This window comes from Lolium rigidum, unplaced genomic scaffold (genome assembly GCF_022539505.1).
Source record: "Lolium rigidum isolate FL_2022 unplaced genomic scaffold, APGP_CSIRO_Lrig_0.1 contig_62246_1, whole genome shotgun sequence".
NCBI lineage: Eukaryota > Viridiplantae > Streptophyta > Magnoliopsida > Poales > Poaceae > Lolium > Lolium rigidum.
Window position 1 is genome coordinate 123,149 of NW_025901157.1, and position 72,089 is coordinate 195,237.

Consider the following 72,089-nt stretch of genomic DNA (forward strand, 5'->3'; position numbering starts at 1 on the left):
CCTGTTACAGGCTCCTATATATTCTTAAGACAACAGTCTCATGGATAACAGATGAGTGATAAGTCGACAATGAGACCGATGTATCATCTGTTCATGAGGTGAAACCACCATCGTGGGACTTTTTGTCTCTTACCCGTGAGTATGCTTGAAATTTCTACCTGGATACATTGTATTACTGAACAGTTCCTCTAGATAAATTACCCGCGAGAGTGTCGGTTTTGCTGCATCTGCAGCGTTTGCATAGCCTGATGGTCAGCCTAAACTAAACAAATAGTTTTATGTGCTTAAATTCTCATTGAGAATACTAGGTTTGCTGTCAAGTTGGAAAGCTTGCTAATTTGTGCAAATTCGATATTAAGAAACGACGATGAGCTTTTCTTATAGCATAATGCAAGTAGAATTTATGATTCAGCGGTACTTACTCTCATATGGCACCCTAAAACTCTGGCATGCTGGAATGGTGTCTGCAATACATATAAAAATAAATTAGCAAGGGTCCTTTGTTAGATATCTCATATCTGTCGATTTTGCCTTTACAGTTAGAATTTTTCTATATTTGGATTATGAGCGTACATGATGCTCTCCATACTTCTGGAAATCGTATCTGCATGCAGCAAGATTGGCGATAATTCATCTTTGTTGCTATAGTATCCCCCTCTGTTCATAGGATTTGTTCATTTGCAATGTTATATTGTACGTACTAGAATACAGAAAAATCTCGAGCTGCATTCTAAATATATAGGGTCTACATGGCCTGCGATCTACATTTTGCATTCGTAAATTATGCTGGCTAATACGGACACTTCATTTATCCATACAAAAATTCGTCCATGGATGGTCACAACCATCACTGCCTATAAGTTAGATAAATTATTATTTCTACATAGAGTGGTGCTGGACTACCGGGCAATGGAGGATGACCTTTGAGCCTCATGTGATCTTGGGCATTGTTTCGATATTCTGACTTGACCTGGATTTCTAAACAATGATTTTTTACTTTAAATTAGATTAGGTACTCAATTACATTTTGCTTTCTTAGTATTGTTAGAACCTTAAATTGGACTGCCTTGGTATTTAGCTTTAAACGGCAAGTGCATATTAACAAACTAGACCTACCTGTCTGCCATCCATGCATGTAAGTGCCCTTTTTTCCTTTCTTTTTTATTTTTATTCTGCCTACAACAAAGCTGACCATGCACTGTCGGGTCCCTTTCCCATTTCTGATGCTTAGTTCATAGACTGCCTTAATAACTCAATTGTGCATCTGCTAAGTGTTCTTTCTTGACTCTTTGCCATTAATGATACACAATACTAATGGAGGCATGATTGATATGTTGATTCATTCGTACAATGCTACCAGGGTTACATTTTTTTGGACAAGGAGAGGCGCCCAGGCCACCAATTCTGTTTCAGCTCAAGCACAATATACAGAGTGAATTACATAGGCTGTAATTTTTTTGAATTTATAGCAGCACAAATAAGGCATTGGCTACTACTGTGTGTTCAACAATTGTATCTAAAGATAGGCTTCAAATTATTGCGTTTGAGAGCTTGATGTGCATAGTCATGACCAACCCAACTAAGGTCTCTTTAAATATTGCAGCCTGTAGTTGAGCAACATTATAAAAGAAGGCAAGGACATTCTCTAATTTCTCATGTCACCTGTTGCACAAAAATGGAGTTTGTCGTCGGAGCTCTATGACTGGCCGGAGTAGACGGATTGGAAGTTGCTTGCCGCGGGGGTGGAGGTGGTGCTCGTGGAGGTTGGTTCGATCCCGCCGTCGGAGCTCTTCTAGGGAAGAGGATGCAGTGGAGGAGGTGAGCCATGGCCAGATTGGGGTGGAGGAGGCCGGGAGGCGCCGTTTCCCGTCGCCGGCGGCCGCTCCAGGCTCGCCCCCGCGCGCTCCTAGTTGTCGCGAGAGCGTCGCTCGCCCCGAGTGGAGTTGTGGCCTGTTCGTTTTTTTTCCTGGTTGCCACGTGAAAGTTGATCCAACGGTTCCCTGGAATTGCATCATACGGTCCAAACTGCAACCGATTTTGGTGATTTTGTCGGCCGACCGCGCGGCCCTTTTCCAAATATATATGTAGAACAACACTGGGGCCACCGCCTTCCCGATATTACAAGTATTTATTAGTTGAGGAAAAAGATACAATCACGTAACTATACAATCCCGCAAGCAACTTTCCTTCTATTCGTAATAGTTATACTTGTCCCTATCATACATGTATGTCTAGAGACCGTACATTTTATCTTCTTTATTTAGTACTGTAGAGTTGTGTTTCTATGTGTATGTGTACTTAGGTGTAGTTTAGTAAATAGTAGAGGGTGTAAAATGTAAAAATCCTCACTGTTAAAGATAAGAGAGGAATGAAGAAGGAGCAAGATGGCTCCAGACTTTTCCCAGCCTCGCTTGTGCATCTCGAACCCAAGATCCTAGAAAGCTGAGATTTCTTCAATCCACTTCCAGTAATCCAACATGGTATCAAAGCTCTTTGATCTGGAGTGAATTTTTGTACAAAATCGAGCTACATCGCTCCGTATAGCCACGGGGATTCGTCGCCTTTGAGCTGCGCCGCTGTAGTTCGTCGCCTTTGAGCTTCGCTGTTGTGGCCGCTTTCTGCTGTGCCCTCTCGTCGCCGTGTTGTGGGGATTGGGGCCATCAAGGTGCTGGTTCGCTGTCCGGGCTGCATCAAGTTGTGCATTGTGCACTGTCTCCTCTTCGTCAGGCTGAAGAATCCGACACTGTCACCTCTTTGTCAAGCTGAAGATGGCCTACTGAATGTGGTGTTGTTTGTGTGTTGGGCGGTGAAGTCATCTTGGTGTGAAAAGGCTCGGTGAAGAGAAATTTGTTTGTCTGGTGGTGTGCTGCTATTTAGCTTGTTCGGTTGTGCACTTTGGTTCAGAGAACCATGGGTGATTCTAGTGTAGACAAACTCTGCGAGAGTATGCACCATATGCTTGTTAAATTAATGGAACAAGTAAAGACAAAAACAAGTAATACGTCTGATGTTTTGAAGATCACCCTGGAACCAAATCCAGTTAAATTAACCGGTCCAGGTGATTATTTTAGTTGGGCTCGGAATGCCACCTTAATTCTGGGAGCACATGGTCTACAGAATTTCCTGGAAGAAGATGAAAAAAAACCAGAAGATATGTCACAGGACCAATGGGAACAAAACCAAAAATGGGTTATGGTTTGGCTTCTTAGTTCAATGGAAAGGGCTGTTAGGGAACAAGTTGAGAATTTTCAGAATGCAGCTGAAGTGTGGAAGGACATTGAAAAACAATTCTCCGGGAAGTCCAATAAGATGCAGGTCTCTAGAATTCTTCAAGAAATGAGATGCATTAAGCAGGAACAAATGTCGGTGACTGAATATGCGGGGTGAACTCAAGAAATTGTACAGGGACTTGGAATTTTTCAGGCCAATTAAACCACATGATCCAAGAGACCTGCCTCTGTTCCGAGAATGGTTTGAGCCATTACTTGTTCAAACCTTTCTAGATGGCCTAAATCCAGAATTCCATTTACGCTCTGAGCTGATAATGGCTATACCAAAATGGCCTACCCTGGAGGAGGCAGTCGCAAGTATCCTGGAGGAAGAAACACGCTTGGCCAACAATCTAACATCACCACAAGTAAATGCAGAGACACGGGCAGCTTTGCCCTCGGTCTCTCAACCGCAGCCTAAGGCAAATGCCATGGGTGTCGATTACAAACGAAAGAGCAAAGTGATATGTGATCACTGTAAGAAGCCCGGTCATATTAAAAAAGATTGTTTTGAACTGGTCGGCTTTCCACTTAGTTGGCAGCGGAGGCGACAGAACAAGCCCTATGCTAGTCACAATCGAGAGAAGAAACATGGCAGAGTTCATTTTTCATTAGCACAGGGACAAGCACCTGTGATAACTCTGCAAGCATTAGAGGAATTCAAGGAAAAATTAATGGCTGCTTCTGCCGAAGGTTCAAGTAAAATTACTAATGCTCATACTGCAGAAGGTGAGAATTATTCGTCCCTCCCATGGATAATTGATTCAGGGGCTACAAATCATATGACTGGTTCACCAAGAAAATTATCATCTTATACACCATGTTCCGGGAGGGAAAAAGTCCGTATTGCTGATGGATCCTCCGCTGCTATTATGGGTAGTGGGACCATCAGATGTACACCATCTATACAATTAAACCCTGTTTTACATGTTCCCAGTTTTCCTGTGAATTTATTGTCTGTCAGCTCAATTAGTAAGCCTCTAAACTATGGAGCTTGGTTTGAACCAACATGGTGTATGTTTCAGGATTTGGATTCAGGAAGAGTACTTGGGACTGGAACTGAACATGATGGCTTGTACTACCTTGATAATGCTTCAAGTCCACTTGCATTCAACACAAAGAATGCCACGTCTACAGATGAGTTACTTCTACTACACTATAGACTTGGACACCCCTCATATCAGTCCTTAAGTCGTATGTTTCCCTCTTTATTGGAGTCATGCCGCAAAGAGAAGCTTGTATGTGATGTGTGTGAATTAGCTAAACACACGCGAACTAATTATCCTAGTAGTTGTGAGAGGAGCAAAGTACCTTTTGAAGTCGTGCATTCAGATGTTTGGGGTCCTTCCAATGTAACCTCTCTTTAGGAGAGCGGTGGTACGTAACTTTTATTGATGGATTTAGCAGGTGTACTTGGCTATATCTTCTCAAGCAAAAATCTGAAGTGTTGTGTGCTTTTGAAAACTTTTATACTCTCGTATGCAACCAATACAATGCTAGTGTAAAAATATTCAGATCCGACAACGGAACTGAGTATATTAATAGAGAGTTCAATAATTTTCTGGCCTCTCGTGGTATTATCCATCAGACGACATGTGTGAACACCGCTGAACAAAATGGTGTTGCAGAGAGAAAAAATAGGCACCTTCTAGAAGTTGCTCGTTCCCTCATGTTTATGATGAATGTGCCAAAGTTCCTGTGGGGTGAAGCCGTTAAAACAGCAGCATATTTGATAAATCGCCTGCCATCTAGAATTCTAAACTACAAGACACCAATTGAGTGTTTGAGTGGTACTAACTCTTTTATAGTACCTCCCAAAGTTTTTGGTTGCACTTGTTTTGTCCATGATTACAGGAACTCGGTGGGGAAGCTTGATCCAAGAGCGGTTAAATGTATCTTCCTCGGATATTCTCCTACTCAGAAGGGATACCGGTGCTGGAGTCCTACCGAAAGGAAATTCTTTGTTAGTATGGATGTGACATTCCATGAGAAGGAACCATTTTATTCTCCAAACGGAAGATCTCCTATTAGCATTGGTAGCAAGGGGGAGATGCCAAGTAAAGGACCCATCGTTGAAGGCTCAATGTTGATTCCTATGATCAACACATCACAACAGAATGATGAAACAGAGGGGGAGGAGAATACAAATATCAACAAAGATAATGGTGACTCAAATGATCATGAGGTACGGGAAACTTGTTCACCTCAACAAGTATTGCAACAGAATATGATATGTCTTCATCACGTTCTAGTACATCACCTTGTGGGGCAGAACATGATAATGTGGAAGAAGAAGATGTTGCCCCTGTTCTGCAAGGTTGCTCTCCGGTGGACGACCCCACAGCTACCACAATCGAGGAAGAAGGTACTGAGATCCCTCTAATAGTTCATAATAATCCAGAAGTTGATCATCCAATTGCCTTACGGAAACCTGTTAGATGTACTAATGTGCCGACACGTCTCAAAGATTGTGTGGGTTATAAACATGATATTGCTAATTTTTTGACTTATGAAAAATGTAGCCCATCATTTAAAGGATTTATGACCTCACTTGATTCCACTTATATTCCAAAGGATTGGGTGAATGCCATGAAGGACCTTAAGTGGAAAGCTGCTATGTTAGAGGAAATGAATGCTTTAGAAAAGAATAACACTTGGGAGTTAGCAGAGTTGCCGCCAGGTAAGAAACCAGTGGGGTGTAAGTGGGTATATACTGTTAAACACAATCCTGAAGGAAAAGTGGAACGATACAAAGCCCGTTTAGTTGCAAAAGGATATACACAGACATACGGGGTAGATTATGAGGAAACATTTGCTCCTGTGGCCAAGATGAACACTATACGAACTATAGTATCATGTGCTTCAAATCTGAATTGGGATCTACATCAACTAGATGTACAAAATGCATTTCTACATGGAGATCTCCAAGAGGAGATATATATGCATATACCACCAGGTTTTGGTACAACTCAAACTGAGGGCAAGGTGCTAAGATTGCATCGCTCTTTGTATGGGTTAAAGCAATCTCCTCGTGCATGGTTTGGTCGTTTCCGTCAGGCTGTAACACAAATGGGTTATAAGCACAGTAATGCTGACCATACTCTATTCTATAAACGTAACCATGATAAATTAACCATCTTTATTGTCTATGTTGATGATATTATTATCACAGGAGATAATGACAAGGAAATTGAAAGGTTGAAGCTGCAGTTGACACGAGAATTTGAAGTTAAAGATCTTGAACAACTAAGGTATTTTTTTGGAATTGAAGTTTCTCGGAGTGCCAGAGGTATTTATCTTTCTCAGCGTAAATATATTTTAGACTTGTTGGCTGAAACTAAAATGACTGGGTGTCGTCCATCGTCCACTCCAATTGAGTCCAACCTGCGCCTTGTTAAGGATGGGGGATTTCCTGTAGATAGAGAACAATATCAAAGACTTGTTGGGCGTTTGATTTATCTATCACACACCTGACCTGACATTGCTTATGCTGTCAGTGTCGTCAGTCAGTTTATGCATAATCCTCAAAACCACCATATGGATGCCGTGATGCGGATTATTCGCTACCTTAAAGGATGTCCTGGTAAAGGCTTATTATATACGTCAAATGGTAATTTACAAGTAGAGTGCTATACTGACGCTGATTGGGCCGGGTCATTAGATGACAGGAGGTCAACCTCTGGTTATTGCACGTTTGTTGGAGGCAACCTCGTTACATGGCGTAGCAAGAAACAAAGTGTGGTAGCAAGGTCCACTGCTGAAGCGGAATTAAGGGCTATGGCACATGGAGTTTGTGAAGTGTTGTGGCTGAAAATCCTACTGTTGGAGCTAGGCCTATTTCAGTCGAAGCCTCTAATGTTATATTGCGATAATAAGGAAGCTCTCGATATTGTCCATAACCCAGTGCAACATAGTCGAACCAAGCACATCGAAATAGATCGACACTTTATCAAGGAAAAACTAGATCATGGAATTCTGTGCATGCCCTTTGTAAGCTCTTCGGACCAAGTAGCGGACATCCTAACTAAGGGATTACCAGAAAGAGTTTTTTGTAATCTTTTTCGCAAGATGGGGCTTTTTGATGTTTTCGCCCCATCTTGAGGGGGAGTGTAGAGTTGTGTTTCTATGTGTATGTGTACTTAGGTGTAGTTTAGTAAATAGTAGAGGGTGTAAAATGTAAAAATCCTCACTGTTAAAGATAAGAGAGGAATGAAGAAGGAGCAAGATGGCTCCAGACTTTTCCCAGCCTCGCTTGTGCATCTCGAACCCAAGATCCTAGAAAGCTGAGATTTCTTCAATCCACTTCCAGTAATCCAACAAGTACCAAACATGTCTACTCTTCTGTTCACCTTTTACATGGGATACGAATCAGTTACACCAAAATTAAGTATTTTTAAATGTCTTCACTGAGATTTCAAAGGCCATGAGTTATCAAATGTAAGGATTATTGAAATTTCTATTGCATTAGAATTATATTTTTCATATGAAATACTAATACTATTTAAAACCTTTGGGTATGACCAAGCGACGGAGTTTGATAGAGATTGTTGTGAGACCCAAAACACCTATCATACTAAAACTATAAGTAAATAGCATAAATATTAGGATATTATTTAAAAATATTAGGATATTCTGTAAGCTTTATAATTGACGAGTCCACAACTTGGTTCTCTCTGACACTCTTGGTTGCATTCTTAATGGAACCAGGGCTTTGACCCTTCATGTCTAATAAAAAAAGAGCTCTTAGAGCATCTCTAGCAGATCCCAAAACCCCAAACCCCAAAAGCAGCCATCCAGGCCACCCTAAAGCATATATCCGGATTGAAAAATGAACGCCCATATCAGAAGCGGCAAATCGAACTGCATAATTTAAAATGAACATTCGCGCCAGATTTGTTCGCTACATTTTGACAGAGAAAGGAGATGAAACAGCGGAGCCTAGTGCTCCGCTTTCTACGGTAATGGCGCCGCCATGGCCGCTGACTACCAAAATACATCTCACTAGCGTCGGAGAGCTTCGTGCCGCGGCGGCGGAGCTGGCTTGAGCTCACTCGCTGTCGGAGATCTCAATGTAGCAGGCGTCCTGCGCCGCCTGCTCACGGAGCCATTCCTCCTTCTTCTCGGCATCGTGGCGGCTCTACTCCTCCACTAGCTTCGTCACGGTGCCTAGGAGCGAGTCGGGGACGAAGTCACCGACCATCAGCGTGGGGGCGGTGAGCTCAAGCTTGGCGGCGAGGCTGGGAATGTTGTCATCGTCTGCGTAGTCACCTGGGTCGAACCGCGGCACTAGGACAAAGGAGCTCGAGATCGGTGCCTCGTTGTAGGTGAGGTGGAGCGACGGTGGCCCGCTGGAGCTCGATGCCTCGTTGTAGCTGGAGCGGCGCGGCAGCGGATCGCGGGACCTCAACGCATGTAGATCGCGGTAGAACTGCTACTCGCGCTGCTCGAATTTGCGCGGAGCCTGCAGGCCATGGTGGAGGTAGCGGTACGAACCGCGGATGTGGGCAACGTCGGAGGCCCGACAGTCCCGCTCGAGCTCCTCGACGGCGGTCAGCTTGCGGGCGGGGGCCGAACGGGATTCCGGCGCGGCCCACCCTCCCTCCTCCGCGGCCACCTCGACCTCCGCCGGACACCATGGCTCGAGCTTGCGCAGGAGGAACGCGATTGCTCGAGAGTGGAGTGCGTGTGACGGAGTTCTCGTCGGCAGGAGCGGAAGCGACGGCGAGGCGGATGGGGTTTAACCTGCATCCTCGTCGCCGACCGGGATATATAGCGTCCGAGAGCGGTTTTGAGCTACGGCCTGGAAAATATATCCGGACCAAACCACCGATGCGGTGTCTAGCCTGTTTAAAGAAACAGCCTAAAACCCTATATCGGCCCAAATTGCTATATAGGAGCTGATATGGAGAAGCGGTATGTTCTTTATCAGTACATATCGCAGACACAGGGTATTTGGTACTGGATCTCGCTTTCAGATTTTTAGCCCCAGGTAAATGAATAGCTGCTATTTACAAAAGAGAATCACCCACGGTAAACATGTTCTTTTTTTCATGTACATGGTATTTCATCGGAAATTCAAAATGGAGCCCGTGATCAGATGCTCTGGCCTAAATAAAGGCATTTCAAATGTCAAAAGAACAGAAAATTTCAACACATTTACATGTCCATGGCCTATGTTCACACATAAATTTTCATATTTTTTTGGGACCTGTATAAAATAAATTGTGATCCAAAAGTTGCATTTACGTGAAATTTTCTTTATTTTTGCGTAAGATACAACATATGTTTTATTCACGAAACTTTTAAAACATGTTGATATTTTCTGTACAGTTTGTCAAACATAATAAAGTTTGACTTAAAAAATTAAATTTAAATGACTTATTTTCTACTCCCTGCATCTCAAAAGAAAACTGCTCAACTTTTTTTTCTAAATGTGGACGTATCTATAACTAAAATATATATATCTATACCTCTATATCTTGACAAAATTGAGCAACATTTTTCTAGAGACGGGGGGAGTTTTTTTTTCGAAACGGAGGCAAAAGCTTTGCCTCATCCATTAATTAAGCAGAAGGTGCCCGATTTTAGGAGAAAACCGGGCAAAAACCTACAATGACGGGGCCAAGCCCACACCCAGCCACACGACGCCGCGAAGGCACACTGAGCCAATCTGGCTACCCACATAAGCTACACAAATGTGAAGCTCGAGTTGGCCTATGCCAAACAGATGGCTCCCCAAGAAATGGCCGGTAGCTCCGATTCTAACGACGAGCCGCGGAGAGGAGATGCACAAGACCTGCGCCGAAAAGGACCTTCACCATCAGACTGCCCTCGAAGGTCATCGTACACCACCCAAAGGCAGCTTCGACTTCACAACAAGAGGAGGCCAACCTGAAGACATTCGGACACGCCGGGACGGAGCCGACTAACACGGTCTTGCAGCAACCAAACCATGCTCATCATCATTGTCGTTGCCGCAAGCCCACCGTCGAGAGTCACCTTATCGCTCAGGCGACCCAAGATCAAGCACCCTCGAAGATGACGAACATTCGGAGCCGCCGCTCCGACATACCGCTGCTCCGTCGCGCCCTGCGCGTCCACAAAGACCACCACCTTCCGGGGCCGCCGCCCCGACGTACCACCGCTCGCTCTCGAGCTGCAACGCCGCACGAACCGTTCACCCGCAACCCAAGCTGCACAGGGCAAAAGGCCGCAGACCATGGGCATCACACCATCTCAACCGGGGCCGCCGCCCCGACATTTGAGAAAGAGACGGAGGGAGTAGCATAGATAATATTGAGATTATTTATTTGAGAAATGTATTTTATTTTTCTTAGCAATACTTGTACGACGGAGACAGCACACATTTTCTACCGCGTACAGCCGGAGTGCCTCGCCGCCTCTGCTCCAGCACGGCAACGCCCCACCGCCGGCGCCGGCGCTCATCCTCCTCCTCCTCCACTAGCCAATCTCCGGACTACGCCTGCGCCACTCATCATCCTCCACCCCACCAATGTCCCGAATCCGCCTCCGCCACTGCGCCAGCACGCAGATGTCGCGCCTCCGCCCCCTCCGTCACAGCTCCTCCTCCACCTCCACCTCCCGGTGCTCAAGATCCTGGTCTCCGGCCGCCTCCTTTGCTGCAGCCACGGACCGTGTCCGCGCTGGAACGCTCAGCCAGGAGGATGCACACAACCTGTTCGACGAATTGCTGCGCCAAACCACCCCGGTCCCCGAGCGCTCCCTCAACGACTTCCTTACTGCACTCGCCCGTGCTCCGTCCTACGACGACCGCAGAATCGGACCCGCTCTCGCAGTCGCTCTCTTCAACCGCGTGTGCCGAGAAGATGCCGGCCCCCAGGTGGACTGCTGCTGCCGCGCACGTCGACCGGACCTTGGGCTTGCCTTATTCGGCCGTGTCCTCAAAATAGGTCTGAAGACAGACCAGATCATCGCCAACACCTTCCTCAAGTGTCTGTGCCATGCAAAGCGGACAGACGAGGCTGTCAACATGCTGCTGCTTCGTAGGATGTCCGAGCTCGGCTGTGTCCCCAATGTCATCTCATACTCTATTGTTCTCAAGAGGTTATGTGAAGATAGCAGAAGCCATCAAGCACTTGACCTGCTCCTTATGCTGGCAAGAGAAGGAGGTGGCTGTTCCCCCGACGTGGTGGCATACAACACAGTCATCCATGGCTTCTTTAGGGAGGGCCAAGTAGGAAAGGCATGCAATCTTTTCCATGAAATGATGCAACAAGGGGTTTTTCCAGATGTAGTGACATACAACTCAGTTATTGATGCGCTGTGCAAGGCCAGAGCAATGGATAAGGCAGAGCTGATCCTTCGGCAGATGGCCGGCAATGGCGTTCAACCAAATAAAGTGACATACAATTGCATGATCCATGGATATTCCACATCAGGGCGGTGGAAAGAGTCAACTAATATGTTCAGAGAAATGACAAAACGGGGTCTGATACCAGATATTGTTACTTGCAACTCGTTCATGACCTCCCTTTGCAAGCATGGAAGAAGCAAAGAAGCTGCAGAAATTTTTGATTCCATGACTGCCAAGGGACACAAACCTGATATCTTCTCATACTCAATTTTGCTTCATGGGTATGCCAGTGAAGGATTTTTACTTGATATGATTAATCTCTTTAACTCAATGAAAGACAACGATATTGTGCCCAACTGCCATGTTTTCAACATATTAATAGGTGCCTATGCTAGATGTGGAATGATGGTTGAAGCGATGCTCATTTTTGCAGAAATGCGGGAACAAGGAGTGACTCCGAATGTAGTCACCTATTCAACTGTAATAGCAGCACATTGTAGAATGGGTAGGCTGGCCGATGCTGTTGAAAAATTCAGTGAGATGATTGCTGTGGGAATACAACCTGACAATGCTGTTTATCAGTCCCTAATTCAGGGTTGTTGTATACATGGTGATCTGGTTAAAGCTAAAAGAGTTGGTTTCTCAAATGATGAACAAAGGTATCCCTCGTCCTAACATCATGTTCTTCAGTTCAGTAATAAACAGTCTATGCAAAGAAGGAAGGGTTATGGATGCACAAGATATATTTGAACTTGTTATACACATTGGTGAGAGGCCGGATATCATTACTTTTAACTCACTGATTGATGGGTATGTCTTAGTCGGCAAGATGGATACAGCACTTGGAGTACTTGATGCCATGTTCTCAGCAGGTGTTGAGCCTGATGTTGTTACATATAGCACACTTGTGAATGGCTATTTTAAAAATGGAATGGTCGATGAAGGTTTGGCTATATTCACAGAAATGTTGTCCAAGAGAGTTAAACCTACAACTGTTACATATGGCACCATACTGGATGGGTTATTTCGTGCTGGGAGAACGGATGATGCAAAGAAAAGGTTCCATGAGATGATTGAAAGTGGAATAACAGTTAGCGTTTCCATATACAGTATAATTCTTGGAGGACTTTGCAGAAATAATTGTGCCAATGAAGCAATCAATTTGTTCCATAAATTAGGTGAAATGAATGTGAAGTTTGATATCACAACATTCAATATCATGATCGATGCAATGCATAAGGTTCGGAGAAGAGAAGATGCTAACAATTTGTTTGCTGCAATATCAACCAGTGGGTTGGTACCTAATGCTTCGACTTATAGCATAGTGATAAAAAATCTTCTAAAAGAAGGATTAGTGGAAGAAGCTGGCAATATATTTTCATCAATGGAGAAGATTGGTTGTGCTCCGAGCTCCCGTGTTGTTAATGATATTATCAGAATGTTGTTAGAAAAAGGTGAAATCACTAAGGCTGGAGATTATTTGTCTAAAGTTGATGGGAAGAGCATCTCACTGGAAGCTTCAACTACTTCGTTGATGTTGTCTCTGTTTTCAAGGAATGGGAAATATCAGGACGATGTGAAATTGCTCCCTGCAAAGTATCGATTTTTCAATGGACTTGGTTGAGTGGCTGATACATCGCATATGAGATCAACTCCAGAGAAAGCTTAATGGATTTTGTGCTCGCTTAAATCCCTTCTGCCATCATAAGAAATCCAAACTGCCTGCTTGTACCGTTGAGTTCGTTTTGCAGTGTGTCAGAATCACAAGAAAGTGAAATGTGTATGAATCTATTAATCTTTGATGGGTGAGGACAGGTAGAAAAAGTAGTCTAACATGACTGTCTGCAACCTTAGGGATAATGGCGTCTCATTGCTATTGGGGAAGGTAAGCAGAATGAATATTAATACAATCTTTTCTATCAGTAACCTGGCATTTTGTAATCACAAAAAAGGTTTACAGGATTGTCTGGTTGAAATCAATTTAAGAATACTGCTAGAATGTTGCAAATCCAGTGAAGATTGTCTGGTTGCAATCAATTTAAGCAACAAACGAGTATGTATGTTCCCCAAAAGAAACCTTGTTTGAAGAAGCACTTGCGTTTACTTATATTACATGCCATCAGTTTATGGTGCTTTTATTACATAATTTCATTTCCTGTTTCAAATAATAATGTACTTGACTCAGTTATGTCAAGATTTCTATTTGAACTAGATGACCCGTTGCGCCCTGGCGCAAATGGCGAAAGCAAGACAGTATTCAAACCATGTACAATAATTTTTTTTTATTTTGGTCGTAGACAATAATTGGTTTTAAATACTATTATAAATTGATTGGGCACTTCATCTACAATAATGAAAAACATTAGAAGTATTGTCAAAAGCTGGCAGGAGCATCCAAAAGAAGAGCGAGTCAATTCTCTGTGCAAGATGAAATACAGAACATTCAGGCTAGCTGTGGCTGGATGGTACAATGCCTATCTGGCTGATCTGCAGCTTGCGAACGATTGACTGAAGAGAATGCTTGCGCATCGAGGGAGAACTAAGCAATCCATAGGAAACCCATACCCATGTGTATCATATGTACGATTATCAGGTTGTTTATCTCTATCACACATACGCTGTCAAAAAGATCAGTAGTATATGTGGTAATCCTAAGGCTAAGTTTATTAAGCAGTATCTGAGTTTGTTAGTAGTTCCTACAAAACAAAGCTCCATCAAAGTACGACATATTTTCTGGCCATGAAACATGGTAGTGTTTTAACAGGTCTTCTATTTATCTGGTCTGCAAATAGAACCCCAAATCCAAGATCTGAAGTGTTTGTTCTTCAGTTTAGCAAACGGACCTGCTACATAGAGGGACTGGATGCACACCTCACAGCAAATGTCAACCATCTAAGAACCTACATCAAATCAAAAACAGAGGATTGTTTGATGTTGGGATCTGAACTACCACATGTAGATTTATCTTAGGATTACCATGGAGCAGCAGCAGGTCTTAAATGCAGACAAAACTGCATAGACATAGCATTATAGAAGATTCAAATCTAATAGAAATTATAGCATAGGGCAGTAACATAAGGCAGGCATCAGTGTTTAGTCCCAAATTTGATCAATGGAAACATTGGTTCTATTTACTCTTATTAAGTTATTATAGCTTGGCCATGTGCACGAACACAGCTCAAATCCTGAAGCAACATGTGCTTCAAACTGAATACTTTGGCCAAGAAGCTCTCATTTCCTTAAGATATTCGAAAAGAAAACACTAACATAGCTAAGCAAATGATAGATCAGAGTAAGCTGAAATACTCAAATTGCTACATAAAAAAGATGGACAGACTAATACAATCGTTCAGTGCCTACCCATGTCGTGAGCATGTGCGTTGAAAATAACAAAGTAAATGCAGACATGCTACACAAATGCCTCTCAGAAAGCACACCAAAGAAAGGTGATGTACTTAAAAAGATATCTTCAATAGATCTGCTTTCATTCAGCAACAAATGCAGCATAAATACAGACAGCACCAGCGATTCAAAACACATGTAGAGAATATTGGCACAAACAAAGATTTCTGAGCATCAGCTCATGCTATGCATAAAAGCAGATAAATTTTAGTTTCAGTCAGTAAATTTAGACCATAGGTTGGGCATATAGGATATCGTAGGGCTCCTCATCTACTGCTGCTACAACAGCGGAGACCACCATAGACCTCTATTTATTAGCACATTCTAAACAAATCCTTGGGCGGCATGATAGGAGCAGAAGTTTTTGTTGACATGCTTCAATGCAAGGAAGAACAGCAAACCTGCATCTTTACTCACTGCAAACCAAAAACACAACAGAGAGTGCACATGGAAGGAAATATAGTGTAGGTGTAATTATCCCAACAATTAAATGAAATATATTGAACTGAACACATTCAACAGAGTACACAAATTTAGAAAGACATATACAGCTCAACTAAACGAGCATTGCCGCAATATATGTACTATGGTTTAGCAAAAAACTAACTTGGCATTTTGCATATATGACACTGTTTGCATGGAAATCAAACATTCTTAAAAAAGAAAACACGCACGCAACTCGGTATTAAATAACCAGTGAATCAACACAAAGCACAATGCATATATTAGCACCTTGAGCCTATACATGGATATGTACTAATATAAAACATGGACGCCAAGAGTAAATAAAACAATTATGATGTGGTAAAGGAATAAAGTTGTACCTAGTAAGTAATTGTTGGAAGAGAAGCATGCAGAGCCTTCAAAAGCAAGGAGTAAAAATTGTGAAGCATTACATGCAGACATTCAAATCTTCATCATCTTCTAGTAAGAACTCGCTGCCGACCAAGCCACGTATCAATTGAACGGGTAAAGAAGAGGAGTGCCTCGCCGAATATTGGAAGATCATTTCCATGAATGGCATTACCGGCGCCAATCAAAACTATGAGATGTATTGGCAGCGGGTCAAGTTGGTGTTTGATCTAATCCGGCGTACGTACAGCTAATTTTTTAAAAATAATAATATTTTTTAATTAATTTTAAAGATAATACACCCATTTTTTAAAGTTTACAAAAATAGGATTCGGTCGGTTTGGCCCAAACCGATAGGCACTTATCAGCCCAGCCGAAGCCGACAAGCCTTATCAGCCTGGCCAAAGCTGATATGTGCCTCATCTGGCCCGCAGGCCGTAGCAACTGATCGGCCTCATCGAAGCCAACTAGCAGTCTGCTAGGACGAGGTGGAGATGGACCCGGCCATGCAGCTGCGCGTGTGTCTTGCAATCTTGCTCGCATTTGTATCGCCACTGCCAGTCATGCAGCTGCACGCGCGCCGGCGGCATGCCGTTCTCAGCTCCGTTCGCCAGTCACCGTGGGAAGCAGTCAGAACGGGTCTTTGCACAAGTGCATGCTCGACCTTGGTGTTGGTCGCAGCATGCCCCCGCCCTCGTATGAGCCGTACGTCGAACCACGCCACCGGCACGCTATCGTGCTTGTCTGCGTGAGGAGACTCCCGACCATCGTTGACATGCGCACAAACGCGTGCGTGCTGGCGGGTCGTGCGTGGGTCGTTGGCGTCGTTCTGCTCCTTCCATGTGTATCCATGCCGCGAGCGTCGCACCTATGTCGTGCATGCACGTTTGCGGTCCAGTCGTGGTGCTACCCCTTGGCGTTTAGCAGGACAGCCCGCATAGGGCAGGGTAGAGGGGCGCTCGCCTTGGGCCCCAATATGGTAGGGGCCCGGCGTAAGATTTGTTTGTGTACTCTTATTAACATAACTTCTATTTTTTAGTCTAACTATTGGATGTCCCAAACTGTTATTTATCATGCCTCTACTTGGTCTCCTCTTACCTAAAAGAAATACTCTAGAATGTGTGTGTTGTGTGCCTCGTGGTACACGCAGTGCGACTGGTGATTGATACGTCTCAGTCAATGATATGTGTTTTGTATGTCCGTCATTTATTTCTCTTGTTGTGCTATCTCTAGAGCAACCAAGAGAGATGAATAGCTGATCAAGACGACTATGCAATGCAAGAGTAGCATGATATGCATAAACTTATAATAGCATAAGTGCTAGTACGAGCCCGCTGGTTGATTGATGCTACTGATAATACTAAAATCTTCTTTTCCCGCAGACTTCATTTGGTTCGCGCACCGGGAGTTGGAGCAGTCGACGGAGCGGATCGATCGACCAAACGCCCACGCGCGCTCAGCCTTATCGAGGATCCATCACCAAAGAAAAAATATGAAAAAATGGGAAGGACCCGAGTCCCACGGCAGCAGCACCACTCACCCGAAAACCACGAGAAGGAAGAACGCAGGCGATCAAGAGAAAAGAGAGAATATCACCGTCGCGGCGATTCGCACGACACGGTCTCAGCGTGTGCGAAGAAATATACATGACATGATGGATTACCTGATGACGACGATGCTCTGTTACGACCAATCCTCTCCTCTGCTCGATCGTCTACGGCCGACCAGTGGTGACCACGGTGCTCCTCCTGAGTGCTATAGTCACGTCCTCCCCTTGCCTCGCAAAGTCCAAAGTCACAAGTTACACACACGATACCCGCACGCGGTTCGTGTTTATGTACTTGTACTTATAGTAGAGCCATGGTTAGAGGAAATAGAGATGAAGGGTAGCACTCTCTTCTCTCTGTTGCCTGATGGGAGAAAATGGACGGTTGAAATGCCCGTGTGCCACGGATTGCTTACGTGTCATCCCCTAGATTCTATGGTTACACGTTATTCAAACAACCATTTAACTGTTGGCGGTGGTAGCTAGGTGGCTCAGTTTTCTAGCACAGCGAATGCTCTGCATGGCTTAGCTTCCTAGCGAGCCGACCAAATGCTCTCTGTTTTGCATGGCATTCAACTCTACTATTCCCTTTGATGATTCAACATCGCAACCAGTCTGCTCTGCCTCTCCCCTATCTCTTGCTACAGTAGAAGAGGTGAAAAGGGAGGAGCCCCGTTTCCCTCCGTCCACCGCCGGCGGCGAGGGCGCTGGCTCCCTCTCTCTTCTCTCGTCGCTCCGGCGGCGGGGGGAGAGTGGGGGAGCTCCAGCTCCTTTGGCCCGGCGTGTAGATAGGTTAGGGTTAGGCTTTGGGGGCGGCGTTGCCATGATGGCGGCGGTGACGACGTTTACCATAAATAAGATCCACCACCTCCGGCCCCATCTCGATTTCTTCGAGGGGAGTGGTGGCTTAGTCTCCAGCTGTTCCTGCTGGACGGTGTGGCTAGGGTTTCCCAGGATGCGTCGGCGAGGCGGCGGCGGTGTCGCATCTAGGGATTTTGTTCTCAAGCTTCGGCCCCGTTTCGATGGCGTTTCCTCCGGCGTCGTCGCGAAGCTTGGAGATCCTGCCCAGGAATGAAGATGATGGCTGGCGTCCGTTGCTTTTGGCGGCAGCGTTGGCCTTCAGGAGAGGATGGCGGCTCGGGAGCAGGATGGCGGCTTGATAGTGGCAGGTTCGCCGGTTTTCCCCGACGTGGTCGGCGTGTTACGGCGGACCTGTGGTCCGATCTGCAGCATGGGGAAGATCCCCGGTCGACGCTCCCCAACGCTCATGGCTCCTCCATCTGCGAGGAGCTTCTCATTCGATCCGTAAAGCCAGCAACGGCGATGGTGCTCGCTCGGATCCGGCGACGATTGGAGAAGACGATGGATGCAGGGTCCTCCAGGAGCTTTTCTTTATTTTTCCTTTGTTGGGGGGTCTTTCTGCAATTGTTCCTCGACGTGTATCCTTTCCAGTCTCTTCTGTGTGTGCTTGTTCTGTGTGTTTTAATATATGAACGTGCTTACTTTCTCAAAAAAAACTCTACTATTTTATTGTATTGTATGGCATCGTATAGACTATTGTATTATTTTGCACCGTATGGAGTACTTCCTCCATTCAGCACATGGTTTCAAAGATTTAACTTTCACAAAAATAAGTCCAAGTTATTGTCAAGTATTTTGATAGAAATTTGGTATCACTAGATAGTGATTTTCAACGCTAACGTCGCCAATTTTGCGTGACATAATTAAGTAGCTGCTCTTTTTTTCGTCAAAGAAAAATCTTGAAAACTGATGCGCAAAAACACTACTAGTATTATTTTACATGGCATCGCATCGACCAAACTATTGCTTTGGTGGAATAGATACCTACGCTCGTTGAAAAGGGAGGGCTTGGTTCTTGCTGACGAGATCCAAGTGGACAAATAATCTCACATTTACATGGCGCAAAATAAAAGCGATGCCAGAATCCATTCCAAAATCACTCTCAGCCATCATGCATGCAACCAGTAAAACAGTAAGATTTTTCTTTTATTTTCAGGCCAAGTTGCATCACATTTACTATTTTTTCGCATAGCAGCAACATCATAAAACAAGCTAGCTAGTGTAACAATTCATCAAGCATTAACTTGTACAAAATCGCCAGGTGTGCGTGTGTGTCAAGCTCGAGAATCCATGCAGATACATATTAACAGCCAAATGAACAAAAAAAAACTACCACAGCTAGCGTAATCGTTATCACTAGAGGTGTGTACAAAGTGGCATTGCCATGACAGCAGAACTAACAATCAGGTCATCGATTTCACAAGAGCAAAACTAATAATCAGCGACATAAATGGCATTACAGAACAGAGAGATAAGTAGAATTCATTCCATACAAACAACAACAATACAAACAACAACAGTCTCAAAGGCACGGGATCTAGTATTTACAGCAACAATAACCAGAGGTGGGGCAGAGCTTTTACCACCTTCTAAAATGTAAACTTGATACATAGGTAAATAAAGAGCATGAGAGGGGAGAGTAAGAGATGAGTACCACTTGCTGCAGTTGCAGTTATGGCCACGACGCCCACGGAGTCCGAAGAGGTAGCTGACAAAGCAGAAAGCCAAAGGCAAGAGCCTCTTTATTCATACTCGGTCCTTTTGGCTTCCTTATGGCATAGCATGCGAGGGTGCCGCCCTTGTTTTCGCTGAATTTGCAAATTGAACACAATATGCGTCAGATCAATCACAAGATAATAAAGCAAGTCATTTGCAAAGTGAAAACCTGTGACATTCATGGGTTCCCTTTAAGAAAGAATAATGCTAGTAAAAAGTCTTAGAAAATGTCAGCATGGTCAGCCAAGCAAAAACTGCTATTTAGAAAAGGCACAAACGAGAGATTGACAAGTCCTAAAAATCACACTAGATGAGAGCACTTGTTGGTGTCATCTCCAAATACTGCTAGCAACAACTCTTATCAGATTGATAACAAAGTGACAAAAGAAAACCTCTAACTTGAATAAAAGCCAAGTTCAACAAACCAAACAACATGTTCTTGTAACACCCAACAAAGCACTGTTGAGAGTTAATCATGCTTACTAAATAGGAACCGGAGCCTCCACCCTAGTGCTCTTAGTTAAAGTCCAAAGCACACACACATGTAGCTAAAAAATTGAGAAAGAAACCAGAGAATTAGTAAGAGAGACCAGAAAATTTAGCCAGCCAGCTACAGACTGATGCTTAGGAAAAGGAAAGACACACGTGGACATCGCTAGATTGACATCCTCTAGGCCAAAACAACAATGGGCAGCAGTCAACCATACAGTTCACGGTTCATAGCAACTTAAAACAGGGACATGAAAAATAGGCAGCTCGTATCTCAATATATGTGTAGCTCAACATGCCAATTTACATTAACACTTAATTTCTCTCACAACATTGAGATAATATAACACAGAATACCAATTGCCCTAGGGATGATGAAAATGTGATGAAAACATGCAAGCCAATATGTATGTACTACTTGAACCAAACCAGACATAAACAACACACATGATGGGCTCCATTACCAAATCCTAGCAACAACTCTTCTTATCAGATTGATAGCAAAGTGATGAATGAAATCCCCACCACAACAAACATCATACTACTTGGACAATAATGCAAACACAAAACTGGAGACTCTAGGCCAGCAATGGGCATGTAGAGATACTAGATGGCCATGTGAGCAAGAGGGAACCCAAGGAGCTCACCCGAGGTGTGTAGCCGAAGCCAATCAGCAGCAGTACTGGAGCCAAAACATCATGCCCTTTCCTTCATCGTGGTTATTCTTGGTCACCTCCAGCCACCATGTTCCAGCTACATAAATTCTAGGTCTAGAAATAACTGCGCACTACACAGAGGCAAGCTAATTAACAACTGGATCCTCGAGAGCCCCCATCTATACTGAAAGATGGAGGATGAGGATCTAAGGCAGCGGTACACATGCGTTTCAATTTCTCTTTCGATATAAGCAGCAATACGTGCATTTCAAAAGCAAGGCAAGAGGGGAAAGGAACAGACCATATATGTGGAACAGAGTTTCATATAGAGCAGTGGCTAGCAATTACTCGTTATTCAGATCAAAGGCATGCAATAGTAAGCCTCTCTACTACAGGACCACACACATAGCTATACATGAAAAGAGGTGCATTATTTTTGCAATCCACAATCCAAAAAAAAACAAACTCAAAATAAAATAAGAGTTACAAAATACTACTGTAAACAATTAGAGATTCATTTTCAATTATCAGGCCATTATGAGATGAAGCAATAGAAAATGTTGTCTCCCGGTTAATTGCATGTACGTTTTAACTTCTTGTTTAAACACTTAACAGATTACTCAAAGCCAGCAAGAGATCGAAATATGGAAGCCAGACATGAAACAAAGTCCATGTCACGACATATCATGTTTCAATAATAGCTGGAGATGATTTAGGGATGCTCTAGGACATGTAAAAGCAAAATGCACATCAGGCTACATACAATCTCACCATTGTTAGCTTGTTGTTGTGTGTGTTCATTACAGCAAGCATTGCAGTACACTAGTTAAGTAGCAATCATTTGGTACGAGAGGATTACCTTTGATCAAAAGATCAGAGCACATTCCTACTAGGTTTGTTAAGTCTTCAACCAATACATCCCAGCAGGTGTCACCACCTGCAATGACTTGATATCAGCACCATGGGTATATGTAAACAGATAAAAAGGACTCATAGCAACAATCATAATGAGATTCACATTAGGTGTCGAGACGGAGTGTTAGAATGTTGGCCTGACTAATAATTAAAGGAGAAATCATTTAGAAACAAGAATAATTTCAAACATCCAACAGATAGTGCGGTTTTGACAGAAGGAACCAAATTTACCATGAGAGGTGTTGCATTTATGCAATTTGGCAGACCACTATCATGAAGCGCCCAGTGAGCAGGAGATATCATTGATGCAATTTGGCAGACTACTACATGGAGGAAACATCACAGGATCCTAGGGTTGATCTTCAATTGCTAGCATACTATAAACATACCAGAAGTAAGCAAATAGTCCATATGCCAAATAGTTGAACCTTGCTGAACTCGCACAAGGTGTCCTTTCAGACAACAAATTCTACCATGTTCTTCACAATTAATCATAATTATTTATTAACTAACTCAAGAATAGGTTCAAGAAACCATGCACTAATCTTTGCAATTTGCAATGAATAATGTATGTGTAGGGCATAATTAATTGTATAAACTAAGATAATCAAGTAATGAACTTATGGCATCACAGGATCCTAGTGATTTAGTTCAGATTGCTTTGCTAGCTGTACAAATCTAGCTAACTTTACCAGCTGTCGCATATCGGAATCCATGTGTGCTGTTAAGCCATGTCATCATACAAACCAATGCATAGTTCGCATGGTTTACTGGAATATGGCACTTTTATAAGCTGAACCATGAAACCTAGAAAGACAATAGCATCAACAGTCTAACAAGCCTTATTAGAAAGGGTCTAGAATCCATATAATTATCACAAGTTTGAGCCCACCCAACAATTTGGCACTTGGCTGTCAAACGAGAGAGAAAAAAAGAATCACGCAATATTGCGACTAATTAACTTACACGCAAACTAGGATTTATCATGCTCTTCAAAGTGTCTTGCATCAGATTTTCATAAGGTTGTTTCCCACAACCCTGAAATAAGACAAAAGTAACAAATAATGAGTACTAGTAAAGAAGAATAGGATGTAATGAACGCATTTCAGGAAGAACCATTATTCAATCTAGATAAATATTTGAACCAGAACCATAAAGGATTTAATTCAACCTTAAAAGGTACAAATGTGCGCTGATTGGAGGGCCATAGATAGATTTCCTAGGCAGGGGCATTTTATTATACTCAATAATCAGGGGCATTTTATTATACTCAATAATTTCAGAGATACCGAAGACAAATGAAAGTTAAAACCTACAGATAAGTGCATCAAGATTCAGGCCAATAGTGACTGGATACTATTATTAGGATTATCATAATCAGGAGCATCAATGAAGCATAAACACACATGGTAAGACACAAGTGACAAGTTTTTAAAGGATTCACTTCTAATGACTAGCCAGCAAACAAGATGCTAGGCCAGATTCAGGCCACAGGCTTCGAGGAGCCTCCAGCTTGCTCTCGGGGGGCAAAGGCGGACGAGACGAGAAGGACCTTGGCAGGCTCCCTGAAATCAGCAGATACAAATAGATATGAGTTTCATAAAACTCCAGCTCAAACAAGTAAGACACGGACAGACACATCAAATTGAAGAAGAGATAGAGTGGAGGACTTACATTGGTTGTAGCATGTTGAAGTCAGTGTGGTGCTTGAGTGTTTCAGTCCAAACATAGGCTGCCACAGGCGACAGGCACAACGAAACCAGCCTATACCGCATCAGCGACCGAGAAGAGAACATTACTATTTAGGGTACTCTTATCCATGATAATAATTTGCTATCGTGATGTGAATGAAATCAGTGACCTGCAAAACACAAGCAACCAGATGAGCTATCAGTGACCTGCAAAACACAAGCATTGACAGAAAGGCAAGTCAATGTCACAATCACAAAACTCATTGTTATTTAGTTGTCATATACTGAAGTCCTTATAAGAAGTTAGAAAAATAAGAGCAGTTATGAAATGCACACAGAGTAAACTCAATAACCAAAATACTAATCAAGCTCCAAAGAACTGACACTACTTTAGCAATTGAGTGCCAAAAAATGGAACTGCCCTGTGTTTTCAAGGTACACATGCATGTCAAAGGGTCAAATAAAGCAAACAGGAAATTCGAGCATATCTAACAAAGATTGGGATGAGAATATGACCGTTGGTCTGGCGACTGGGTTGGCGTCTGGCGACTGCCTCGGCGATCGTCAGATCCCGTCACCGGGGTTCACCGCAGCGGGGAAAGATGAGGGCGCGTCGCCGGAGGGCCTGCTGAGAGGCCGGTTCTGGGTGCTTCAAGAATCGGACGACGAGGACGATGGCCAGGCGGAAGTGTCGCCGGTGCGGGATTGGGCTTCCATGCGATATGGATGTGATACTCCGTCGCCGGTGAGTGGAAGGGATCTGGCTGAGAGTTCGACGGCGCTGGCGAGACGGGCACTCAAGAGGGTGCAGCGGCAGCAGGCTCAACGGCTCGCGGCAATGGCGGCAATCGAGTTCGACGAAGGTATGATTTCTCCTACTTCTCGGCCGTTGGGCAAATCAACATCAAAGATCAAGGTTCGGCCGGTGTTAGAGCCTACTATTTTCCAAGATGAGAGCATGCACGGTTGGAATGTCGTTCACCGGCGGCGTTGGCTGCCGGCGATCGACAAGAAAGGACCTGATCCGCTAAAATCGCTAATTTCAAAACCTGCACGCTCGGGCCAGTCAAAATCGTGGGCCGATGACAGGGTGCAGGGGGCTCGTCGGGGCCCATTGCCAATTGTCCATCGTGCCTTACAGGCTGCCAAAAGGCATACACGCAGTGAATCACGGTATCAACGGGTCGAGGTGGGGGAAGTCGTCGCTGGACGTTCCTTTCACAAACTTTTAGGGTTCACGTGGAAGCGTCTTGAGGCTGGGGCGCCGGCTGATCTGCGGCGTCTCCTACCTTCCAAGATGAGCGGAGATGACGGCCAGAATTTCAACCCGGGTCGTGGTACTTTCAACCACAGCCGTGGTGGGTTCCAGCCGCGTGGAGGTTTTGGTGGTGCGGGGCGCGGTGCCTTCGCTGCGCACGGCCGCCAAGGGATGCGAGGCCGGGGCGGACAAGGTGCAGGACCTGGGTACGGTTTCGGTGGAGGCCGGGCGGGTCAAGCTACTAGCATTAACTCCCATGGCCGTGGCTATGGGCGTGGCGATGCTGGTGGAGCGGCCGGCAGAACCGGTGGCCAAGGCTTCCATGAAGACAATTGGGGTGCTGGCCCTAGTAACTATCAAAGGGGGCCTAGGTTTGGCTATGGTGCAAATCAGCGATGGAACAACAACAACAATGCTGGTCGTGGGGGCTACCAGAATCGCGCTACTTCACATGGTGGAGTGACACGAGGAGGTATTGATGCCGATTTACTTCAACATACAGTGCAAGCGGTGGTAGCAGCAGTGACAGCGGCGCAGAAGGTGCCAGAGGTGGCTGGGGTGGATCAGATGCACACTACTCCGCCGGCAGAGTATGGGGTTGTTAACCGCGAGGCGGTGGTGCCGGTTGCGGCGCCTAATGTTGGTCAGCAGCAAAGGGTGGTTGCACAACAGGTTGGGGTTGATCCCCAGATCGTAGTAGAAAAGGGAAAGGATGATGAGGGGCCGGGTCCTTCAAAGAAGAAGAAAGATGAGAAGATGGGATGTTTCAGGTGCAAGCAACCTGGACACTACATCGATGATTGCCCTACGCCCTTTTGTGATCTATGTGAGTCTGTTAATCATACCACATCTGCTTGTCATCTTATACATGCCCCTAAGCCCACTGCGATTCTGCATGGTTATGCCAATAAAGGCCTTATGTTTTTTGAGTTATCTTGTGGGTCTTTTAAAGCAAAAGTAGAAAATCCTAAATTAGCTAAGGTTACTGTTGATGGTGATGCCATGACTATTCCAGAGATTATTGAACAGATGAAGAAAATTGTTCCTCATGAGAAATTCAACTGGGAGGTGCAGGAAGTTCAGAGGTTGAAGAACTTTGGTACTTACATTTGCACAGACAAGTTAAGCTTCATGCACTAGCCACTTGAACCAAAAGTCCGAACTGATGGAAAGGGCTAGGCAATCCACATATACACTTCACAACACCCCCACTCGCGTGTGACGGGAGAAGAGAAAGTCAACACGTGAAAGAAGAAGAGCACACATCAGCGGTGGCTAAAGAGGGGGGGGGGCAACAGCAATTTTTAGGCTTAATTGCGAAAACCATGTGAAAACCAGGATTTGAACTTGAGACCTGGGGCTCTGATACCATGTTAAGCTTCATGCACTAGCCACTTGAATCAAAAGTCCGAACTGATGGAAAAGGCTAGGCAATCCACATATACACTTCACAACAGAATCTTGTCTCTCTTTTGATCTTTGGTCAGTTTTAGAGGATCCTCTTTATATGTTGCCAGAGGAGGTCTGGGTCAGAGTCTCAGGATTGCCTTCTGATGTGATTGCAGATTACTTGACTCTATGGGGGGTAGGTACTATGTTTGGGAAAACCTTGGACGTGGATATGGCATACACTCGCAAGAACAAAGTGTTACGAATCAAAATTGGATGTTTGGATAGTAGACTTATTCCTGCCGATAGTGATATGTTCATTAGGAGGGGTTTCTTCAAACTCAAATTTGAAGTGGAGAATGCTTAGGGGACTCAAGAGGACAATAAGGTTCAAGCCAACAATGGCAATGATGGCAATGGTGATGCTAAAGATGGTGAAGGAAATAATGGTGATGATAATGCAATGGACATGGATCCTAAGAAAAATGAGGCGGAGGATATATCGAGTAACAAGGGGAATGTTGAATCAAATGGGACTAATGTAGGAGATGGGATGCAAGAGCAAATTGAGCATTTTGAGGCTATTCAAATTGGTTCAATAAGTCTCAACTTTTCTCCTTCGGATAGTTCTTCTTTTGACCCAAATATGAGCATTTTTCATGCACCAATTAAATCTCATTGTAACTTTCAAAATCTGATAGAAAATGCCAAAATCTGCACTGATTTTAATACAGATTATATGCTTGGAGGATCTGTCTCGGGATTGACCCCAGGCAGGCCTCGGGATCAGAGTTCTGGTGCTACTGTGCAGGGCAGCAGCTCTGTACCTGCCCTCTTGTCGGAGCATAAGGGGCAGTGCGGTGGCAGCCAACTGGTGAGCGCCACGTCGGGGTCGCCGGCTGGGGGCTGCACAGAGAAGCGGGTCCAGCCATCGCTTGGCCACCCGCCAGCTGTCGCGTGGCCGAATGCTGCTGGAGGGAGTGCTCCAAGTGGGCTGTCACACCTGTCGCCATGTGCCGTGGTCGGACATGCGCACAGGGGTGCCGGATCTTCTATGCCAAATGCTGCCGCTCCGGTTCTGGCTGGTGATATTCTCTCGCCGCAAAAGATCCGCCAGGTCGATTTGGAGGGGCCCGGTCTGCATGTTCTGGTACAAGATGCTCATGAGCCCATTATTGCAAAGGAATTGCAATCATTGGAGATTCCAGGGGGATTTTCTGTGGCTGCTGATGCTGTAGCTTTTGGTATGGAGCTGTCTTCACCAAATTTTACATCTCATGATATTAATTGTTCAGAAATTTCTAATTCAGATTCTGAGTTCTTTGAAGTGTCTAATAGTGCAAATGTATGTGAAATAGGTTTGCCTAAGATTAGCAATGAAGATAAGATGGATATTGCGATGATGAATGCAACAAATGAACAGGGTGTAGGTACTAAGGGATCGATGGGGATTGCCTCATCTTCGAAGCCTAATGGTGAGTCATCTACATCTCTACCTCCTTCATGCTCGCTGTCTTTAATTGAAAATGACATTGGGACACACTTTATTTCTAAAGAGGAGGTTATTTCTTTTGGGGGTATTCCAAAGCCTTCGGCTGGGTTGAGGTCAAGTAATAGGTTGGGTGGCCAATCTAATGCGGATATGCCTCTAATGGAGAAGGCAATGAAGAATGCGCAACTTCATGATGATTCTTTTAACTCAGGTAAACTAGTAATCCCCAAGTACTCCATTGTTAATATTGCGGATGTAGACATAGTTAAGAGAGCTGAGAAGTTAGGTGTGTCATTAGGAGCTTCTCAAGCAGAAATTGATCAATCCATTAGAGGGATTAAACTGGTGGAAGAGGAGAGAATTTTAACTATTTTAAATAAAAATGAGAGTGATAGAGAGAATAGAGAGGAAGGATTGGAGACTCTTGTATTGTCAAAAATATCCACCTTGTGTGAGGATTTATGTGAGGATGATGACATCCCACTGGATTTTGATGATCAATTGTAACATCTCAAACCAGTGGTCAAGACAAAGAAAAATAGACAGAGAAAAGTTTATGATACAAGTAATATTCGTAAAAGTACTAGGAAAAGAATTAAGAAACAATATTCATGATGCAGAATATAAAAGGAATTAATTGGAATTCAGGGGGTTTTGGTGATACTGCTAAACATTTGTTTGTGAAAGAGGCGATTAGGGAACATAAATTAGACTTCATAGCCTTATTGGAGACTGGAAGATCTAATTTCTCTATTCCTTTTTTGAACCAATTAGCCGCGGGATATAATTTCTCCTGGTTTTGCTTACCACCACATGGTCGTTCGGGGGTATTCTAGTGGGAATAAATTCTGATACTCTTCAAGTGTTACAAGTAAGCACAGGAGATTTCTGTGTTAAGATGCATATTAAATGTAAGAGAGATGGTTTCGAATGGATTCTGGTGCCGGTTTATGGGGCTGCCCAAGACGTGCACAAAGCAGAATTTTTGTCGGAATTAGTGCGCACTTGCGAATATGAAACATTACCTATGTTGGTAGGGGGTGATTTCAACATTATTCGCACCAGAGAAGAAAAAAATAATGCTAATTTCAAAGCGTGTTGGCCCTTTGTTTTTAATCCAATTATTGAGCATTTGAACATTAAGGGAAATTGCTCTAACAGGAAGACAATATACTTGGGCAAGTAGGAGAGATGTACCTACCTATGAGAAGCTAGATAGGGTACTAGCATCGATAGCGTGGGAACAGAAATTTCCTTTGGTCACGGTAAGAGCTTTAACTAGAGCTGATTCAGATCATACTCCCATACTTATTGATTCAGGGGTGAAAACACACCTGGGTAACCAAGAAAAATTCTCTTTTGAGCTACATTGGTTGCGACAAGAGGTTTTTTTTTGACATGATAGTAAAGGAATGGAATTCATTTATAGATGGAGCTAGCCCAATGGAGACTTGGTTAAATAAATTAAGACATATAAGACGATTCCTTAAAGGTTGGGCTAAAAATCAAAGTGGTAAGTATAAAAGAGAAAAAGAGAGACTGTTAAATATCATTGAGAGGCTTGACTTGAAAGCAGAAACAACTCTGCTAAATACAAATGAAAGGGATGAACTTAAAAAAGCCAACGATATTCTGAATAAATTAAGAAGGGAAGAGGAGTCTAAATGGGCACAACGAGCAAAAGTTAAACATATTCAAGAAGGGGGAAATAATACAAGATACTTCCACTTGATAGTAAATGGTAAACACCGTAAAAAGAAAATATTTCAATTAGATCAGCAAGAGGGAACTATTGTTGGGGAAGATAATTTGAAGGTGTATATTACTGAATTCTACAAGAAATTGTTTGGTGCACTGATACGTCTCCGACGTATCGATAATTTCTTATGTTCTATGCCATATTATTGATGATACCTACATGTTTTATGCACACTTTATGTCATATTCGTGCATTTTCTGGAACTAACCTATTAACAAGATGCCGAAGTGCCGGTTCCTGTTTTCTGCTGTTTTTGGTTTAGAAATCCTAGTAACGAAATATTCTCGGAATTGGACGAAACGAAGACCCAGGGCCCTATTTTTCCACGGAGCTTCCAGAAGACCGAAGAACACACGAAGTGGGGCCACGAGGTGGCCAGGCTATAGGGCGGCGCGGCCCAAGCCCTGGCCGCGCCGACTATAGCGTGGGCCCCTCGTTAGCCCCCCGACTCTGCCCTTCCGCCTACTTAAAGCCTCCGTCGCGAAACCCCTAAGGCGAAAAACCACGATACGGAAAACCTTACTGAGACGCCGTCGCCGCCGATCCCATCTCGGGGGATTCTGGAGATCTCCTCCGGCACCCTGCCGGAGAGGGGATTCATCTCCCGGAGGACTCTACACCGCCATGGTCGCTCTCGGAGTGATGAGTGAGTAGTTCACCCCTGGACTATGGGTCCATAGCAGTAGCTAGATGGTTGTCTTCTCCTCATTGTGCTTCATTGTTGGATCTTGTGAGCTGCCTAACATGATCAAGATCATCTATCCGTAATTCTATATGTTGTGTTTGTCGGGATCCGATGGATAGAGAATACCATGTCATGTTAATTATCAAGTTATTATACATGTGTTGTTTATGATCTTGCATGCTCTCCGTTTCTAGTAGAGGCTCTGGCCAAGTTTTTACTTTTAACTCCAAGAGGGAGTACTTATGCTCGATAGTGGGTTCATGCCTGCATTGACACCGGGACAGATGACAGAAAGTTCTAAGGTTGTGTTGTGCTGTTGCCACTAGGGATAAAACATTGGCGCTATGTCCGAGGATGTAGTTGTTGATTACATTACGCACCATACTTAATGCAATTGTCTGTTGCTTTGCAACTTAATCCTGGAGGGGGTTCGGATGATAACCTGAAGGTGGACTTTTTAGGCATAGATGCAGTTGGATGGCGGTCTATGTACTTTGTCGTAATGCCCAATTAAATCTCACTATACTTATCATGTCATGTATGTGCATTGTTGTGCCCTCTCTATTTGTCAATTGCCCGACTGTAATTTGTTCACCCAACATGCTTTTATCTTATGGGAGAGACACCTCTAGTGAACTGTGGACCCCGGTCCATTCTTTAATACTGAAATACAAATCTGCTCGCAATACTTGTTTTTACTATTTTCTCCGCAAACAATCATCTTCCACACAATACGGTTAATCCTTTGTTACAGCAAGCCGGTGAGATTGACAACCTCACTGTTTCGTTGGGGCAAAGTACTTTGGTTGTGTTGTGCAGGTTCCACGTTGGCGCCGGAATCTCCGGTGTTGCGCCGCACTACATCCCGCCGCCATCAACCTTCAACGTGCTTCTTGGCTCCTCCTGGTTCGATAAACCTTGGTTTCTTTCTGAGGGAAAACTTGCTGCTGTGCGCATCATACCTTCCTCTTGGGGTTGCCCAACGAACGTGTGAAATACACGCCATCATGCACCGGCACCAACCAATATTTATCTGGTTGCAGAGGAATATCAGGATATTACACAAATCTCACCTATGGAGAATGAGATCTTGACGGCGCCTTTTACTGAAAAGGAGGTTTTCGAGGCAATTTCTCAGATGGAATTGAATAAAGCTCCTGGTCCAGATGGATTTCCAGCTGAGTTTTATCAAAAAATTTGGGATGTAATAAAAAAGGACTTGATGGCTTTGTTTTCTCAGTTTAGTAATGGGGACTTGCCTCTTTACAAACTAAATTTTGGCGTCATTACTTTATTACCCAAGAAGGAGAATGCTGTTCAAATTCAACAATACTAAAAAAATGGATGGAGTGTTATTTAAAATCGACTTTGAAAAAGCTTACGATAAGGTGAAATGGCCTTTTTTGCAACAAACTTTGAGGATGAAGGGTTTTGCTCCTGAATGGGGAAGATTAGTGCAACAGTTTGTTCAAGGGGGTAGTGTTGGTATAAAGGTGAATGATGATATTGGTCATTATTTTCAGACAAAGAAAGGTCTAAGACAAGGGGACCCTTTATCCCCAATGCTTTTTAATATTGTAGTGGATATGTTTGCCATCTTAATTGAAAGGGCAAAAGAGGATGGTCAAGTAGGAGGGCTAATTCCGCATTTAGTTGAGGGAGGTCTCTCTATATTACAATATGCAGATGACACCATACTATTCCTGGAACACGACCTTGATAAAGCGGTTAATATGAAATTAATTTTATGCCTCTTTGAAGAGTTATCGGGGCTTAAGATTAATTTTCATAAGAGCGAGATTTTTTTTTTTGGAAAGGCAAAGGAGGAAGAGGCTCAGTATAAGCACATCTTTGGATGTGATGCTGGACAACTCCCCTTTAGATACTTGGGTATCCCAATTCATTACAAAAAACTCAAGAACTCGGATTGGTATCCGGTTGAAACACGGTTTGAGAGTAAATTAGGATGCTGGAAAGGGAAGTTACTATCCTATGGAGATAGGTTGGTTCTTATTAATTCAGTGTTAACTAGCTTACCGATGTTTATGTTGTCTTTTCTACAAATACCTGTTGGGGTAAGGAAACGTCTGGATTTCTATAGATCCAGATTTTTTTGGCAATCAGATGAAAAAAAAATACCGCCTAACAAAATGGAATATTGTGTGCCGTCCCAAAGGTCAGGGGGGTTTAGGTATTGAGGTACTTGAAATCAAAAATAGATGTTTACTGAGTAAATGGCTCTTTAAACTTCTTAACGAAGATGGAGTGTGGCAAGAATTGCTACATATATAACAAATACCTTGGACATAAGTCGTTACCGGAGGTTCAAGCTAAGCCTTTTGATTCTCCTTTTTGGAAAGGATTGATGGAGGTAAAACACGAGTTTTTTTCAAGGGGCTCTTTCAAAGTGGGTAATGGTATGACCATCCGCTTCTGGGAAGACACCTGGTTGGGAACTACTTCATTGGCTCAGCAATATCCTTCACTATATAACATTGTCCATCATAAAAATGTCACTGTGGCACAGGTGCTTGCTCAACCACCCTTGAATATTACTTTCCGAAGAGTGTTGAATGGTAGTAAATGGACTTTATGGTTACAATTATGTCGGAAACTCATGATGGTTAATTTGAATGACGAGGATGATAGGTTTTTTTGGAATTTGACATCTAACGGTGTGTTTACTGTCAAGTCCATGTATGAAGATCTTATGTGTGACCATACCCCTTTTTGCGAAAATATCTATGGAAGGTCAAAATACCTCTTAAGATTAAGATTTTCATGTGGTTCATGAGTAATAAGGTTTTGTTAACAAAAGATAACCTAGCTAAACGTCAGTGGAATGGGTGTACAAAATGTGTATTCTGTGGGGAACAGGAGACCATTCAACACCTTTTTATTGATTGTCCGTTAGCTAAGCTTTTATGGCGTACAGTTAATTTCACTTATGATCTTCCACCTCCTACCAATATTACCAATATGTTTGGTAACTGGCTTAAAGGAGTAGATAGAAAATCTAAGGCGTTTATCCGGATTGGGGTTTCTGCCTTATGTTGGTCTATTTGGAGGGTCAGAAATGATATAATATTTAACAAAAAAGTCTCTTTTCATTTCTTGTAGGTTATTCACATGGTCTCCCATTGGATCCAGCTTTGGGCTCTACTTTCCCCGGAGGGATTGCGGGATACCATGGTTTCTGGATGCACACGTCTCCTGATGGTCGCTCAGGATATCTTGTGCCAGGCTGGTTGGCGGTATACTAGAAGACTATGTTGAGTGGTAGTCGTAGTATGTCCCATTTTCGATGGTTGATTCTTGTGTCAATCCTCGAGCATGTGTGATTTGTAAACAAATTTTCTTGGATTTTTCTTGGATTTTTCTATTAATAAATGGCCGTGTGCATCGTCATGATGCAGAAGCCGGGGTACACCCCCATTTCGAAAAAAAATAAAGTAAACAGTCTCCAAGCCTAAATGATGTCAAGATCCCTATAAGAAACACTGTAAATAGCAAGTGGAATTGCAATACCCAAACTGAGCACTTAGCTAATAACCGTCAAAAACACTACAAGCTCAAGATGTCTACTAATATTTCAAAGAAAATGCACAGCTCAATTCGCTGTTGTAGATCCATTCACAGATTTCTACTTTCACAGTTTGTAGTTGAGCAAAACAAATGGTCAAATAACCAGAAATTGGAACAGACAAGTATATCCAATGCAATAAAAGAAGAGAATAGGTACTTTGAGCAACAAAGCCAGCAAGAACTGCTGGCCATGCGAAGACTAGAATTTGAAAGTGAGTTTACGCTATCTCAATGAAATAGGAAAATCCACGGTAGATATGTTTCTTTTCATGTACATGATGTTTGATCATAAATTCAAAATGGAACCCGTGATCATTTCAAATGTCAAAAGAACTGGAAATCTCAACACATTTACATGTCCATGGGCTATGTTGACACATGAATTTTCAGATTTTTTTGGGACCTGTATAAAATAAATTGTGATCCAAAAGTTGCATTTACGTGACATTTTCTTTATTTTTGCGTAAGATACAACATATGTTTTATTCACGAAACTTTTAAAACATGTTGATATTTTCTGTACAATTAGTCAAACATAATAAAGTGTGACTTAAAAAACTAAATTTAAATGACTTATTTTCTACTCCCTCCGTCTCAAAAGAAAACTGCTCAAGTATTTTTTTTCCAAATGTGGATATATTTATAACTAAAATATATATGTCTATACCTCCATATCTAGACAAAGTTGAGCAACATTTTTTTAGAGACGGAGGGAGTAGCATAGATAATATTGAGATTATTATTTGAGAAATGTATATTTATTTTCCTTGGCAATACTTGTAATTTCTTAGTAACATATGTGTACATAAACTAATGGTCAAATACAGACTTCTATATCTAAAAACGCAATCAATATCAAGAAAAAACTAGAAATGCCAAAACTAATGGTCGTGGACTATATAAACGTATATGATATCATCTCTTTACGAAAGGAGCTAGTACTGATGCATCTTGGATGAAAAATAGTTCCTCTGTCTTATCAAAATTTTCTTAATATTTTTAAGATTTAGATGTATCTAAACACTATTTAGCATCTAAATACACCTAAATTTAAACCAAGGTATTGGATTTCATGTGCATAACCATCTTGTAAGACGGAGGAAGTACACATTTTGTACCGCGTACAGCCGGAGTACAGCCTCGCCTCTGCTCCAGCACGGCAACGCCCCGCCGCCGCCGCCGCCGCCGCCGCTCATCCTCCTCCTCCTCCACTAGCCAATCTCCGGACTACGCCTGCGCCGCTCATCATTCTCCACCCCACCAATGTCCCGAATCCGCCTCCGCCACTGCGCCAGCACGCCGATGTCGCGCCCCCGCCACCTCCGTCGCAGCTCCTCCTCCACCTCCACCTCCCGGTGCTCAACATCCTGGTCTCCGGCCGCCTCCTTTGCTGCAGCCACGGAGCGCGTCCGCGCCGGAACGCTCAGCCCGGAGGACGCACACCACCTGTTCGACGAATTGCTGGGGCAGGCCACCCCGGTCCCCAAACGCTCCCTGCACGACTTCCTTGTTGCGCTCGCCCGTGCTCCGGCCTACGACGACCGCAGAAGCGGACCCGCTCTCGCAGTCGCTCTCTTCAACCGCGTGTGCCGAGAAGATGCCGGCCCCCAGGTAGCGGCGCCCACAGTCTGCACCTACAACATCATCATGGACTGCTGCTGCCACGCACGCCGACCGGACCTAGGGCTTGCATTGTTCGGCCGTCTCCTCAGGATAGGCCTGAAGACAGACCAGTTCACCGCCAACACATTCCTCAAGTGCCTCTGCTGCGCAAAACGGACAGATGAAGCTGTCGACGTACTGCTTCATAGGATGTCCGACCTGGGTTGCATCCCCAATGTTATCTCATACAACATAGTTCTGAAGAGGTTATGTGAAGATAGCAGGAGCCAGCAAGCACTTGACCTGCTCCAGACGATGGCGAAACAAGGAGGTGTCTGTTCCCCCAACGTGGTGGCATACAGCACAGTCATCCATGGCTTCTTTAGGGAGGGCCAAGTAGGAAAGGCATGCAATCTTTTCCATGAAATGGTGCAGCAAGGGGTTTTGCCTGATGTTGTGGCATACAACTCAGTTATTGATGCGCTGTGCAAGGCCAGAGCAATGGACAAGGCAGAGCTGATCCTTCGGCAGATGGCCGGCAATGGCGTTCAACCAAATAAAGTGACATACAATTGCATGATCCAAGGATATTCCACATCAGGGCGGTGGAAAGAGTCAACTAATATGTTCAGAGAAATGACAAAACAGGGTCTGATACCAGATATTGTTACTTGCAACTCGTTCATGACCTCCCTTTGCAAGCATGGAAGAAGCAAAGAAGCTGCAGAAATTTTTGATTCCATGACTGCCAAAGGACACAAACCTAATATCTTCTCATACTCAATTTTGCTTCATGGGTATGCCAGTGAAGGATGCTTCGCTGATATGATCAATCTCTTTAACTCAATGAAAGACAACGATATTGTACCCGACTGCCATGTTTTCAGCATATTAATTGGTGCCTATGCTAGATGTGGAATGATGGTTGAAGCGATGCTCATTTTTGCAGAAATGCGGGAACAAGGAGTGACTCCGAATGTAGTCACCTATTCAACTGTAATAGCAGCACATTTTAGAATGGGTAGGCTGGCCGATGCTGTTGACAAATTCAGTGAGATGATTGCTGTGGGAATACAACATAACAATGCTGTTTATCAGTCCCTAATTCAGGGTTGTTGTATACATGGTGATCTGGTTAAAGCTAAAGAGTTGGTTTCTCAAATGATGAACAAAGGTATCCCTCGTCCTAACATCGTCTTCTTCAATTCAGTAATAAACAGTCTATGCAAAGAAGGGAGGGTTATGGATGCACAAGATATATTTGAACTTGTTATACACATTGGCGAGAGGCCGGATATCATTACTTTTAACTCACTGATTGATGGGTATGTCTTAGTCGGCAAGATGGATAAAGCACTCGGAGTACTTGATGCCATGTTCTCAGCAGGTGTTGAGCCTGATGTTGTTACATATAACACACTTGTGAATGGCTATTTTAAAAATGGAAGGGTCGATGATGCTTTGGCTCTACTCACAGAAATGTTGTCCAAGAGAGTTAAACCTACAACTGTCACATATGGCACCATACTGGATGGGTTATTTCGTGCTGGGAGAACGGATGATGCAAAGAAAAGGTTCCATGAGATGATTGAAAGTGGAATAACAGTTAGCGTTTCCATATACAATATAATTCTTGGAGGACTTTGCAGAAATAATTGTGCCAACGAAGCAATCACTTTGTTCCGTAAATTAGGTGAAATGAATGTGAAGTTTGATATCGCAACATTCAATATCATGATCGATGCAATGTATAAGGTTCGGAGAAGAGAAGATGCTAACAATTTGTTTGCTGCAATATCAACCAGTGGGTTGGTACCTAATGCTTCGACTTATAGCATAGTGATAAAAAATCTTCTAAAAGAAGGATTAGTGGAAGAAGCTGGCAATATATTTTCATCAATGGAGAAGATTGGTTGTGCTCCGAGCTCCCGTGTTGTTAATGATATTATCAGAATGTTGTTAGAAAAAGGTGAGATCACTAAGGCTGGAGATTATTTGTCTAAAGTTGATGGGAAGAGCATCTCACTGGAAGCTTCAACTACTTCGTTGATGTTGTCTCTGTTTTCAAGGAATGGGAAATATCAGGAGGATGTGAAATTGCTCCCTGCAAAGTATCGATTTTTCAATGGACTTGGTTGAGTGGCTGATACATCGCATATGAGATCAACTCCAGAGAAAGCTTAATGTATTTTGTGCTCGCTTAAATCCCTTCTGCCATCATAAGAAATCCAAACTGCCTGCTTGTACCGTTGAGTTCGTTTTGCAGTGTGTCAGAATCACAAGAAAGTGAAATGTGTATGAATCTATTAATCTTTGATGGGTGAGGACAGGTAGAAAAAGTAGTCTAACATGACTGTATGCAACCTTAGGGATAATGGTGTCTCATTGCCATTGGGGAAGGTAAGCAGAATGAATATTAATACAATCTTTTATATCAGTAACATGACATTTTGTAATCTCTCTAAACAGTCACTTTTCTTCATAGCTCGTATGAGTGTATTTTTACAATGCCATTCTCATTGATCTGCTATATATGCAAGGGTGGGCTTACTTTTAGTTCAGAAATATCTTTTTTATATGTCAAAGCAATCTGGAAGAATGGATGTTTGATGTTGTTGATACTGTGTTCAATTATCATATGTATGAGCTCACGCCGGAGCCTCTTGCATTTGTATCAACTGGTGGAGCTTCTCGCGTTGCTGGTGAAAAATGTGTTTCCAGTATGATTTCTTTTTTTCTTTACTTCATGGAACAGTCAAACCATTTTCAGCGCCATGTACGTAAAGGTATGACCAAGAATTTACCTGTGCGATCTTTTGCTCCAATCTGCAGGGCACCAACACCATCCCGGGTGACATAGGAGAGGATTCAAAGCATTTGCATGATGAGAATGTCTTGCTCTTGTACACCTGCAGTGTGCATGCCTCTCCGTTTCTATCTGGAACCCCAATTCCAAGTCGGTACTGCTATGCCAGAGCAAGAATCCAAGTTTTTTCCTTCACCTTCACCATTTTATCTTTGGTCCTCTGCTGCTCAACATTCCACTTCTGATCAAATGGCACTCTCACGCGGAGGAGAGGTCGCTGACAGCTTCACGTCGATGCGCCACACATGTCTCTGTGATTCAGGAGCGCCACACATGTCTCTCTGATTCAGGCGCCACACATGTCTCTCTGATTCGCTGACAACTAGTCTTTGTATGCAAGCTTGCACGTTTCAAGTTTGCCATTTTGTGGTTTACTTTTGATGTCTACTTCAACACATCACTGAATTTACCAATCATTTAATTATGTCCATGATTATTTTGTAAGCTGCATTGAAACAGTTGTAGTTCCACAATGTTCCTTAGGAATAGTTTCGCCCTTGACATGGAAATATTAAATATCCATCCATTGAGACAGCTATGAATAGCACCATGTGAATAGTGAGAGAAGTTGTCAGCCAGGCTTTTACTATTGTCACTGTCTTGTTACTTTATTGCCGTTATAAACTTGTAGAATTGTTTAACTTGACCATGCTTCTTCTTAATAGGTGTTCTCTGTTTACTATGTGAAGCTTTTGGCCTAAACTTCTGTTCTGGTGACTTGGAAGTATCCGGACTCCGGAGTGCCCTAAAGATAGTCAATCTTTTTCAGCGGTGAGTTTAATTATTTCCTGGAAACCCCCAAACTTTATTTTGCAGAACACGTGACTGGTGACTTTACTTTGAGCATTTTTCTTGTGCTGATGGTGCATAACTATTTCAGAACTGTCCCTGCGCATACGGATGGAGAAGAGCTTACTGCAAGTGGAGCTCACAGTTGAAAAGGAGATCCCCACGTAAAGGTCCTTTTTGCCTTGCAAGATCCAATGAGCAGAGACGTCTATAAGATTCGAACATGGCTCACCTCTCTAAATGGAAGAAGTACTGTTCAATGAGGCAAATCCAATGAAGACTATCCATTTGAAATCAAGGTAATCGACAAATAAGTGTGTTCCTCAAAAGAAATATCTTTTTTGAACCAGCAGTTGTAACTTCCTACTTGTACTGAGAGCAAGACTTCTTGAAAGCCAAGACCTGACAGAGCGACAGAGACGCTGAACCAGAGCTTGAGGAAGCACGGCGAACATATGGTTCTGGTGGTTCTCCATCAGCACGTTGACATTCCACCAGAGTCTTATACCTTCTTCAAAACCATTCCTTTCTAATCTTTTGCCGCCCTCGCTTTTTAATTGGCTATCAAATGTCATGATTTAGTTGTGTAGTTTGAATTGATTTCTTCTTTCACATAATAATGTACTCCACTAAGGCATGTGATGATTTATCTGTCATGTCATTCTGAAACCATCTGTTCTTCGGATATTTTTAGCCGTATCATTTCATTCATGATATAGAAGCTTGAAAATATTCATGTTCTTTCACCAGCCTCCGATGTATTTCTCAGAATAGTCTGTTGCTCTGACGTACTCTGTTCATGCATGAGCTGATTTTTGAAAGGAAAAAAAAAAGTGATCGTGAGATTGGAATTGACGATTCAGACTTAGGTTTGCATCAGCATCACATGAGAGATTAGCAAGGCCCGTAGCTCTTGTATTGCACATGAACATTTTATGGCACTGCAGACATGTTGAGCGAGTCAAAAATAGGTCACCGGTTGTCTCTACTCAAGATTTGATAGTCAAAAAAGGAGCGGAAATGCACTTTAGCTCGTAGGAGCATCTGCTCCCATTGTGTGAATCTAGGGGTGGACAGAAAAGCTCAAGGCTCGAGGCTCGGCTCGGGCTCGACTCGGCTCAAAGGTCAGACAAGCCAAGCCTAAACCTTCCAATCAAGGCTCGAGGCTCGACAAGCCCGCTCGATGAAGCTTGCAAGCCGGCTCGAAGGCTCGATGTAAAAAAAAAGTTCACTATAACCCTTAATAAAAATGTAACATTTTACAATTATAAACAACAATTGATCATGAGTACATGTCATATGTCATGTTCAGTTCACCATCTCGGCTTGCTTGCCGAGAGCTTTCACACAGAAACTGTAAAATAGGTCGATATCATTTTTGTTGCTTGCTGAGAGCTTTTTTTTTGCGAAAATTGCTGAGAGCTTTCTTCATGCGTGCATGTAGCCAGACTAATCACATATTTATTTTCCCTATTGTTCATATATGTTATATAACTATCAGTGCACTGGTACCTGCATTTCGTTGCAAGTTGGAATCTAGGAAACAATAGCAAGTTAAGGCATCACATGGCACCCAGCATGTACGCAGTACTATTATATGTCTAGGTGATAGTGTATTATTGTATATGTACCCCATGTGAATCCACATTTCGAGATGTCAAAAAATTCTAATTAAATTTGTACATGTACATCTAGATATTTTATGTTGGTACACAAATTTTGAAAAAAAGGAAAAAAATTATGTGGCTCCGGTAAAAAAGACAAATTTTGATGCTGTAACACGACTACGTACAACACATTTTTTTGTCTTTTTGTACACACCACACAAAATGTTGTTTTTCCACGAAAACTTATATACGAACATAGAATGTCACGATGTACACCAAAAATTTTATGTCAATTTTTTTAACATTTTTAAAATTAATTTTTTATTATTTTTATATAATGGAAGCATTTACTCCTATGAGCCAAAATGCCTCCTCCAAAGAGGAGCTCATAATTTCTGATAAACTGCAGATGTTTTCATTTTTCTAAACAAACACAACATGAAGTGCAGACATCCTCGAGCTATGAACTATCATGCCACAACATGAAGTGCAGATACATCCGAGACAAATTGATGTGTGCTAGAAGACACAGGTCTTTACAGTACAGGGGACTGGAGTGAGGTATATGGTTGCTATGCGGTCGACTATCGAGGGTAGTGTACCGTGTGGTTAAGTGATGAGAGCAAGAACAATAAAAGAGGCAACAACTAGCTATAAGAGCAAGTTCAATACTGCAGCCAACAGTTAGCTATAGCCAAGTGCCATGTTATTTATAATCATTCTAGATCCAACACGTACAATAGTAAGCTATAAAATTATATTATTAGTGTATGGTACATCATTCACTCGCATAAAGTGCCTAAGAGCACGTCTTTAGAGCGCACGTGCTAGAGCTGGCTCTTGCATTAGAGCCCACTCCTATTCTCTATCCTCCTCTCTCTCCTCCAACTAGGCAACAATGTATTATTTTAATTCTTATAGCCAGCTGATTAAGACTTATTGTACTTGCTCTAAAATAGTGTCATGTCATCTATATAATCAATATGTACAATACTCAGTGCCGTTTTATTGGTATATGGCCCACCTCTCACTCTTACAAAGTGACTAGGGGCCTGTGTTGCAGCTGACTCTTGTATGAGAGCTCACTTTTCTCACTTTTTCATATTTCTCTCCTCCATATATGCAAAAGTGTAACGTAGACGGGCTATAAACCCACTATTGTACTTGCTCTGAGAGCAGAGATGAGTGGATTGATGGGAACACGCTAGCATGCCATGGTTATAGTGATCATGCGAGTGTCAATCATGGCCGGGCCAACATGGAGTTACGCATAGTCTCGGGAGGAAGCGCACAACAGATAGGAGTGATATGGGTCTATGGGGAGGGCTTAAAACGGAAGGCGTGGAGTGGTCGGCGACTGCGGCTGACCGAGTGAGCGGCGCCCCTACGTCCACCACCTGCACTACAAAGTTTTGGATCCTAGTTGCTGTTACAACGTTGTTGGAACGAGAGTGCGGATTCCCTAACGAGGTAAGATACCCCGACACTATCTATACCTCCACCGGAACCTCGTCGATGAGGTTGCCGAGGCTCCAAGCCTCCAACCACCTCCAACCACCGCCGCCCGTGCCGAGGCTCCAACCACCGTTGCCGCTTTTGACCATGACAACTAGGAGGGCCCAGATTTAGATCTAGGTGCGGTGTTCTTCTCCGTTAGGACAACCAACTCGCTGTTCTTGGCCACCATTGGCTACCTCGACCCAGCTGGCCATGGAGGTCTGAATCTGAATTCCCATATATTTTTTATTTTGGATATTTTTGTTTTGGATTCAGTTGTTGTTGAACTGGACTCTTCTGTGAAGTTTCGATTTTCTTTATACTAGGCGGCTCTAACCCATCTAGGGTTTCGTCCCTCTCGCCGGCGATGCTGCCGGTCGGCTCCGCCTCCGGTGCCCTTGGGGCTTTGGAGGTGTGGCGGACCGCGGCCTCTCGCCGGCGCAAAGGTTTCAGTTTTCAGTTCTTCGTTTAGTTTGTTTTCGGTGTCTTTTTTGGGATGGTGAGGCGGCGGCTACTTCCTGAAGTCAGAATAAGGTCCTCCCCGTCCTATCCTCGCTCCGGTGGTGCATCTAGCGCCGGCGGAGGACGCGTGGAGTTGTGTGTCCGGCGGATCCCCCGTGATACGATCGTCTTTCGTGTTCGATTGCGTGGTTTCAGGTCAGTCTCTTCCGATCTACGGTTGTCATCGTTGGCGATGGTTGCTGCTCTGGTGCGCTGGTCCTTTGGGGCCTTAGCACGACGACTTCCTGTCTGTCTACTACAACAAGCTCTACTACGACAAGTTTTGCCTGGCTCCGGTGATAGAGGGGCGAGGACGGTGGCGCGCCTTCGGCTCGTGCTAGTGTCTGTAGTCGTCGTTAGCTGGTCCAACGACCTATTTGTAATTTTTATTACCTTTAGGCATCTTTGTACTACTATTGATGATTATTAATGGATCGGTGGAATTTTCGCAAAAAAATGGGCATAAATTTTTTGTGGATCTAGAATAGAACTTATGTATATCTTCCAAACTTTGTATCAAACTTGTGTGAATGTTTGATGGTTTTGTAAAGACTTGTATGATACATGTATCATGTCCAATTAGTACCTATTTATTGTATGAATCTTCTGTGAATCTTGTTAAAATCAGTGAGAAAATGAATCTCAAATTAATCATGGCAAATTTTCTCAAACTTCTATTCCTTTAATTATATGTACAAATCTATTACGAAACTTCTGTGAAATTATGAATGATTTCCTTAAAGAACTTAATATTGTTCTGGTATAAAAGATGAGTGAATCTGTAAGTATGAAACTTGTTAATATTTTAAGGACAAGGCATTTCTGAACCCGGGTGTAGATGCTCCTAGTTTAATAAAAAAATCAGAAAATAGCAAAAAATTTCAAAAAATCTTTAATTTGTGGATAATAAACATGAACAAGTGTTCTATGTGCACACCAAAAATCTCCAGAAAAAGACATATGTAGTGGTCTATGCAAAAAAGATAAATCGGATTGATGTAAGAAACAAATCGAGATGTTCCAATATATTCTCGGAGATTTTTGGTGTGCACTTAGGACACTTATTTATGTCCATTGTCCAAAAAAATCAGATTTTTTTGAATTTGTTTACTATCTTTTTTGATTTGTTTTATTGAATCGGGAGCATCTACATCCAAGTTCAAAACTGGTTTTTCGATATTTTAAAGAATATATTAGATGAAATATTGTTGAATATGTTTGAAGATATTTCCTGCCAAAAATTGTTGAATACTTCTCAAGTGAAAATATTTTCTAATGAATATGGGAACTCCATGAGATTCTAGAAGTCTGCGCGGCCAGCAGAGACAGACAAAAGTATGTACAATAAACTTGTAAAAATTTCATTTTTGTTACAGAACAAAGTTCGTAAAAATTTAATTTCAGTTGAAAAATCATTAAAGTTTCATTTTTATAACGTTGCTAGCACGAATCTCCAACAAACTAATGGTGAGGATAGTGCCGGGGCATTCTTACATCAGGTTATGCATTTCTCCTCGAACGGAGGGTTACGAGAGATGCCATGCGAGGTACAGGGCGGTGCACAGAGGGAGGGAGTCATGCTAGGGTGGCACGGGAGAGACATTTGAGGAGTGAGAGCATCTCCACCAGCGTCCCCTAAATAGGCGCCGACAGGTACGCCGACACTGTTGTATGACGGACGCCGATAGTGCATCCTTTATTTAGGGATGATATTCCCACACCGAGGCCCCCAATACGGCGCCCCCAATAGAATTCAAATGTAAAAAAATATAAAAAAACAAAATTCATATAAATTTAGACTAGTTTATACAAAAGTAACTCAAATTTGAATTAAAAACTTTATAAAAACTAGCGGTGCCCCCGGAAGGCGCTGTAGTCGAGGTTGTCCGCGTCGTCGACGTCGCCGCTGCCATTGTCGCTGGAGAAGTCGAAGGACTAATCGTCCTCCTCCTCCTTTGGCATCGGCGGCTCAGAACGACCGGCGAGGTCGACGAAGTTCTCGTCGTGGTCCATGGCGGGTCACACCGCCACCTGCCGCGGGTTGAGCGTGCTGCCGGTAGTCCTCCCCGACGGAGTGACCGCCGATGAGGTGCTTCCGGGGAAGTCGCTGCCACGGAAGGTCGCATGCGCCTCCGCCGCCATCTCCCACCATTGCTTCTTCGCCGGCGGAGGTGGCGGTGACTGAGCATCTTCCTCCTCCTTGGGGCGGCGGCGTGGAAGCGTCCTAGGCGTCCTCCGAGCCGAAGCCAAAGCCGGGCGCCTTGGGCCGTCGTGGATGACGATGCCGCCAGAAGAAGGCGCGGGCGTGGCCGAGCGCGTGCGGCCACCGGCAGCCGACGAGCCGGAGCGCGAGTTGCCTGATGCCGCCTCCTTGCCTGCGACCTCTATAGCGACGGTGCTTCCGCTGCCATGCATTGCGCTCGCGGGTAGAAGAGAGGCACGCGTGCAGGGTCGACGTTGTGGATGCGCGGCTGATACGTCTCCGACGTATCGATAATTTCTTGTGTTCCATGCCACATTATTGATGTTATCTACATGTTTTATGCACACTTTATGTCATATTCGTGCATTTTCTGGAACTAACCTATTAACAAGATGCCGAAGTGCCGATTCTTTGTTTCTGCTGTTTTTGGTTTCAGAAATCCTAGTAAAGAAATATTCTCGGAATTGGACGAAATAAAAGCCCAGAGGCCTATTTTCTCACGAAGCTTCCAGAAGACCGAAGACGAAACGAAGTGGGGCCACAGGGGAGCCAAACCCTAGGGCGGCGCGGCCCCCCCCTTGGCCGCGCCGCCCTGTCATCTGGGGCCCCTGTGCCCCCTCTCGACTTGCCCTTCCGCCTACTTAAAGCCTCCGTGACGAAACCCCCAGTACCGAGAGCCACGATACGGAAAACCTTGCGAGACGCCGTCGCCGCCGATCCCATCTCGGGGGATCCGGGAGATCGCCTCCGGCACCGCTGCCGGAGGGGAATCATCTCCCGGAGGACTCTACACCGCCATGGTCGCCTCCGGAGTGATGAGTGAGTAGTCTACCCCTGGACTATGGGTCCATAGCAGTAGCTAGATGGTTGTCTTCTCCCCATTGTGCTATCATTGTCGGATCTTGTGAGCTGCCTATCATGATCAAGATCATCTATATGTAATTCTATATGTTGCGTTTGTTGGGATCCGATGAATAGAGAATACTTGTTATGTTGATTATCAAAGTTATGCTTATGTGTTATTTATGATCTTGCATGCTCTCCGTTACTAGTAGATGCTCGGCCAAGTAGATGCTTTTAACTCCAAGAGGGAGTACTTATGCTCGATAGTGGGTTCATGCACGCATTGACACATGGGACGAGTGACGAGAAAGTTCTAAGGTTGTGTTGTGCTTGTTGCCACTAGGGATAAAACATTAGTGCTATGTTCAAGGATGTAGTCACTAGTTACATTACGCACCATACTTAATGCAATTGTCTGTTGCTTTGCAACTTAATGCTTGGAGGGGTTCGGATGATAACCTGAAGGTGGACTTTTTAGGCATAGATGCGAGTTGGATGGCGGTCTATGTACTTTGTCGTAATGCCCAATTAAATCTCACTATACTCATCATGATATGTATGTGCATTGTCATGCTCTCTTTATTTGTCAATTGCCCAAGCTGTAATTTGTTCACCCAACATGCTGTTCGTCTTATGGGAGAGACACCTCTAGTGAGCTGTGGACCCCGGTCCAATTCTCTTTACTTGAAATACAATCTACTTGCAATACTTGTTTTTACTATTTTCTCTGCAAACAATCATCTTCCACACAATACGGTTAATCCTTTGTTACAGCAAGCCGGTGAGATTGACAACCTCACTTGTTTCGTTGGGGCAAAGTACTTTGGTTGTGTTGTGCGGGTTCCACGTTGGCGCCGGAATCTACGGTGTTGCGCCGCACTACATCCCGCCGCCATCAACCTTCAACGTGCTTCTTGGCTCCTCCTGGTTCGATAAACCTTGGTTTCTTTCGAGGGAAAACTTGCTCGCTGTGCGCATCATACCTTCCTCTTGGGGTTGCCCAACGAACGTGTGAAATACACGCCATCAAGCATATTTTTACGGCGCCGTTGCCGGGGAGATCAAGACACGCTGCAAGGGAGTCTCCACTTCCCAATCTCTTTACTTTGTTTTTGTCTTGCTTTATTTTATTTACTACTTTGTTTGCTGCACTAAATCAAAACACAAAAAAATTAGTTGCTAGCTTTACTTTATTTACTTGTCTTGTTTGCTATATCAAAAACACAAAAAAATTAGTTACTTGTTTTACTTTACTTAATATCATGCATGTTTTTATTTCACTAGTTTGGCATAATGTACAAGAGTGAGCTTCTTATTCTATTTCCTGATTTAAAACATGGATTGTTTGATGCGAAAATTAAAAAACCTATGGAACCTTATTTGCATGCTGGTAGTAATATTAGTATGAACGCCTTGAACACCATTGTTGCTAATGATATAGAAAGTTCTAAGCTTGGGGAAGCTGGTTTTCATGATCTTTTTAGTCCCCCAAGCATTGAGGAGAAAATTTTCTTTGATGATACTTTGCCTCCCATATGTGATGATTATAATGATAGTGGTCTTTTGGTACAACCTACTATGGAGAGTGAATTTTATAATGATTATACTATGCCTCCTACACTTGATGAGAATAATAATGATAGCTACTTTGTTGAATTTGCTCCCACTACAACTAATAAAATTGATTATGCCTATGTGGAGAGTAATAATTTTATGCATGAGACTCATGATAAGAATGCTTTATGTGATAGTTATATTGTTGAGTTTGCTCATGTTGCTACTGAAAGTTATTATGAGAGAGGAAAATATGGTTGTAGAAATTTTCATGTTACTAAAACACCTCTCTATGTGCTGAAATTTTTGAAGCTACACTTGTTTTATCTTCCTATGCTTGTTACTTTGCTCTTCATGAACTTGTTTATTTACAAGATTCCTATGCATAGGAAGCATGTTAGACTTAAATGTGTTTTGAATTTGCCTCTTGATGCTCTCTTTTGCTTCACATACTATTTCTTGCGAGTGCATCATTAAAGCTGCTGAGCCCATCTTAATGGCTAAAAAGAAAGAACTTCTTGGGAGATAACCCATGTGTTATTTTGCTACAGTACTTTGTTTTATATTTGTGTCTTGGAAGTTGTTTACTACTGTAGCAACCTCTCCTTATCTTAGTTTTATGTTTTGTTGTGCCAAGAAAAGTCTTTGATAGTAAAGTAAGTACTAGATTTGGATTACTGCGCAGAAACAGATTTCTTTTCTGTCACGAATCTGGGTCTAATTCTCTGTAGGTAACTCAGAAAATTATGCCAATTTACGTGAGTGATCCTCAGATATGTACGCAACTTTCATTCAATTTGAGCATTTTCATTTGAGCAAGTCTGGTGGCCTAATAAAATCCATCTTTACGGACTGTTCTGTTTTGACAGATTCTGCCTTTTATTTCGCATTGCCTCTTTTGCTATGTTGGATGAATTTCTTTGATCCATTAATGTCCAGTAGCTTTATGCAATGTCCAGAAGTGTTAAGAATGATTGCGTCACCTCTGAACATGTTAATTTTTATTGTCCACTAACCCTCTAATGAGTTGTTTCGAGTTTGGTGTGGAGGAAGTTTTCAAGGGTCAAGAGAGGAGGATGATATACTACGATCAAGAAGAGTGAAAAGTCTAAGCTTGGGGATGCCCCGGTGGTTCATCCCTGCATATATCAAGAAGACTCAAGCGTCTAAGCTTGGGGATGCCCAAGGCATCCCCTTCTTCATCGATAAATTATCAGGTTCCTTCTCTTGAAACTATATTTTTATTCGGTCACATCTTATGTGCTTTACTTGGAGCGTCTGTGTGCTTTTATTTTCGTTTTGTTATTTTCATTCTCTGAATAAGTTCATCATGCTTGTGTGGGAGAGAGACACGCTCCGCTGGTTCATATGAACACATGTGTTCTTAGCTCATAATATTCATGGCGAAGTTTCCTCTTCGTTAAATTGTTATATGGTTGGAATTGGAAAATGATACATGTAGTAAATTGCTATAATGTCTTGGGTAATGTGATACTTGGCAATTGTTGTGCTCATGTTTAAGCTCTTGCATCATATGCTTTGCACCTATTAATGAAGAAATACATAGATCATGCTAAAATTTGGTTTGCATATTTGGTTTCTCTAAGGTCTAGATAATTTCTAGTATTGAGTTTGAACAACAAGGAAGACGGTGTAGAGTCTTATAATGTTTTCAATATGTCTTTTATGTGAGTTTTGCTGCACCGGTTCATCCTTGTGTTTGTTTCAAATAAGCCTTGCTAGCCTAAACCTTGTATCGAGAGGGAATACTTCTCATGCATCCAAAATACTTGAGCCATCCACTATGCCATTTGTGTCCACCATACCTACCTATACTACATGGTATTTTCCCGCCATTCCAAAGTAAATTGCTTGAGTGCTACCTTTAAAATTCCATCATTTACCTTTGCAATATATAGCTCATGGGACAAATAGCTTAAAAACTATTGTGGTATTGAATATGTAGTTATGCACTTTATCTCTTATTAAGTTGCTTGTTGTGCGATAACCATGTTTGCGGGAACGCCATCAACTCATTGTTGAATTTCATGTGAGTTGCTATGCATGTTCCTCTTGTACGAAGTAAGGGCGATCTACACTGAGTTGAATGGTTTGAGCATGCATATTGTGAGAGAAGAACATTGGGCCGCTAACTAAAGCCATGATTCATGGTGGAAGTTTCAGTTTTGGACAAATATCCTCAAATCTCTAATGAGAAAAGAATTAATTGTTGTCAAATGCTTAAAGCATTAAAAGAGGAGTCCATTATCTGTTGTCTATGTTGTCCCGGTATGGATGTCTAAGTTGAGAATAATCAAAAGCGAGAAATCCAAATGCGAGCTTTCTCCTTAGACCTTTGTAAGGGCGGCATAGAGGTACCCCTTTGTGAAACTTGGTTAAAGCATATGTATTGCGGTGATAATCCAGGTAGTCCAAGCTAATTAGGACAAGGTGCGGGCACTATTAGTACACTATGCATGAGGCTTGCAACTTATAAGATATAATTTACATGATGCATATGCTTTATTACTACCGTTGACAAAATTGTTTCATGTTTTCAAAATCAAAGCTACGGCACAAATATAGCAATCGATGCTTTTCCTCTATGAGGACCATTCTTTTACTTTCAATGTTGAGTCGGTTCACCTATTTCTCTCCACCTCAAGAAGCAAACACTTGTGTGAAGCTGTGCATTGATTCCTACATACTTGCTTATTGCACTTATTATATTACTCTATGTTGACAATATCCATGAGATATACATGTTACGAGTTGAAAGCAACCGCTGAAACTTAATCTTCTTTTGTGTTGTTTCAATACCTTTACTTTGAATTATTGCTTTATGAGTTAACTCTTATGCAAGACTTATTGATGCTTGTCTTGAAGTGCTATTCATGAAAAGTCTTTGCTTTATGATTCACTTGTTTACTCATGTCATACACATTGTTTTGATCGCTGCATTCACTACATATGCTTTACAAATAGTATGATCAAGATTATGATGGCATGTCACTCCGAAATTATACTGTGTTATCGTTTTACCTGCTCGGGACGAGCGGAACTAAGCTTGGGGATGCTGATACGTCTCCGACGTATCGATAATTTCTTGTGTTCCATGCCACATTATTGATGTTATCTACATGTTTTATGCACACTTTATGTCATATTCGTGCATTTTACGGAACTAACCTATTAACAAGATGCCGAAGTGCCGATTCTTTGTTTTACTGCTGTTTTTGGTTTCAGAAATCCTAGTAAAGAAATATTCTCGGAATTGGACGAAATAAAATCCCGGAGGCCTATTTTCTCACGAAGCTTCCGGAAGACCGAAGACGAAACGAAGTGGGGCCACGGGGGAGCCAAACCCTAGGGCGGCGCGGCCCCCCCTTGGCCGCGCCGCCTGTCATCTGGGGCCCCTGTGCCCCCTCTCGACTTGCCCTTCCGCCTACTTAAAGCCTCCGTGACGAAACCCCCGATGCGAGAGCCACGATACGGAAAACCTTGCGAGACGCCGTCGCCGCCGATCCCATCTCGGGGGATCCGGGAGATCGCCTCCGGCACCCTGCCGGAGAGGGGAATCATCTCCCGGAGGACTCTACACCGCCATGGTCGCCTCCGGAGTGATGAGTGAGTAGTCTACCCACTGGACTATGGGTCCATAGCAGTAGCTAGATGGTTGTCTTCTCCCCATTGTGCTATCATTGTCGGATCTTGTGAGCTGCCTATCATGATCAAGATCATCTATATGTAATTCTATATGTTGCGTTTGTTGGGATCCGATGAATAGAGAATACTTGTTATGTTGATTATCAAAGTTATGCTTATGTGTTATTTATGATCTTGCATGCTCTCCGTTACTAGTAGATGCTCTGGCCAAGTAGATGCTTTTAACTCCAAGAGGGAGTACTTATGCTCGATAGTGGGTTCATGCTGCATTGACACATGGGACGATGACGAGAAAGTTCTAAGGTTGTGTTGTGCTTGTTGCCACTAGGGATAAAACATTAGTGCTATGTTCAAGGATGTAGTCACTAGTTACATTACGCACCATACTTAATGCAATTGTACTGTTGCTTTGCAACTTAATGCTTGGAGGGGGTTCGGATGATAACTCTGAAGGTGGACTTTTTAGGCATAGATGCGAGTTGGATGGCGGTCTATGTACTTTGTCGTAATGCCCAATTAAATCTCACTATACTCATCATGATATGTATGTGCATTGTCATGCTCTCTTTATTTGTCAATTGCCCAAGCGTAATTTGTTCACCCAACATGTTGTTCGTCTTATGGGAGAGACACCTCTAGTGAGCTGTGGACCCCGGTCCAATTCTCTTTACTTGAAATACAATCTACTGCAATACTTGTTTTTACTATTTTCTCTGCAAACAATCATCTTCCACACAATACGGTTAATCCTTTGTTACGGCAAGCCGGTGAGATTGACAACCTCATCTGTTTCGTTGGGGCAAAGTACTTTGGTTGTGTTGTGCGGGTTCCACGTTGGCGCCGGAATCTCTGGTGTTGCGCCGCACTACATCCCGCCGCCATCAACCTTCAACGTGCTTCTTGGCTCCTCCTGATTCGATAAACCTTGGTTTCTTTCTGAGGGAAAACTTGCTGCTGTGCGCATCATACCTTCCTCTTGGGGTTGCCCAACGAACGTGTGAAATACACGCCATCAGCGGCCTGAAACTGTACTCCGTCAGCGTCGCGTCCTTGCCACCAGGCCCGCCAGCCAACACGGTTGAAGCGTTCGGTCGAGCGCGCGAGCTCGATGTCGCAAGATATACATACGTGCCATCAGTGCAGATCAACCGTCGCTACTCCCAAAATATACATCATGGATGCGGTGTTCATCATCAATAGAACACCAAGACAAAGCATCCAGCTGGGGTGAACCAGCAGTGCGGCAGCAGACAGGCTCGGGCAGGGGCGGGTGGGTTCGCTCGAGCAGGCGAGGCGAGCTCTAGCTCGGGTAGGGGCAGGCACTACGAGCTTTGACTCCGGCAAGGGGTGGCCGCAGCAAGCTCGGGCAGGGACGACACAGAGGGGATGAAGCTGGGGTCGTAAGGGGCAGCGCCATTGCCGAAGATGGACGTGGTGGTTGTGGGATTTTGGTAGAGAAAATAAAAGAAAAAGAAAACTAAAAAGCAGAAGAGAGGGGGGATTTGAGGGGATGCCGTGGAAACCTCAATTTTTTTTAAAAAAAAAACCCTAGACTGTTGTCTCTTTTGCCATGTCACCACTGTCAGTTTTCGTGTTAGCACGACTAAAAACGCAAATCAGTGGACATTCCTGTTAGGCAAACCGAATATGCCCAGCATATACCTAGCATATTCGGTTTATACCCTGCCATATTTAGTGCTTGATATTTGGCCATTATGGTTAGGATTGGTATCCATGTATATCTTGTGTAAATGCCTATATATATGAGATCCGTGAAAGACCACAATGTGTGGCAAATCATTCTCCTCTTCTAAATCTATCATGGTATCAGACAAACGATCTCACGCCTCCGCCCCCTTCTTCTACCGCCGCCGCCCTAGGGTAGCCGCCCCACCTCGCCGCGCCACCTCTCCCATGGCCGCAACCTCTGAGCTCCCCCTTCCCCCTCCCCCTCCCCCTCTACACACCACCACGCCGCGCTCTGGGCTCAAGCCACGGCGATCCAGAGCATCAAGTCTCTCATCCCCGCCACCCTCGACCTCAAGGCCTCCAACTTCACTAAGTGGCGCAATTTCTTGCAGGTTGCCGTCACCCAGTACGCCCTCGCCGACCACCTCGTCTCCGCCGTCCCCCTCGCCACCGACCCCGAGGACTGGCTGCGGATGGATGATACGTCTCCAACGTATCGATAATTTCTTGTGTTCCATGCCACATTATTGATGTTATCTACATGTTATATGCACACTTTATGTCATATTCGTGCATTTTCTAGAACTAACCTATTAACAAGATGCCGAAGTGCCGGTTCTGTTTTCTGCTGTTTTTGGTTTCAGAAATCCTAGTAACGAAATATTCTCGGAATCGGACGAAATCAACGCCCAGGTTCCTATTTTACCCGGAAGCATCCAGAACACACGAGAACCGCCAGAGAAGAGGGCAGGGCCACCAGACCATACCCTGGCGCGGCCTAGGGGGGGCCCGCGCCCCCCTAGGGTTTGGCCAGCCCTTCGACCCCCTGGCGCCGCCTCTTCGCCTATAAGAAGCCCCTGGATCAGAAAACCCGATACGAATTGACGAAACCCACAGAAACCTGCCAGAGCCGCCGCCATCGCGAAGCCAAGATCTGGGGACGGGATCTCTGTTCCGGCACGCTGCCGGAGCGGGGAAGTGCCCCGGAAGGCTTCTCCATCGACACCGCTGTCATCTCCACCGCCATCTTCATCACCGCTGCTGCTCCCATGAGGAGGAGTAGTTCTCCATCGAGGCTCGGGGCTGTACCGGTAGCTATGTGGTTCATCTCTCTCCTATGTAGTTCAATACAATAATCTCATGAGCTGCTTTACATGATTGAGATTCATATGATGATGCTTGTAATCTAGATGTCATTATGCTAGTCAAGTGAGTTTTACTTATGTGATCTCCGGAGACTCCTCGTCCCACGTGTGTAAAGGTGACCGTGTGTGCACCGTGTGGGTCTCTTAGGCTAGATTTCACAGAATACTTACTCATTGAATGGCATAGTGAGGTGCTTATTTATATCTCTTTATGATTGCAGCATGTTGTATCACAATTTATCTATGTGCTACTCTAGTGATGTGTTATTAAAGTAGTTTTATTCCTCCTGCATGTGTGCAAAGGTGACGAGTGCGTGCACCGTGTTAGTACTTGGTTTATGCTATGATCATGATCTCTTGTAGATTATGGAGTTAACTATTGCTATGATAATATTGATGTGATCTATTCCTCCTACATATGCATGAAGGTGACGGTGTGCATGCTATGCTAGTACTTGGTTTAGTAGCGTTGATCTATCTTACACTAAAGGTTACTTAAACATGAGCATTATTGTGGAGCTTGTTAACTCCGGCATTGAGGGTTCGTGTAATCCTACGCAATGTGTTCATCATCCAACGAAAGTGTAGAGTATGCATTTATACTGTTACGTTATGTGATCAATGTTGAGAGTGTCCACTAGTGAAAGTGTAATCCCTAGGCCTTGTTCCTAAATACTGCTGAGTTACTACTGCTTGTTTCTTGTTTTACTTGCGTTACTACTGCTTGTGTTACTACTGCTTGCGTTACTACTGCTGAGTTACTACTGCTTATTCTTTGTTTCTTTGCGTTACTACTGCTGCAATACCACCACCATCAACTACACGCCAAGCACTTTTACTGCCACCGTTGCTACTTGCTCATACTTATTTATACCACCTGTATTTCACTATCTCTTCGCCGAACTAGTGCACCTATTTGGTGTGTTGGGGACACAAGAGACTTCTTGCTTTGTGGTTGCGGGGTTGCATGAGAGGGATATCTTTGACCTCTTCCTCCCTGAGTTCGATAAACCTTGGGTATCCACTTAAGGGAAACTTGCTGCTGTTCTACAAACCTCTGCTCTTGGAGGCCCAACACTGTCTACAAGAATAGAAGCTCCCGTAGACATCAATGGACTCCACCATCCTGCGTGCGGCTGTACGGCTCCATCAACACTGACATCGTCGACATGGTGATGACGGAGGCGCCCAACGCCTTCACCATCCTCTCACGCATCACCGCCCTCTTCCGCGACAACCAGCAGGCACGCACGGGCTACCTCGAGCAGAAGTTCCGGAACATCGAGCAGGGCGACAAGAGCGTCAACGACTACTGCCTTGAGCAGAAATCGGTCGCCGACGCCCTGGCCGACAACGGTGCTCCGGTCACCGACAACGCCCTCGTCTGGAACACCATCAAGGGTCTCTCCGACGAGTTCAAGGAGGTTGGTAATATGGCGCCATACATGACACCCTTCCCCGACTTTCTGCAGTTCCGCAACCTGCTGCTCCTCCACGAGCTCAAGCCCTCCACCAAGAGCTCGTCCATGCCGGGGGTCTTCTACTCCGCCCCTGCCCCTGGCGGCTACCGCGCCCTGGCGCCACCTGCACCACCCGCCTACGGCGCCCCTCCGGGTTACGGCGCTCCCTTGGGCCAGGGTGTCCCCGCTGCACCTCACCGCGGCCGGGGGAAGAAGAGGAAGACCGGGTGATACGTCTCAGACGTATCGATAATTTCTTATGTTCTATGCCATATTATTGATGATACCTACATGTTTTATGCACACTTTATGTCATATTCGTGCATTTTCTGGAACTAACCTATTAACAAGATGCCGAAGTGCCGGTTCATGTTTTACGCTGTTTTTGGTTTCAGAAATCCTAGTAACGAAATATTCTCGGAATTGGACGAAACGAAGACCCGGGGGCCTATTTTGCCACGAACCTTCCGGAAGACCGAAGAGCATACGAAGTGGGGCCACGAGGTGGCGACACCACATGGCGGCGCGGCCAAGGGGGGCCGCGCCGCCTATGGTGTGGGCCCCTCGTCGGGCCCCGACTACGCCCTTCCGCCTACTTAAAGCCTCCTTCGCGAAACCCACGAGGCGAAAAACCACGATACGGAAAACCTTGCGAGACGCCGCCGCCGCCGATCCCATCTCGGGGGATTACGGAGATCTCCTCCGGCACCCTGCCGGAGAGGGGATTCATCTCCCGGGAGGACTCTACACCGCCATGGTCGCCTCCGGAGTGATGAGTGAGTAGTTCACCCCTGGACTATGGGTCCATAGCGGTAGCTAGATGGTTGTCTTCTCCTCATTGTGCTTCATTGTTGGATCTTGTGAGCTGCCTAACATGATCAAGATCATCTATACTGTAATACTCTATGTTGTGTTTGTCGGGATCCGATGGATAGAGAATACCATGTTATGTTAATTATCAAGTTATTACATATGTGTTGTTTATGATCTTGCATGCTCTCCGTTACTAGTAGAGGCTCTGGCCAAGTTTTTGCTTTTAACTCCAAGAGGGAGTATTTATGCTCGATAGTGGGTTCATGCACATTGACACCAGGACGAGTGACGAAAGTTCTAAGGTTGTGTTGTGCTTGTTGCCACTAGGGATAAAACATTGGCGCTATGTCCGAGGATGTAGTTGTTGATTACATTACGCACCATACTTAATGCAATTGTCTGTTGCATTGCAACTTAATGCTTGGAGGGGTTCGGACGATAACTTTGAAGGTGGACTTTTTAGGCATAGATGCGGTTGGATGGCGGTCTATGTACTTTGTCGTAATGCCCAATTAAATCTCACTATACTTATCATGCCATGTATGTGCATTGTTATGCCCTCTCTATTTGTCAATTGCCCGATTGTAATTTGTTCACCCAACATGCTTTTATCTTATGGGAGAGACACCTCTAGTGAGCTGTGGACCCCGGTCCATTCTTTTAATACTTGAAATACAAATCTCGTTGCAATACTTGTTTTTCTGTTTTCTCTGCAAACAATCATCTTCCACACAATACGGTTAATCCTTTGTTACAGCAAGCCGGTGAGATTGACAACCTCACTGTTTCGTTGGGGCAAAGTACTTTGGTTGTGTTGTGCAGGTTCCACGTTGGCGCCGGAATCTGCGGTGTTGCGCCGCACTACATCCCGCCGCCATCAACCTTCAACGTGCTTCTTGACTCCTCTCGGTTCGATTAAACCATGGTTTCTTACGAGAGAAACTTGCCGCTGTGCGCATCACACCTTCCTCTTGGGGTTCCCAACGGACGTGTCAACTACACGCATCAAGCAAATTTCTGGCGCCGTTGTCGGGGAGATCAAGACACGCTGCAAGGGGAGTCTCCACTTCCCAATCTCTTTACTTTGTTTTTGTCTTGCTTTATTTTATTTACTACTTTGTTTGCTGCATTATATCAAAAACACAAAAATAATTAGTTACTTGTTTTACTTTACTTAATATCATGCATGTTTTTATTTCACTAGTTAAGCATAATGGAAAACAACAAAAATATGAGAGATCTTTATGAACTTTATCTTGAATTAGGACACGATGTGTTTGAAGAGAGAATTAAAAAACCCATGGAACTTTATATGCATGCTAATGGGAATGTTATTACTATGGATGCTTTGAACACCATTGTTGCTAATGCTATGGAAAATTCTAAGCTTGGGGAAGGCTGGCTCGATGAGCATGATCTTTTTAGTCCCCCAAGCATTGAGGAGAAAATTTTCTTTTATGATTACAATATGCCTCCTATATATGATGATAGCCACTTTGTTGAATTTGCTCCCACTACAACTAATAAAATTGATTATGCTTACGTGGAGAGTAATAATTTTATGCATGAGACTCATGATAAGAATGCTTTATGTGATAGTTACATTGTTGAGTTTGCTCATGATGCTACTGAAAATTATTATGAGAGAGGAAAATATGGTTGTAGAAATTTTCATGTTACTAAAACACCTCTCTATGTGCTGAAATTTTTGAAGCTACACTTGTTTTATCTTCCTATGCTTGTTACTTTGCTCTTCATGAACTTGTTTATTTACAAGATTCCTATGCATAGGAAGCATTTTAGACTTAAATGTGTTTTGAATTTGCCTCTTGATGCTCTCTTTTGCTTCAAATACTATTTCTTGCGAGTGCATCATTAAAACTGCTGAGCCCATCTTAATGGCTATAAAGAAAGAACTTCTTGGGAGATAACCCATGTGTTATTTTGCTACAGTACTTGATTTTTATTTTGTGTCTTGGAAGTTGTTTACTACTGTAGCAACCTCTCCTTATCTTAGTTTTAAGTTTTGTTGTGCCAAGTAAAGTCTTTGATAGTAAAGTAAGTACTAGATTTGGATTACTGCGCAGTTCCAGATTTCTTTGCTGTCACGAATCTGGGTCTACCTCCCTGTAGGAAGCTCAGAAAATTAAGCCAATTTACGTGCATGATCCTCAGATATGTACGCAACTTTCATTCAATTTGAGCATTTTCATTTGAGCAAGTCTGGTGGCCTAATAAAATCCATATTTACGGACTGTTCTGTTTTGACAGATTCTGCCTTTTATTTCGCATTGCCTCTTTCGCTATGTTGGATGAATTTCTTTGATCCATTAATGTCCAGTAGCTTTATGCAATGTCCAGAAGTGTTAAGAATGATTGTGTCACCTCTGAACATGTGAATTTTTATTATGCACTAACCCTCTAATGAGTTGTTTCGAGTTTGGTGTGGAGGAAGTTTTCAAGGATCAAGAGAGGAGTATGATGCAATATGATCAAGGAGAGTGAAAGCTCTAAGCTTAGGGATGCCCCGGTGGTTCACCCCTGCATATATCAAGAAGACTCAAGCGTCTAAGCTTGGGGATGCCCAAGGCATCCCCTTCTTCATCGACAACATTATCGAGTTCCTCCCCGAAACTATATTTTTATTCCGTCACATCTTATGTACTTTGCTTGGAGCGTCAGTTTGTTTTTTTGTTTTGTTTGAATAAAATGGATCCTAGCATTCACTTTGTGGGAGAGAGACACGCTCCGCTGTAGCATATGGACAAATATGTCCTTAGGCTCTACTCATAGTATTCATGGCGAAGTTTCACCTTCGTTAAATTGTTATATGGTTGGAATTGGAAAATGCTACATGTAGTAACTCTAAAATGTCTTGGATAATTTGATATTTGGCAATTGTTGTGCTCATGTTTAAGCTCTTGCATCATATACTTTGCACCCATTAATGAATAAATACTTAGAGCTTGCTAATTTGGTTTGCATATTTGGTTTCTCTAGAGTCTAGATAACATCTAGTATTGAGTTTTGAACAACAAGGAAGACGGTATGGAGTCTTATAATGTTTACAATATGTCTTTTATGTGAGTTTTGCTGTACCGTTCATCCTTGTGTTTGTTTCAAATAACCTTGCTAGCCTAAACCTTGTATCGAGAGGGAATACTTCTCATGCATCCAAAATCCTTGAGCCAACCACTATGCCATTTGTGTCCACCATACCTACCTACTACATGGTATTTATCCGCCATTCCAAAGTAAATTGCTTGAGTGCTACCTTTAAAATTCCATCATTCACCTTTGCAATATATAGCTCATGGGACAAATAGCTTAAAAACTATTGTGGTATTGAATATGTACTTATGCACTTTATCTCTTATTAAGTTGCTTGTTGTGCGATAACCATGCTTCTGGGGACGCCATCAGCTATTCTTTGTTGAATATCATGTGAGTTGCTATGCATGTCCGTCTTGTCTGAAGTAAGAGAGATCTACCACCTTTATGGTTGGAGCATGCATATTGTTAGAGAAGAACTTTGGGCCGCTAACTGAAGCCATGATTCATGGTGGAAGTTTCAGTCTTGGACATATATCCTCAATCTCATATGAGAATAATAATTGTTGCCACATGCTTATGCATTAAAGAGGAGTCCATTATCTGTTGTCCATGTTGTCCCGGTATGGATGTCTAAGTTGAGAATAATCAAAAGCGAGAAATCCAAAATGCGAGCTTTCTCCTTAGACCTTTGTACGGGCGGCATGGAGGTACCCCATTGTGACACTTGGTTAAAACATGTGCATTGCAAAGATCCGGTAGTCCAAGTTAATTAGGACAAGGTGCGGGCACTATTAGTATACTATGCATGAGACTTGCAACTTGTAAGATATAATTTACATAACTCATATGCTTTATTACTACCGTTGACAAAATTGTTTCATGTTTTCAAAATAAAAGCTCTAGCACAAATATAGCAATCGATGCTTTCCTCTTTGAAGGACCATTCTTTTACTTTTATGTTGAGTCAGTTCACCTATCTCTCTCCACCTCAATAAGCAAACACTTGTGTGAATTGTGCATTGATTCCTACATACTTGCATATTGTACTTGTTATATTACTCTATGTTGACAATTATCCATGAGATATACATGTTACAAGTTGAAAGCAACCGCTGAAACTTAATCTTCCTTTGTGTTGCTTCAATACCTTTACTTTGATTTATTGCTTTATGAGTTAACTCTTATGCAAGACTTATTAATACTTGTCATGAAGTACTATTCATGAAAAGTCTTTGCTTTATGATTCACTTGTTTACTCATGTCATTACCATTGTTTTGATCGCTGCATTCACTACATATGTTTACAAATAGTATGATCAAGGTTATGATGGCATATCACTTCAGAAATTATCTTTGTTATCGTTTTACACCTCTCGGGACGAGCGAGAACTAAGCTTGGGGATGCTTGATACGTCTCCGACGTATCGATAATTTCTTATGTTCTATGCCATATTATTGATGATACCTACATGTTTTATGCACACTTTATGTCATATTTGTGCATTTTACGGAACTAACCTATTAACAAGATGCCGAAGTGCCGGTTCACGTTTTCTGCTGTTTTTGTTTTCAGAAATCCTAGTAACGAAATATTCTCGGAATTGGACGAAACGAAGACCCGGGGGCCTATTTTGCCACGAACCTTCCGGAAGACCGAAGAGCATACGAAGTGGGGCCACGAGGTGGCGACACCACATGGCGGCGCGGCCAAGGGGGGCCGCGCCGCCCTATGGTGTGGGCCCCTCGTCGGGCCCCGACTCGCTCTTCCGCCTACTTAAAGCCTCCGTCGCGAAACCCCCGAAGCGAAAAACCACGATACGGAAAACCTTGCGAGACGCCGCCGCCGCCGATCCCATCTCGGGGGATTACGGAGATCTCCTCCGGCACCCTGCCGGAGAGGGGATTCATCTCCCGGAGGACTCTACACCGCCATGGTCGCCTCCGGAGTGATGAGTGAGTAGTTCACCCCTGGACTATGGGTCCATAGCGGTAGCTAGATGGTTGTCTTCTCCTCATTGTGCTTCATTGTTGGATCTTGTGAGCTGCCTAACATGATCAAGATCATCTATCTGTAATACTCTATGTTGTGTTTGTCGGGATCCGATGGATAGAGAATACCATGTTATGTTAATTATCAAGTTATTACATATGTGTTGTTTATGATCTTGCATGCTCTCCAGTTACTAGTAGAGGCTCGGCCAAGTTTTTGCTTTTAACTCCAAGAGGGAGTATTTATGCTCGATAGTGGGTTCATGCTGCATTGACACACGGGACGAGTGACAGAAAGTTCTAAGGTTGTGTTGTGCTTGTTGCCACTAGGGATAAAACATTGGCGCTATGTCCAGGGATGTAGTTGTTGATTACATTACGCACCATAATTAATGCAATTGTACTGTTGCTTTGCAACTTAATGCTTGGAAGGGGTTCGGACGATAACCTGAAGGTGGACTTTTTAGGCATAGATGCGGTTGGATGGCGGTCTATGTACTTTGTCGTAATGCCCAATTAAATCTCACTATACTTATCATGCCATGTATGTGCATTGTTATGCCCTCTCTATTTGTCAATTGCCCGACTGTAATTTGTTCACCCAACATGCTTTTATCTTATGGGAGAGACACCTCTAGTGAGCTGTGGACCCCGGTCCATTCTTTTAATACTTGAAATACAAATCTGCTGCAATACTTGTTTTTCTTGTTTTCTCGCAAACAATCATCTTCCACACAATACGGTTAATCCTTTGTTACGGCAAGCCGGTGAGATTGACAACCTCACTTTGTTTCGTTGGGGCAAAGTACTTTGGTTGTGTTGTGCGGGTTCCACGTTGGCGCCGGAATCTCCGGTGTTGCGCCGCACTACATCCCGCCGCCATCATCCTTCAACGTGCTTCTTGACTCCTACTAGTTCGATTAAACCTTGGTTTCTTACTGAGGGAAACTTGCCGCTGTGCGCATCACACCTTCCTCTTGGGGTTCCCAACGGACGTGTCAACTACACGCATCACCGGGTACCCCGCACCGACACCCGTCCCCACCGTGCAGAACCCATGGACCGGCGCCATCCACATGTACCCCATGGTCGGGCCTCCAGGGGTCCTTAGGCCCGCCCCGCGTCCCTCGTACGCGCCTCCTCCGCGCTCCGCCTACGCGCATCCGCCTACGCGCATCCGCCTTGACCGGCCGCCTGATGACCCACAAGTATAGGGGGTGTATCGCAGTATCTTCGATAAGTAAGAATGTCGATCCCAACGAGGAGCAGAAGGTGTTGACAAGCAGTTTCGATGAAGGATTCACTGTAAATGCTCACAGACAAGTATTCGGGGGGTTTTGATGTAACGGATGAATACGAGTACGAGTAAATAAAGTGCGAGAGTAACAATTGCAGCGAGTGGCCCAATCCTTTTTAGCACAAAGGACAAGCCGGTTTGTTTACTTATAATGACCAAACATTCTCGAGGACACACGGGATTTTAGTCTAGTGCTTTCGCTACATACGGCTAATTAATCTTCATTGTTTTGATAAGTGTTGTGTGGGTGAACCTATGCTAATGTACCGCCCTTCCTAGGACTAATACATACTTGTGATTATACCCCTTGCAAGCATCCGCAACTACAAGAAAGTAATTAAGATAAATTTAACCACGGCCTTAAACTGCGAGATCCTGCGATCCCTCCCGCATCGATATACCAACGGGGCTCGGGTTTCGTCACTCCGGCAACCCCGCAATTGGCAAACGAGTACAAGATGCATTCCCCTAGGCCCATAAAGGTGAAGTGTCGTGTAGTCGACGTTCACACGACACCACTAGAAGAATAACACCACAACTTAAATATCATAACATTGAATATTACTCAACCATACTTCACTACTAACATTTAGACTTCACCCATGTCCTCAAGAACTAAACGAACTACTCACAAGACATCATATGGAACATGATCAGAGGTGATATGATTATGAATAACAATCTGAACATAAACCTTGGTTCAACGGTTTCACTCAATAGCATCAATAACAAGTAGAAATCAACACCGGGAGAGTTTCCCCTATCAAACAATCAAGATCAAACCCAAATTGCTACAGCGGTGACGAGGTGCAGCGGTGGATACGGCGGTGATGATGATGAAGATGATGGTGATGGTGATGGAGATGATGTCCAGCTCGATGACGGTGACGATGGCGTCGATTTCCCCCTCCGGGAGGGAATTTCCCCGGCAGATCTCAGCCTGCCGGAGAGCTCTTTTCTCTCTGGTGTTCTCCGCCCCGCAGAGGCGGCTGTGACTCTTCGCGACGTACCTCTCTGGCTTAGGTTTTCGGGACGAAGGAGTACGCGAAGAAAAGGAGGCGAGAGGGGCTGTGGGCCCCCCTCCTCACAGGGCGGCGCGGCCAGGCCTTGGGCCGCGCCGGCCTATGGGGTGGGCCCACCTCAGGTCCCCTCTTCTCCCCCTTACGGCTCCCTTCGTCATCTGGAAAAATAGGATTTTTGGTGTAATTCCCGTCAATTGTTGATCTTCCGAAATATTGCATTCTGACGGTGCTTTTTCCAGCAGAATCCTAGCTCCGGTGCGCGATCCTCCAATAATCATGAAACATGCAAAATAGATGAAATAACATAAGTATTATCTCCAAATATGAAATATATCAATGAATAACAGCAAGTTATGATATAAAATAGTGATGCAAATAGGACGTATCACCGCTCAGGGGTACCTCACCTACCCCGCGTCCCCTCCGCCGGCGACGTTCTCCTACCCCGACCAGGCTTCGTATGGCGCTCCTTACGGCGCCTCCCCTGCACCAACCTTGCACCAACCTGGGATCCCTCCGCCCTCGCCAACTGTTGAAGATATGCCCGAGAGGCAATAATAAAAATAGTTATTGTTATATCTTAGTGATGGTGAGGTTGCCAATGAGAATTCAGACACCAGCGTTTCATGAGAGATTAGCAAGGCATGTTGCTGGATCTTGTATTGCACAGGAACGACAAGACGCAGCTCGCAGCCGGAAATGTGTTATGATGGCAGGAATCAGCCACCGGGTATGGTCATCCCCTCTTCAATTCAATCTGACCGCGAGCAGTTAGTTTCCTGCATCGATTTTTATTTTTTTGAGACAAGTTTCCTCCATTGCGAATCCGATCGATCCGCATTGCTGCATTTTTCCTTTTTCCGTCAAACGAAACAAATCCGCGTCGCGAGCCGGCTGTGATCAGTCACAAGTCACACCTAGTAGCTCACAAAACGGAGCCCAACTAATGCCTACAGAACGGGAGCGAGCGAGGCAAACACCCACGACTTTGGCAAAATCGATGCAGAACGGGATTGAGCACCATCAATCGATCTCTTTTTATCTTTTCCCTGGTTCGGGATCGATGGGGTGCAAAGTGTCGTGATTGAATCATACAGGGCTCCAAGTCAATTTAGACTCCAAATACGTATGCACAAGGTTGGTTGTACCCCAAAAAAAAAGTACTTATAAAAGGGTATCACCGTACTGCTAAAACTTGACATGGACATAAATTCTTATACGTACTACTAACTTCTCGTCCCACACAACATTCAACAGCCGCGCAGCCGTGGTTCCAAATATGAGAGAATTCTTTATTTGGCCCTACTTGAAGTTTCAGTTTCTTATTTAGCCCTGACAAAGTTTTCCTTGCCTTTTTGACACTTTGTTCAACTGTTTCGCCTTACACGACCCTCTAGTTCATCTTTAGCACTAACGGTGTTAGGTTAGATAGCGAGACGAAAAGACACTTCTAACCCTGGTGTGTTATGTTACCAAAAATCTGTAAAAGAGGTTCCATGGCTAAATAAGGTACGTACACTTGATCATGGAACCGATCTCTATCGAAACTATGCCATATCCCCGCGCTCTAATGCCACGAACATACAGGTGTTGTGAATGAATGCCTAGTAGGCCAGGCAGCCAACCCAGTGCAAAGCTGATTCTAGCCACACACACACGACATTGATTGAATTTTCGTGAGGGAATTACTAAACAGATTAATGCTGGTGCAAACGCTGCCGGTGCTGCACAGCATGGTCAGGTTTAATGGGCTCTGCGTTGCAGCTGGCGTGGACGGTGGGCCGGTGCGGACGCGCACACACGCATTCGTGAACGCATTTTGTCCGGTTTCCATCCTCCATGGGGCGTCGTCCCGGCCCGCTTAACTTCCATGGCGCGCGTATTGGCGTCGGCTCCGGACTGCTCAGCCTCCTCCTCAGACTCTGGACTCTCAACTTCCTTGGCACCACCACGAGTTGATCGATCGGGAACATATATAATGGTGCCAATGAGTTCACCACCGTGCAGCGTAGCATTGGGAGTCCGGCCACCTTGTTGGCGTGTCCCTCCTCCATGCTGCTCGACCAGCCCGGGGAGAGGTCTGGCCGCTTTTAGTAGCAGTCTAGCAGAGCCCATCACTACGGGAAAAATATGCATCGCCGTGCAACATTTCTTTGCCGTGTGTCCCTACACGGCAAAGAAATCTTTGCCGTGCGCACAGATAAAAACGCACGGCAAAGACCTTGGTCACGGGAAAGATAGACACAAGCGCACGGCAAGATACGATTCACGGCAAAGATGGAAGAGGCCGCACGGCAAAGAAAGGTGCACGGCAATGGTCCAACACACCGCACGGCAAAGACTTGGTGCACGGCAAAGGCGTTGGACATTGCCGTGCCTCATCCTTTGCCGTGCGCGCAGCTGGGTTGCACGGCAAAGCAGCCTTTGCCTAGTGTTTTTGAAAAAACGCACGGCAAAGAAGCCTTTGCCTAGTGTAAGCGCACGGCAAAGATGTAGAAACTGGATTTTTCTCATCTCAAAAGGCATGGCATGGTATAGTTATCAACAAACGAACACATAGCTCAGTGGCAAGGTTGCACGCTTTCCCTACTATGTGTCCTAGGTTCGATTCCCAGACCAGCCAGTTGGGACCTTTTTTTAGATAAAACATGTTAGGCACACGGCAAAGAAGCGACCTTTGCCGTGCGGCGTCACACGGAAAAGCCTTTGCCGTGCAACGTTGGCGAGTCACACGGCAAAGAAGCCTTTGCCGTCGATAACATTGCCGTGCGATCTTTGCCGTGCGGGGTCGCACGGCAAAGCCTTTGCCGTGCAAATAGGGCTCTTTGCCGTGCAAATAGTTGCACGGCAAAGCCTATTTTTCCCGTAGTGCATCTCCCCGTGCATAGCCATCAGGTGCGTCCACATGCTCCTCCACACCCCATGTGCACTTCATCGCCAAAGTTCAGTTAGCTAGCTATGATGATGTGTAAGTTCAGTTAGCTAGGTGTGAAGGTTCAGTTTAACGCTGAGAGTGAACTTCGTTGTTAGGCTCGATCTCACCAAGTGGAGCAGCTCTATGTGAGTATGTGCGCTGTGTGTGCGCTCAATTTTAGCAGATCGATCTTGAATATTGGTTTATGTGATGTGTGTTAGGAAAAATGAAGATCACTTTTTTACATAGATTGTATGTGAGAGCAGTTCACCTTCTCTTGACACAAATTAAGTTTGCTTCTTAGAGCTTCCACAATGCGACGCTTATCTGCCGACGCTACCATTATGCATAATCACGTCTGTCTCAGGGATCGGGCTTGGCATCGGCGCAAAACAAGTCGCCTGCTGTTGTGCCTTTTCCCCCAATATCCTAGGCAACGTCATGCTATCTAGGTGCCAGAAAAAAAAATTATATGGATGTTAAGACTGCTTTCCTAAATGGAGAGCTTGAAGAGGAAATTTATATGGAGCAGCCTGATGGATTTGTAGTAGATGGTCAAGAAGGAAATGTGTGTAAATTACTGAAATCTTTATATGGGCTTAAGCAAGCGCCTAAGCAGTGGCATGAGAAGTTTAAAAGAACTTTAACCGCTGAAAGCTTTGTTGTAAACGAAGCTGACAAGTGTGTATACTATCGCCATGGTGGGGGCGAGGGAGTTATTCTTTGTCTCTATGTCGATGACATATTGATATTCGGGACCAACCTTACTGTGATTAAGGAGGTCAAGGAGTTCCTATCTCGTTGTTTTGAGATGAAGGACTTGGGAGTAGCTGATGTGATCTTAAACTGGTGTGATCTTAAACATCAAGCTGCTGAAGGATGACGATGGTGGGATTACATTGCTTCAGTCTCACTATGTGAAAAAGATCCTAAGTCGCTTCGGGTATAGCGACTATAAATCTTTTCCAACACCTTATGATCCTAGTGTGATAATTCGTAAGAATAAAAGAATTGCTAGAGATCAATTGCGATACTCGCAGATCATTGGCTCGCTTATGTATTTAGCCAGCGCCACGAGGCCTGACATCTCCTTTGCGGTAAGTAAACTCAGCCGTTTTGTGTCTAGACACTGGAGATGTTCATTGGCATGCTCTTGAGAGAGTTTTGCGCTATTTGAAAGGCACTGCGAGTTATGGCATTCACTATACTAGGTATCCAAGGGTACTTAAGGGTTATAGTGATGCAAATTGGATATCTGACGCTGATGAGACTAAGGCCACAAGTGGTTATTTGTTTACACTTGGAGGTGGCGTTGTTTCTGGAAGTCTTGCAAGCGAGACCATCATTACGAGGTCAACTATGGAAGCAGAACTCACGGCATTAGACACAACCACTTGTTGAAGCGAGTGGCTTCGTGAGCTCTTGATGGACTTACTGTGGTTGAGAAACCAATACCCGCTATTCCTATGAACTGTGATAATCAAACTGTGATCGTCAAAGTAAACGAGTTCTAAGGATGATATGAAGTCATCAAGGCATGTGAAGAGGAGGCCGAAAGCTGTCGGAAAAATGAGAAACTCCGGAGTTATAGCGTTGGATTATATCCATACGTCTAGAAACCTGGCGAGACCCCTTCACAAAGGGACTATCACGAAATGTGATAGAAAATGCATCGAGGGAGATGGGTATGAGACCCACGGTATGAGCTGCCCACGGTGGTAACCCACTCTATGTGATCGGAGATCCCGTGAATTAGAGCTGGGAGACAAGGCTGTTGATCAGTGAGAGGAGAGTATATATCCCTATAGCAATTCTACCACTCCGTAAGATGCAATACTCTCCTAATCTGCATGGCAGGTTGATAATTATCTTAATGTGTTCTAAGTGGCTTATTTTAGCAGAGATGTTGTCCTGCAGAACATCTTTTGAAGAACACACCTATATGAGTATGATTGTTAAACGTCACAATCTATGAGAGTTGGGTGCTCTCTAGTAAACTCATGAAAGGCCCGGGAGTATGACGTATAAGCTCCAAACCGCGAGGAAGCCTCGCGGCAGCCTAGTATCGGTCTAGGCTTTGTATGAAGCTAGTGCGCAGAAAACTTGTAGTTCAAGGCATAGTCCACTATCCAAGTTGCAATCTAGTGTAATATGAAGCTTTAAGTGGAAGTTTAACTTAACAGTCTCCACGACATACCGGTATATAAAACAATATTCTGGAAACTTATTGATGAGATGTACCAATGAGAGTTTGTGGGGGATTGATGGAATTTGGGGCATTTGGCCTTTGGCCCACGGCCCATTATCAAATTCTGAAACTCACATGGCCCATTCCAATAATCAGTGGCAGCACTAGTGGGAGCTAAAGTTTAGTCCCACATTGCTAGTTGGGAAAGAGTTGGAGTGGTATATAAGGTGGGTTGTTCTAGTCCTAGTAAGTGAGTGAGAAGAGAGAGACCTCGCGCACTCCTCCTCCTCCGCCGCCCGCCTCGCCTCGTCACGTCACGACGCGACGCGACGCGCCGCGGGTTGCGGGAATCTCGCCGAGCCGAGCTTATCTTTTTGCTGTTAGGGAAATTAATTGTGTAATCAATTTCGAGTCATTAACGGACGCGTTACTCAGCCGTTTTAGCTTCCGGTTTTTCTGGATCGTGGCTGTGCCGACTCCGACGTGGGTTGCGCCCCACGACCTTCCCGAACCGCACTATATAAGCGTGGACTCCAACCCTAGTCTGGACCAGACGCATACGCTACTACCTGTTTCCAGTTCATTGCGCCGCCGCCTTCGTCTTCCTCATCCCGTCTGTCGGCGTGCACCGACTGCCGGGACAGTAGGCCTCCGGAACCCTGCCTCTCGTGAACCTGTACGGGTGACGTACTTATGGATTTCCCACATTGTCGAAAGCCTCTGACGTCTCCGGCTCTGCTCGGTTTGTTTCCTCAATTGCATAGATCTGATGATACTTTGAATTTTGATTTTTGTCCGGATTGGTGACACCATCACAAAGATTGGTGAAGACCTTTCCAATAACGACAGATCTATCGATGAAATTGAAGCTGTCGACGTTGTCTGAATCGCTGCTTATATCAGAGTCCGCAGACGATTCGAAGGACATGTCGCTGAAGATCTTGGCGAGCTTTTCGCTTGCCACAGTGTTGATGAAGCGTGGCGACGAAATCTGCTCATCGCTTGACGAAAAGTCGGAGTCGATCGCTGATAATCCCGACGAGATCGGAACTTCGAGACGATACGATCCTTCTTTCTTGACACAGAATCGGAATTGTCCGAACGTCACCTCCATGGGCTCCTCCAGATACGTATATGCATCCAAACGGGAGGGCGGGTGAGGAACAAAATCGACTAGATCAGTTTCGACATGTTTACCTCGATCCATCGCGTTGCTTGCTACCGACGAAGTCGACGATCTTGAACGTGCCATCGAGATCAGCTCCTTGTCGCCTCTAATTCCCACAGACGGCGCCAATTGACAAGGGATCAACTTGTCAATGCCTACGTATTGTAGACTAGGGTTTTGCTGGAAGTAGAGGGCAAGTAGATCTCGAAGGTTTCCAGTGAAAAGTACTCGACGATTGTAAAACTAGGGTTGTGTTGACAATAGATTCGATCCTCTCTTTGTCCCTCGACTCCCCCTTATATAGGAGGCGGAGCCGAGGGATTCGTAATACACAAGTTACAGAATCCGGGAGGGTTTCTAACCCGTCCCGTAAAATTACAAATCTCTATTCTCCCTAATATAACTCTAACTTTCCTTAATACTAACTGGGCTTCCGAACTTCATATTCTTCGACTTGTGGACCTTCAGTAAACCCCGGGTACCATCTTCGGCAGACCTATTGGGGATGCCTATGTCAATCGGGAACATATATAATGGTGCCAATGAGTTCACCACCGTGAAGCATTGGGAGTCCGGCCACCTTGTTGGCGTGTCCCTCCTCCATGCTGCCCGACCAGCCCGGGGAGAGCTTGACGTGCTCCAGCTTGCCGTTGCATCTGGCCGCTTTTAGTAGCAGTCTAGCAGAGCTCATCTCCCCGTGCATAGCCATCAGGTGCAATCACGAGAGTCCACATGCTCCTCCACACCCCATGTGCACTTCATTGCCAAAGTTCAGTTAGCTAGCTATGATGATGTGTAAGTTCAGTTAGCTAGGTGTGAAGGTTCAGTTTAACGCTGAGAGTGAACTTCGTTGTTAGGCTCGATCTCACCAAGTGGAGCAGCTCTATGTGAGTATGTGCGCTCGTGTGTGCGCTCAATTTTAGCAGATCGATCTTGAATATTGGTTTATGTGATGTGTGTTAGGAAAAATGAAGATCACTTTTTTACATAGATTGTATGTGAGAGCAGTTCACCTTCTCTTGACACAAATTAAGTTTGCTTCTTAGAGCTTCCACAATGCGACGCTTATCTGCCGACGCTACCATTATGCATAATCACGTCTGTCTCAGGGATCGGGCTTGGCATCGGCGCAAAACAAGTCGCCTGTCTGTTGTGCCTTTTCCCCCAATATCCTAGGCAACGTCATGCTATCTAGGTGCCAGAAAAAAAAATTATATGGATGTTAAGACTGCTTTCCTAAATGGAGAGCTTGAAGAGGAAATTTATATGGAGCAGCCTGATGGATTTGTAGTAGATGGTCAAGAAGGAAAGGTGTGTAAATTACTGAAATCTTTATATGGGCTTAAGCAAGCGCCTAAGCAGTGGCATGAGAAGTTTGAAAGAACTTTAACCGCTGAAAGCTTTGTTGTAAACGAAGCTTACAAGTGTGTATACTATCGCCATGGTGGGGGCGAGGGAGTTATTCTTTGTCTCTATGTCGATGACATATTGATATTCGGGACCAACCTTACTGTGATTAAGGAGGTCAAGGAGTTCCTATCTCGTTGTTTTGAGATGAAGGACTTGGGAGTAGCTGATGTGATCTTAAACTGGTGTGATCTTAAACATCAAGCTGCTGAAGGATGACGATGGTGGGATTACATTGCTTCGAGTCTCACTATGTGAAAAAGATCCTAAGTCGCTCGGGTATAGCGACTATAAATCTTTTCCAACACCTTATGATCCTAGTGTGATAATTCGTAAGAATAAAAGAATTGCTAGAGATCAATTGCGATACTCGCAGATCATTGGCTCGCTTATGTATTTAGCCAGTGCCACGAGGCCTGACATCTCCTTTGCGGTAAGTAAACTCAGCCGTTTTGTGTCTAGACCTGGAGATGTTCATTGGCATGCTCTTGAGAGAGTTTTGCGCTATTTGAAAGGCACTGCGAGTTATGGCATTCACTATACTAGGTATCCAAGGGTACTTAAGGGTTATAGTGATGCAAATTGGATATCTGACGCTGATGAGACTAAGGCCACAAGTGGTTATTTGTTTACACTTGGAGGTGGCGCTGTTTCCTGGAAGTCTTGCAAGCAGACCATCATTACGAGGTCAACTATGGAAGCAGAACTCACGGCATTAGACACAGCCAGCTGTTGAAGCAGAGTGGCTTCGTGAGCTCTTGATGGACTTACATTGTGGTTGAGAAACCAATACCCGCTATTCCTATGAACTGTGATAATCAAACTGTGATCGTCAAAGTAAACAGTTCTAAGGATGATATGAAGTCATCAAGGCATGTGAAGAGGAGACTGAAAACTGTCAGAAAAATGAGAAAC

General features: G+C 44.1%; 2 protein-coding genes and 1 pseudogene across 5 annotated transcripts in view; all 3 read left to right on the forward strand.

Annotated features, from left to right (window-relative positions):
* LOC124681961 (protein Rf1, mitochondrial-like) overlaps positions 1-1,613 on the forward strand; it is an 8,361-nt gene extending 6,748 nt beyond the window's left edge. For 2 of the 4 annotated variants that reach the window (XM_047216731.1, XM_047216734.1), the window contains exon 3: positions 11-1,613. The gene's annotated coding sequence lies outside the window, so the exon portion shown is untranslated. The remainder of the gene's footprint in view (positions 1-10) is intronic. The other 2 variants (XM_047216732.1, XM_047216733.1) reach the window with 2 other exon arrangements.
* Positions 1,614-10,722: 9,109 nt separating this feature from the next.
* Positions 10,723-13,516, forward strand: LOC124681962 (annotated as a pseudogene).
* A 16,568-nt stretch (positions 13,517-30,084) lies between these two features.
* Positions 30,085-37,641, forward strand: LOC124681967 (protein Rf1, mitochondrial-like; the record flags this gene model as incomplete). Its single annotated transcript, XM_047216737.1, has 2 exons — positions 30,085-30,121; positions 35,132-37,641. Coding segments are annotated over 2 exons (2,547 nt in total), but the record flags the coding sequence as incomplete, so codon positions are not given.
* Positions 37,642-72,089: the final 34,448 nt, after the last annotated feature.